Source organism: Citrus clementina, unplaced genomic scaffold, assembly GCF_000493195.1.
Source record: "Citrus clementina cultivar Clemenules unplaced genomic scaffold, Citrus_clementina_v1.0 scaffold_2, whole genome shotgun sequence".
NCBI classification, from domain to species: Eukaryota; Viridiplantae; Streptophyta; class Magnoliopsida; order Sapindales; family Rutaceae; genus Citrus; species Citrus x clementina.
Window position 1 is genome coordinate 10,893,291 of NW_006262688.1, and position 69,517 is coordinate 10,962,807.

A 69,517-nucleotide genomic window follows, 5' to 3' on the forward strand; every position below is an offset into this window, starting at 1 on the left:
ATGGTGCTCCCCTGGTTAAATAAATAAGTAGGCAGCAAGGTTATTGGATTTCTTTAATGGAAGGAATGAAGTCAGTCCCTACACTAACTACTTGGTTGATGCCTTAGCAATTAATTGCTCAACATTATGATGCAATTACTGGGAATCCAGTGACTAATTTTCAACAAGCAATTGTACGTTCATCTAGATGTCGTTCTTACTCTATGTAGAGTCATTAACTTATTATAAATAACCTTTACCAAAAGAGAATAATCATTAACTCCCTTTTTTTCTTATTTATATCTATAGTTGAATACACTGTATATCTTTGGCATTTTTAAAGAAATAAACTACAACTTTCTTGTTCACTAATTTTCCTCTGAAATAACTGAGTTTACTTATAAATAGCGTATGGATATTTTTTTCTTTGGAACAAAATAGATTTATTTCTATTAACCATTGTTTCTCTAATGGTTGGGAATTGGCAGCCAATTTTTTCCCCCTTTTCCATGTATTCATATGTAAATTTGATCAATGTGTTTGAAATGTTTCTTCCTCAACTTAACTTGTATCCTAACACATCTACTCTATTGAATGGAGAAGCTCCTGGTGTGATACCGCAGTTGCACTACCTATGTTTAATTTTTATGTACTTAATTTAGATTATTCAGTAATGAGAGTAGGATATCTCGTATCTAATTTATTGAAGTATTTAGGATTTGTAATATATACTAATAATATTTAAATATGAAATGAAAGATTTTGTAATATAAATTGATTTTTTTGGTTATTTTGTGGTGCCTTTTAATTTTGCGAATAAATCAATACGCAATGATCCAATTCAATTTTTTCATTTTTTTAAATAAATTAAACAGTGATACCATGGTAACAATAATCATAGACACTAACAAATATCAGCAGCTACTAACACAATGGTGTCATAATATTGGTGATACTATAGTGATAGTAATCACTGACACTATATTCGTGACACCACAAATAAGTGTCACTATTGTTCTGACTGTCAGATTATTGACGCAATTAACAAGTTTTACTGAGAGTAATTACTGATATTATTCTAATGTCAATAAAGACTATTTTTCTAGTAGTGAGCATTATTGCCTGAGCATTATGTCTATATGAATGTAAAGGAAGAACGAACTATGATTTAACATTATTTTTTGGGACATAAATAATTAATGGAGTGTATCTAGAAATCACTTATTTAAGCAAGGTCTTAAAAGATAAAACGTACTGACATTCAAATAGAAGAATTTGACACATTGGTGATAAAAACAACATTACACCAGCCGGAATTATAGTATCAACTGAAAAATATTCAAAATTTTTCAATTAACACTATAATTCTCGCTTGGAAGTAAAGTTGTTTTTGGTTTTTATTTTTTTAGACTTTAATAGCTCTTTATCAAAAGAAAAATGTCCGGACCAAATAGCTAGTCTCCTTGAAAAGTTTGTGAAATCGTATTGATATGCAATTTTGTAAAGCTTTGTGCAAGTTTGGCATGCAACAACCAGGGAGAATTAAAGCAAAGAAAAAATCTTTGTTACAACAACATTGAATTTGGAAGGGTTTTGATTGGTTACATCTTATGTCCATTAACAAATAACAATATTTCTTACTAGATCTCTGTTCATTGATAAAAAAAAAACAATATTTAGTTACTTGCTTCATTTTAGTTTTGTATTATATTTATAAATAGTAAAACTTGTCACTATATATATGCAAGCAACTCGGATTGTAAAGCCATCTTTTCTTATTTTAATAATAACCATGGCAAAAAATTCATCAAATATTCTCCCAATATTGTCGATGATTTTCTTGAGTGCGTTTACCTTACTCCTAATAATCAGTACATGCCAGGCACGTATTCCTCTCAACCACCATGCTACCCAAAAAAATATTGACAATCATCGTCTCTTGCATGAGTTAGGGTTTTTTGATCCCTCAGCAGAACATTATAATAAGGATTATCATAAGCCGTCCACATTTGGTAAAGGGACTGATAGGCTCGTACCGAGTGGACCAAATGGCATGGAGTCACCCGATATACCAAATGCATTTGCTGTAGGAACTGATAGACTCGTACCCGGTGGACCAAATCATTTGGAGTCACCGGATATACCTAATGCATCTGCTGTAGGAACTGATAGACTCGTACCCAGTGGACCAGATCCTTTGGAGCCACCCGTTATGCCTAATGCATCTGCTGTAGGAACTGATAGACTCGTACCTAGTGGACCAAATCCTTTGGAGTCACCCGATATATCTTAGATGCTTTTCAAGCTAGCATCATATTGCTAATACTATTTAATAAAGATTTTATATATGTGAAGTAAATAATACATTTATTTTTAAAGATTAGCTAGTTGCTTATTTACATTATGCACGTATATAAAATAGACATGTAATAACTTAATAAAAGGTAACCAAGCCTTTTGACGAGATATGAGCAATCAACCTCAAATTTTAATATGATGTTCATTCATATGTGTAGTTAAAAAATGGAAAATATCATTCCAATGTATTAAGTATCTTAAATTTTATAAATATGTATTTAAGTACCAATTGCTACTATAGTCTTTCATAGACAATTTTGACTTAGACACAAATTTTAGATGTATGGTGCTCCCCTGGTTAAATAAATAAGTAGGCAGCAAGGTTATTGGATTTCTTTAATGGAAGGAATGAAGTCAGTCCCTACACTAACTACTTGGTTGATGCCTTAGCAATTAATTGCTCAACATTATGATGCAATTACTGGGAATCCAGTGACTAATTTTCAACAAGCAATTGTACGTTCATCTAGATGTCGTTCTTACTCTATGTAGAGTCATTAACTTATTATAAATAACCTTTACCAAAAGAGAATAATCATTAACTCCCTTTTTTTCTTATTTATATCTATAGTTGAATACACTGTATATCTTTGGCATTTTTAAAGAAATAAACTACAACTTTCTTGTTCACTAATTTTCCTCTGAAATAACTGAGTTTACTTATAAATAGCGTATGGATATTTTTTTCTTTGGAACAAAATAGATTTATTTCTATTAACCATTGTTTCTCTAATGGTTGGGAATTGGCAGCCAATTTTTTCCCCCTTTTCCATGTATTCATATGTAAATTTGATCAATGTGTTTGAAATGTTTCTTCCTCAACTTAACTTGTATCCTAACACATCTACTCTATTGAATGGAGAAGCTCCTGGTGTGATACCGCAGTTGCACTACCTATGTTTAATTTTTATGTACTTAATTTAGATTATTCAGTAATGAGAGTAGGATATCTCGTATCTAATTTATTGAAGTATTTAGGATTTGTAATATATACTAATAATATTTAAATATGAAATGAAAGATTTTGTAATATAAATTGATTTTTTTGGTTATTTTGTGGTGCCTTTTAATTTTGCGAATAAATCAATACGCAATGATCCAATTCAATTTTTTCATTTTTTTAAATAAATTAAACAGTGATACCATGGTAACAATAATCATAGACACTAACAAATATCAGCAGCTACTAACACAATGGTGTCATAATATTGGTGATACTATAGTGATAGTAATCACTGACACTATATTCGTGACACCACAAATAAGTGTCACTATTGTTCTGACTGTCAGATTATTGACGCAATTAACAAGTTTTACTGAGAGTAATTACTGATATTATTCTAATGTCAATAAAGACTATTTTTCTAGTAGTGAGCATTATTGCCTGAGCATTATGTCTATATGAATGTAAAGGAAGAACGAACTATGATTTAACATTATTTTTTGGGACATAAATAATTAATGGAGTGTATCTAGAAATCACTTATTTAAGCAAGGTCTTAAAAGATAAAACGTACTGACATTCAAATAGAAGAATTTGACACATTGGTGATAAAAACAACATTACACCAGCCGGAATTATAGTATCAACTGAAAAATATTCAAAATTTTTCAATTAACACTATAATTCTCGCTTGGAAGTAAAGTTGTTTTTGGTTTTTATTTTTTTAGACTTTAATAGCTCTTTATCAAAAGAAAAATGTCCGGACCAAATAGCTAGTCTCCTTGAAAAGTTTGTGAAATCGTATTGATATGCAATTTTGTAAAGCTTTGTGCAAGTTTGGCATGCAACAACCAGGGAGAATTAAAGCAACGAAAAAATCTTTGTTACAACAGCATTGAATTTGGAAGGGTTTTGATTGGTTACATCTTATGTCCATTAACAAATAACAATATTTCTTACTAGATCTCTGTTCATTGATAAAAAAAAAACAATATTTAGTTACTTGCTTCATTTTAGGTTTGTATTATATTTATAAATAGTAAAACTTGTCACTATATATATGCAAGCAACTCGGATTGTAAAGCCATCTTTTCTTATTTTAATAATAACCATGGCAAAAAATTCATCAAATATTCTCCCAATATTGTCGATGATTTTCTTGAGTGCGTTTACCTTACTCCTAATAATCAGTACATGCCAGGCACGTATTCCTCTCAACCACCATGCTACCCAAAAAAATATTGACAATCATCGTCTCTTGCATGAGTTAGGGTTTTTTTATCCCTCAGCAGAACATTATAATAAGGATTATCATAAGCCGTCCACATTTGGTAAAGGGACTGATAGGCTCGTACCGAGTGGACCAAATGGCATGGAGTCACCCGATATACCAAATGCATTTGCTGTAGGAACTGATAGACTCGTACCCGGTGGACCAAATCATTTGGAGTCACCGGATATACCTAATGCATCTGCTGTAGGAACTGATAGACTCGTACCCAGTGGACCAGATCCTTTGGAGCCACCCGTTATGCCTAATGCATCTGCTGTAGGAACTGATAGACTTGTACCTAGTGGACCAAATCCTTTGGAGTCACCCGATATATCTTAGATGCTTTTCAAGCTAGCATCATATTGCTAATACTATTTAATAAAGATTTTATATATGTGAAGTAAATAATACATTTATTTTTAAAGATTAGCTAGTTGCTTATTTACATTATGCACGTATATAAAATAGACATGTAATAACTTAATAAAAGGTAACCAAGCCTTTTGACGAGATATGAGCAATCAACCTGTATCTCTATCTCTGAATATTAATTTCTTTGCTTCTTTTAATCGTTGATTGTCACTATAAGGTTTACTTTGTTTCGCTGATGAACGATATTAAATATTTTTTACACTATAACCCAAAAATTTTCTAATTTAGGAATTCTTAAGAGCAGCATGATTATGTTGAAATTGATAGTTTATATTGGTTCATAGCGGTTCTATGTAGATATAACTAATTGCTTATATCTTAGATGCTTTTCAAGCTAGCATCATATCGCTAATACTAATTAATAAAGATTTTATATATGTGAAGTAAATAATACATTTATTTTTGAAGATCGGCTAGTTGCTTATTTACATTATGCATTTATACGTGCATATATATAAAACAAACATGTAATAACTTAATAAAGGGTAACCAAGCCTTTTGAAGAGATGCAAGTAATTAACTTGTATCTCTGTCTCTGAATATTAATTTCTTTGCTTCTTTTAGAGTATATATGTCTTTAGAGGCCTGGTCCAGTATAATGAGTATATGCGTTAGCGCTCCTTGGACAATGGATACTGCAAAGGCTGAGTCAACGACAGAAGCCTTAACTTTAGTTTTTCAACAACAGAGAATCGATTGATAGAACAAATGATAAGAATCGGGAAATTTATTAATAGAGAATCAGCAAAGTGATGAAAATTTCACATTCATTCATTGATAGATTTGGGTATAAAGTTTTTTTGAAAGTTTCCGCAAGTACAACCAGGGCCTGGTTTTGGAACGCATAAGCATTGCTGGCATCGAGGATCACAAGCACCCACGCAATCTTGATCACGTTGGCATTTACTTGGATCGACCCTGGCCTCAGTTCCTGTCCATGTACCTGCCAGTACCCGCTATATATTTGTTAATCTAAATCACCCACCAACTTATAAAATAATGCATATACTTTGATATTTCATGTTTAAAAAAAAGTGAAAAATAGATTTAAGAAGATTGCTAATGAAACAAGCGCTACTGAAATATATATCAAATGATGTTTTCACCATTTTTTTAAAAGGGAATTACCAGATGCAGTAATCAAGAGTGCAACCAGAAACCCAAGCTTCAATGTTGATGCTTTCACCATTTTTCAAAATGTAATGTATTATGATTATATGTATGAAGAATGTACGCCATGATATTTATATACATATGCCAAAGACTATAATAGGTAACGACAATCCAAAATAATGAAGCTTAGTTTTTTTTTTCAAGAAAATAATTGCATTTGCTCAAATGGTAAAAAAAATCCATGACAATCCAGTACTTTTTCTGTAGTTGCATAAAAAATGAGGTGTGATTGTGTATTAATTGTTTCAAATTATAATGATGCTCCCTTATATGCTAATGATGCCAAATTTGCCAATTAATTATATAATTTACGGATAGGAACTTAACCCTATGATGAAATTCTAACATTGCTGAAAAATGATCATTATGTGCTCTATAAATATTTCAAATTTAAATTTTAAATTGACTAAAAGTATTTTCTTTTTTACTTAAATTACAAAATAAATTCTCATCTTTTAATTTAATACAGTTTAGTAGTCAAAAATTAAAATTAGAATGTGGCGACTGCTGCTAAGAATTTATCAACAAATATTTATTACCACTTTTAAGTAAAATATACATAGTTGAGGCCCAACAGGTAAAATACAACCATCGAAACTACTTGTGGACTTGGCTAGGCCAAAATCCAGCAAGCCCCCGAAATATACATAAGTTGCATAGATTGGAGCTTTTAACACCCCTCTAGAATTTTTATAACACCCTTTTTAATTTTATTTCTTATAACAATCCTCTTTAATTTATAAAATACAAACTCATATAATAAAATTTCCCATAAAATTTCACCCGAGAAAAAAAAATTATTTCTTTTGATTTTTTACAATAAAATACAGGAAAATCCTAAAATCTTTAATTATTTTTTTCTTATTATATTATTTATATTTCCATCACTATAAACTCTTGTAATATCTTTAAAAAAATTATAAATTAAAATATAAATTATAAAATAGGATGGATGATAAAAATTTTATTAAAAGAATTTTTTATTAAGTGTTTAATTAAATTTTCATTCAAAACAAAAAGAAATTAATTTATTTTTTACAAAATATGTAATTTAAGGGGAAAAAAAGGTTTTGCTTGGGGGGGGGGGGGGGTTTTGTGTGGGGGGGGGTTTTCATGAATTTCAAGGGGTGTAAAGGCCCTACTCAATTGCATATGATAGGTATATAATCCAACATTGAGGTATTAAATCGTATCATATTCGTGTCATGTCAAATTTAAACAAATATGAATATGACTCATCTACTAATTTAGCGGTATTCAAGTAACTTTAGTTGACTAGTTACATATATTTCAAACAATAAAAAAATTAAAGACATAAAAAATCAATTTGTATTTTGCCAACCGCCACTTTAACAATAAAACTTGGGATGATTAGAGGTGGTAAAATAAGTTATGATGTGATTATATGATACGGATACGATATGATTTTCTTATATTTTAGTCGACAAATATTGATACGATTAATAAATGAATTGACACAACACGACATGACATGATAAATAATCTATATTGAATCACATCAACCCAATAATTAATTTATATAATTAATTAATTTTTTTTATCACAATTTCTACTGGGTTGACTTGTGGATAATTTCCAAAATTTTGTTGGGCTTGGAATCTCCCTTTACCCAGGTTAAGGCCTCAAAAAACTGCTAGCAGAAGAACCGACCCATCGGCGCGTGTAAAACTCCGCCGATCACTCTCCTGGACAGAGCACAGAACTTCCACTCAAAATTGGGAACTGAAGTCACGCGCCAAACCATAGAATGACATTACTCCCTCTTCACACCGCACTCAAAAATACCCGCCACAACCTACCCAATTATTCCACAACCGCTTTCAGACCACGCGACCAGCTTCCTGTACTCTCTTTGGACGGTGCAATCGACGCGTCACTATAGCACGTGAGTCCAACTCTCCACAATTGCGCTCTGATACTTTTCAAGCACGGCTCTTTTAGTGCACCCACACGCTTCTTCCAGATCAATTGCGATTCACGAACGCCTGCGGCACCGTACACCTGTAAGATAAGGATTCTGTAAGAGAGAGAGAGAAAAAAACACCAAGTTTCTAGAGAGAGAAAGTGTCGAGAAGATCTCATCAAAACGAAAGGTAAAAAGCTCGAAACCCTAATTTCTGATTTTTGCTTCTGTGTAATTATTGCCCTAGTTACCTGTATTATTAGCTTATGGTAGATTAGATCGTGCGGTTGTTGAGAAAAGCCCTATTTTTTGTTGCGTTCTCTGTGGAAAGTTAGGGTTTTTGTGGAGGAATTTCTGTGTACGAAAAAAAAATTAGGGTTTTTGGAGAGTAGATAGATGTGTGCATGGCTTCGGGGCCAATAGTAGAAGGGAATGATGGAGCTAATAGAGAGAAGCAGAGATATTCTGAGAGCAAGGTATATACGAGAAAAGCTTTTAAGGGTCCGAAGAAACAAAACACAAACGCCACCGCCACCGCCGCTGCGGACAACACCAACGCTCCTGCCGCCGCGGCCAATAATGTGTCCGCCGTTACTACTACAACGGCAACCACCACCACCACCATCACCACGGACGTGACCGCCAATGAAAACAACAGGGACGAGAACAACGATGTCGAAATTGACAAGGACGGGAACAACGGCAGCGAAGGCAACAAGAACGAGAACGACGCCACTGAAAATAGCAAGAACGAGTACAACGGTACCAAAAGTTTCATGAACCAGAACAACGGTATAGAAAATAATAGGAATGAGAACGACAACGAGAAGAGTTCTATCCCAGAGCAGCCCACACAAACCTTAACTGTAGCAGACACAAATTTGGACCAGCAACCTGTTGTTTCGCATTTAGATGCTGCCTCAGATGACTCTTCAAGTCTTAATAGACAACAAGGTGGTGTGGTGGTGGCCGCCACCACGAGGGAGGCTCCTTCAGAGAATGGGGTGGTGGCAGTGAAGTCAGGGGATGGTAGGGTTAAGATAAGTTTGGGGTCAAGCACGAAGCGGGAGATGCGTGAGATTAGGAAGAAGCTGGAAATTGAGCTTGATACGGTGAGGAGCTTGGTGAAAAGGATTGAGGCGAAGGAGGTGCAGATAAGTGGCGGAGTTAGTAATTCGGGGGTATTGCCTGTGAGTGATGTGGTTGATAATGGCATTAAGAGAGGTCATTCAGAGGTGGCTTCGGTTGGAGTTCCGGTTACTCGTGTGGGTATTACTAGGCCGTCTAGACCTTTGAATCAGTTGAGTATATCGACTGTGGAGAATAGTCTGGGGCTCAGTGAAAATGTGGAGAAAGAGAAGAGAACTCCAAAAGCCAATCAGTTTTATAGGAATTCAGAGTTTCTACTTGCAAAAGATAAGTTTCCTCCTGCTGAGAGTAACAAGAAGTCTAAATTGAATGGAAAGAAGCAAGCAGGAAATGAATTGGCACATGGGTTTGGAACAGGGAGCAAAATTTTCAAGAGTTGTAGTGCTTTGCTTGAGAAGTTGATGAAGCACAAGCATGGTTGGGTGTTTAATGCTCCAGTTGACGTGAAGAATCTTGGTTTGCATGATTATTTTACCATTATTAGGCATCCAATGGATTTGGGGACCGTGAAGACAAGGCTAAACAAGAACTGGTACAAGTCTCCGAAAGAATTTGCAGAGGATGTCAGACTTACCTTTCACAATGCTATGACATATAACCCAAAAGGCCAAGATGTTCATATTATGGCAGAGCAGTTGTTGAAGATATTTGAGGACAAGTGGGTGGTTATAGAGTCGGAATATAATCGTGAGATGAGGATTGGTGCAGACTATGAGATGGGCTTTCATACACCCACATCAAGAAAGGCTCCTCCACTGCCACCGCCTCTTGATATGAGACGAATTTTGGATAGATCAGAATCAATGACACATCCTATGGATTCGAGACTGAAACCTATTAGTACCACTCCTTCAAGTAGGACCCCTGCTCCAAAGAAGCCGAAGGCGAAGGATCCACATAAAAGGGACATGACATATGATGAGAAGCAGAAGCTAAGCACAAACCTACAAAGTTTACCTTCAGAGAAGTTGGACAACATTGTACAGATTATAAAGAAAAGGAATTCATCACTTTTCCAACATGATGACGAAATTGAGGTAGACATTGATAGTGTTGATGCAGAGACTCTATGGGAGCTCGATAGGTTTGTAACCAACTACAAGAAGAGTTTGAGCAAGAACAAGAGAAAGGCCGAGCTTGCAAATCAAGCCAGAGCAGTAGCGCAGCAAAATGTCCAACAGCAGGTAAAGCATTCAATGATATCTCTGTTCTCCAATTTTTAATGGGAATCAAGTTGCTGAATACATGATTATTTTCTTTTACTTGCAGACTCCAGCACCTGTTGTGACAGAGGTGCGGAAAGAAATCAGAACAGGTAAGGGTTACTAGGTGATGTGTAATTTCAGTTGATGGTTATTGATTCAATTGGTAAATTGAAGTTTGTTGATTTGCTTTTTCCCTTTTGAGAATAGATGACAGGATTGGTTCAACATCATCACCGGTTCAGGTGGAAAAACAGGTGGACAATGGAAGTAGGTCAAGTAGTTCAAGCAGCTCTAGCAGTGATTCTGGATCTTCTTCAAGTGGTACTGTGATGTGTCTCTAACTTAGCTGCATACAATGTAGTGGTAAATGCAATGATTTGCTGGAGTTTTATTGGTTCTTTTTCTCATTTGCAAAAGTTTGTTGCAGATTCAGATAGTGAGACTTCTTCATCTGGATCTGAAGGGGGGAATTCACCAAGGACTTGACAAATTCTATTCAGGTAAGGTCATACCGCCTGCCTTTTGTTGCATGGTCTGAGTTTTGTTTTTCCTTGGCCTTCGCTGATTCATCTTTTTTGTTCATTTTCTTGATTTATTAATGTAATGATTCAGCTTTTTTCTTCATTTTCTTGATTTATAAATGTATCTTTAGTGAAGCGGTCATGAGTGAATGCACATGGTTTTGTAAAGTTTATACTCTTAGTGATGATTTCCACTATGACTGCAGTTTGACCGATAGCAATTCCCCCCGCCCCCTCCTTTTGAGCACTTATGGTGACAGTTGATGGTAATGATGGACAGTATAGGATGATCACCAGTATGAGACTGTTGTGAAAACCAGCTTGTATGAACTTTGGTAGGGGATATGTAGGTGAATAACTGCAGACTGTTTTTCCTAACCACATGTTGATTTATGGCATAGAAGTTTGGTGTTCTTTAAGTTTGTGTGTATCTGTATCTGTAGGTTTTTTGGTGTGGAAATTTAACATGTAAGCCAAATATTTTGGGATTTTTATCATTAGTGAAATTTGAGTTTTACCTTTTCTGATGGTTATATTCTATGATGGGGGTATATTAGATGTAATTTTAGGAGCTTCTGTCAGGATCTTTTTCTGAAATTGTTCTTTTTGTAAATGAAGGTTAAAGAATACTTAACTAAGATACCATATTTTATTCACCTCTTTTTATGCATACCTGCATCCAGTTGACTTTGTGGTGACCTTTTCCTTCATTTTCTAGCACTGACATTTTGTAACCATTTGTATCAAGTTTGTCAACTAAATTATTGTTTGGAATTTATTTTTATGATATGTAGAGGAAGAAATGCCCTGCATGGAATTGTAAACCCCTCTGTGATATGCCATCCCTTATTTTTCCTTAATGTATTTGTAGACGATGTTGCAATAGCATGTTCTGTTTATTGAGAAATCTTCTCCATTTTGAGCTCTAAAAGAGAGTGACCAGAAACTATATGAGATTTGCCAGTCATATGTTATGCTCTAAGCTGTTTATTAGTGTTACTGAGACAGTTGTTGCTCTTCTATTGAAATAATAGCAATTTGTAACTCCTTATATAATCTCAAGATGGGATAGCAATCTTTTCTTATAATGGTTTGGTAATAGTAGTCATGGTCCTTCTGTAAGATAACTTGGGTCATGGGGTTAGATGTGATAGACATTTGACCGTTGCTCTAAACTGTCTTGTTCATTTTGCATAAAAACAATCCCATCTTGAAAAACCTGAATATTTTTTTGTTTCTGGAAGAATCGAGATTAGGACCTATGATGTTTTGTTAGTGGCTTGGCTGGTAGTTCTTTAACGTGAGAAGAGCAGATAAATTGTTGTATGTGGTAAAAATTATGAATGTTATTTTATTTTAACAATGACAAGTTATTTTTGGTATTTGCTGGCTTGTTATGTTGCCAGTAATAAGTTTTTTAGTCTTCATTTGGAGTTTCTTTCTTTCTTTCTTCTTCTTCTTATTTTATAATTTATTATCATTATTATTATTATTATTATTGTTTTAGCTGGAAAAAATGGAAAGTATCGATTAACATTTGTGTTTGGATATGACATTGTGTTGTAGTTAGTTCAAGAATGAATACCTTTCAAAATTAAGGCACTGCAAAGTATAAAATCCATCATGATTTTGCTTATAGACTTCTGAAAAAATTAGTTTTTTTTTAATATTCTCATAGATGTTGCATATTTACATCATAGACTGTCTCCGAAGAATAGTAGATTTGATTTGTTTATACAAGTTTTCTTGAACTTCTTGTGAGTGGTGTCAATTAAGAATTAAGCATGTTGAGTTTTGATATTGTGGCCTTCTGGGGAAGTTATATTGATTTGTCATTGTCCATTAGCTTGCTCATTCTGCCATCGACAATGCTGCTTTTGATTCTGTGCTTGATAAATTACAAATCTCAAATCAGTTAGATACCGTGTCCCCAATTACTAATCTTGCTGTTTACACTTTTCTTTTTATGGCAGATTTCAGACTTTAGCATAGATGATTTGCTATTTGCTGGGCAGAATCTATTCAGATTGTGATTAGATTTTGAATCTGCATTGGGTGTACAGTGGAAAAGCTCCTGAGGCCAGCAACCATTTGACCACTGCATAGTGGGGGGTGCCGCTGTCAGACATAGGCGTGGCTTATCCGTCCTGTCCCAAATTTGTATAATATGGTAGAATGTTGTGATGAATAGAAACAGCTGGTTTGTCTACGTAGCATGTGTACATTTCTAACGACTGCTACTGGTCTTAGTGTTGTTTAGCTTTTGCTGCAAATTCAGAATTCTTTTGAGGTTATACAAAAGATAGTCTGTAATTCAAGTCGATGAAGTTAAATGGCTTAACAAGCAATGATTCTCTCTGCAGGGTTATGTAGATATTATTATATTTTGGTTGTTTGGCAGCTCATCTGTTATTATCGTCACCGGAAGACAGTAATCAGTCGTCGTTCTTATATATTTTGAATTTCTTAACATTTTGTAAACATTCAACTTTTTTAGTTTCTATATATGGCTAGGGAGGTGGTGATATTGTTCTAACCTGTAATCCTGTGGAGGCCAAGCTTGTGCAGCTGTGCTGCCATGTTACTTCCAGCTTCCTATGAGTGAGAATGTCAGAGTAAATGTAATGGGGCAGGGTCTGAATTTGTGGAGAACTGGAAAGTCATCAGTGTTTGGTTGCAGTTCTTGATTTTGCATGTATAATAATGTTGTTTATTGGTAAGCGTAATAGTGGTCGGAAGGGGACTGAACTTGCAATCTCTTGTACAGTTAGTTGTTTTTATCATGCAAGCGTGCATGATGATGATATTGGCGTGAAAAGGCAAAATCTCACTTAAAATTCATCCACGGCTAAATTCAATGGAAATTATTATTATTATATTACTACATAAAATTAAATTCAACTGAAATTACAATATTGTTATTTCTTAAAAAAAAAAATTGGAAAAAGTATATATGTTCCATTGAACTTAGTTTTTGTAATGAGAACTTGAGGAGCACATGTCAAGGTGGAGGGAGGAGGGTGTAGAGAAGCCTTACGGAATAGCCAAACCACAAACCGAAATGCACCTCACACTCAAGCTCTAACTGAAAGGCTATGCTTTGTCCCACACTAAAATACGCTTGCTTCTCCTCGTGTGTCCGTCCTCAATTCTTGAAAGCCAAATCCTTCTCTTCTTCTTCATCTCCTTCGTCTTTGCAAGCGTCGACATGGTCGGGTCTCCAAAAATGGAGGGATGGCCCCCTCAACGGGAACCGCTACTGGGGGCCCAACGGCCCAGAACCTCTTCAAGACTCACCACCGTCTCCGTCAGCTGATGATAATGATAAAATCGACTCTGCTTCCTCTCTTGCTGAGCTTGGTTCTCTTGTTCTCTCCACCAGTGATCCTCTGTCAAAATCGAAGCTTTCCCATTTGGCTTTCTCCAGGTGGCGCATTCTCAATTTGCCTATCGGCGTCTCTGTCCCGCCTTCTCGACCTGCTCGCCCTCCCAAACCCAAACTGGTTTGTTTTCGTTTTATTTTCCTGAATATTTTATGATCAATTTTCAACAAACCCCACTTCTTAACATGATTTTAAGTAGTTAACTTCAGGTTTCAGCAAAGGAAATTCCTGCTCCCAAGAACTCAGGTCTGCCCCTTAATGCTTATATGCTGCATAATCTTGCACATGTGGAGCTAAACGCTATTGATTTGGCATGGGATACCGTTGTTCGGTTTTCGCCCTTTACTGACATTCTTGAAGATGGCTTCTTTGCTGATTTTGCCCATGTTGCTGATGATGAGAGCCGCCATTTTGCTTGGTGCTCGCAGAGACTTGCTGAGCTTGGTTTCAAGTGAGGACTGTTGTTGTTATTATTTTATTGGTTCCTGTTAGGATATTGGCATTCAAAATTTGAAAATTTTTCCATGATTAGATATGGAGATATGCCTGCTCATGATGTACTTTGGAATCAATGTGAAAAATCATCTGACAATGTGGCTGCACGGTTGGCAGTGATCCCTTTAGTCCAGGTAATTGATTTGCACTTTGGCATATGCTATTGATTGCTAATGTGCATCACCTGATAAAATAAGATAGTTATCTTGTGAAGATTAGGCCCTTTGCCTTTCTCACTTTATGTTGCCTCTAACGATTGGCCATCCAAAAACGAGAACTCAAGCGTATAATTGTTTATGCATATTGAATAAAATAAACCATTTTACGTGTGGGATCATCTGGTGTATGTGCTGTTGAACTTCCAAATGTTTTTGTATTGGAGAAGTTTTCAGAAGGTTTATCTGTAGTTAGCAAAGTCATTAGTTTCTCTACACATGCTGTATACCCGTATTTATACTTTGTCTCTCCAACTAGCTTCATTTAGCTTAATCCAGAATTCTCTTGCATTTCAGTAATTGATTGCAATAATCTCTCTCTTAACCAGTATTTATTTACCAAGGTGACTCTCTTTCAAACGTAAATTAAATGCATAAAATTAGAGTATTTTATGCTATTTTTTCTAGCGGGTAGAGAATCTTATGTATGTTATGAATTATACATTTGTATTTTTATTTATTTGGTTCATGGAAGGCCTGTCAGGTGATAAAAAATGAATATGAATTCATTTTACAAAAGAATCTCTTCTCTTGTGGCTTTGCTTCAGCTTGGATCAATACAGCCAATAGTCTTTAATATGAGTTGCAGCTTTTCTGAATACTGAGAATAATAGGGACGTTGTAAGTGGTCTCCACTCCATAACAAGAGTAGTGCACTTGGAAATTTGGATTCTGTTAAATTTCTTGTGAACACTGAAAAGTGGATACACCTTCTTCTTTCCCTAAAACAGTTGGGTCATGCTATAAGCAGTATTTGGAGGTTACTTGACTGTTTTGGCAGAAGCCAGAAGGGCTTCTCAGGCATCGAAAATGGATAGTTATTCATTCTACAAAAAAATCTCTTCTCCTTGTAGCCTTGCTTTAGCTTGGATTACATTCGAAATAAACTTTAAGACATTCGGATGAATTGCAGCTCTTGCAAACACTAAGCAAATTAAAGTCTGGTTGCAAATGGTCTTTAGAGCTCTGAGAAATTTGTGTTCTGTTAAACTTTTAGTAGGCAATGAAAATAGATCTATCTTCCTTCTTTACCTAAAATAGTTGGGTCATGCGATAAGCAGCATTTGGAGGTTTCTTGACTGGTTTAGTGGAAGCCAGAAAATGTAGATATCAATAGCTTTTTCGGCAAGCTATAAATCCTCTCAAGCGGCTAAAAAGATTAAAGATAAGAAAGAGGCTGTAAGCCATTCCTTTGATATTCTTTATCGTCAGAAAGAAGACGCCTGCTTATGTTGGTTCAGCTGATTGTTTGTTTACTCGCAGGCAAAGAGAGGAGTGCAAACATTGGTAGAACTCTTTGCAATTTCTTTGTATCTATAGGCATCAAAATTAATTTTTTCTCATTGATGGAAGAGAGGTTTTTTTAGGCCCTTGGTTTGTCTGGAAATGATGATTCATCCTTCCTGGTATTAGATGGTGTAAAGATTTTTGTACAAGTATACAAGTATAGTGTTATGCAACCATATTTGGTTTAATCTGTTGCTAGATTCAAAAGAATGCAACCATGCGATAAGCTTGCTCATCGAACTTAAACCAAAAGCTTTATGTTAGTGTAATTGATGCCAGATTCTTCATCGGGGTTTGTCGTCACTGAAGTTACCTATGTACTACACATAAGTGATGAGGTCAGAAAGAGGGAAGTAGGGCTTCTAATGAAAGTTTTTATCTTCTCCAGTGGAAATCATGTTTTTCAGAAAATGGAAAATAGGACTGTATATTTTGTTGTCTGGGGAATTAGCTCAAGAAATTATCAAACAATTCTTCTTCAATCCTAAAATATATATTTCAGCTGCCCTTGGTATTATTAATGCCACCAAAGCTTGAGATACTAGTTGGGGATTTTTAAGCATTCATTCTTTTTATAGTTTAAACCTTGTGCAGTGATACTTATTGTTTACTATTATTCTGTGTGAAGGAGGCTAGAGGACTTGATGCTGGACCACGGTTGACCCAAAAATTGATCGGCTTTGGAGATCATAGAACCTCCAACATAGTGGCCAGAATTGCGGACGAGGAAGTCGCACATGTCGCTGTTGGTGTTCACTGGTTTCTCTCAGTCTGTCAGAAAATGAAGCGTGCTCCTTGCTCCACCTTTAAAGGTTTGGCAGCCCTTATTAGTCACTTAACTGGTAATATTAGCTTTATACAGAGCACACAAAATATAAATCCTGTTTATGGGTATGCAGATCTGTTGAAAGAATATGATGTGGAGTTGAAAGGCCCCTTCAATTATTCAGCTCGGGACGAAGCTGGCATACCCCGTGATTGGTGAGAACATTGCGTTATGGTTTGGTTGTTGAGAACCTGAAGGTTTTGGGCTGAAATGTTGTGATTTTGATAGTTGCATTGGATTTTCTTGTTTGTATGGCTATATATATATATATATTGGGGCTTAGTTTTATTAATTTGCATGAATAAGTAATAGTTGCCTTTGACAAGTTTCTTGCCTGAACTTCTGTCCAGGTATGACCCATCAGCTGCACATGAACAGGACAAGAATCAGAAACATGATGCTAATAACAAGCTTTCAGCGGTATATGATATGTGATATTGCACTTCCTATGCAACTTAGAGAAACTATGTTAGGGCAAAAGAGATTCTAATCAAATACTTTTGTTACAGGTTTATGAGAGGCTTGCTTCCATCATCTCCATGGAGAGTGAAAACTCAAATTTAAAAAGGACTTCAGGGTAATGCTTATTAACCCAATCAGCCCCAATTGTTTGGTCGCCTGTTTCGAAAGTGTTGAGTAGGGACACTGCTAAATGTGATTGCTTGTCTTGCGATGGCCCCTGTTGCTTGGAAGTTGTTGATGCCAGATGAAGCCAAGAACCTTTTGTGGCACCTCATCTGTTTGCTGTTCAAACTTTTGCGGGGTTTGTCACAGCAGCTTCTTTCAAAGTGAGGTTAACTATTTTACTGTAAAATAGTTTGCATAATACTAACAATGTTCATAAACAAAATACCCCAAAAAAGAAGGGAAAAAAAGATTCATTTTTCCTCGAATATGGACTTCTGTTATACCTCTACACGGATTTTAGTGATTCATGTAGGAAGTTAATGAAGACTAGAATTTGCAGTAGGTCAGTTTAGTAATTCCACAATGAATTATTGATGTATGTGATTCATGTATCTTCAACAAATGATCAGGCCGCCACGACTCTTGCATGGTGGATGCTATAAAATTGAAGGAGATAAGTATGAATCTCTAGAAAGCTTAGAGAGCGGTCAATTGTCATGTGGGCGGCAGCATATTTTGTTAACATTAGATTCGATTGTAAATAATGCCATCAGTTACCCAAATCATGTGCTACTGCTACTTTATGTATTCCTTTTTAGAAAGCATATGGGGAAATACATAATTGCAGCATCTCCAAGTGCAATAACCATGCATGTGCGTTTTGAACCTTAAAACCTAATTTATTGTGTAGAGGTGTAAGTAGTGTTTTGACAACCCATGAGATTCCCCTGTTCTCTCTTCTCTATTTCAATTAAATTTTGAAGGTAAACTTCAATCAAACTTTCTTAAAATGATAATTTTTATTTTACCCCCAAAATTGTGGAAATATTAATTTATCCCATTTATTAAGGCACATTCAACTTGGTGTTAATCCTTTTGGGCTAGTGATATTTGGGACAAAAACTGTGAAATATAAGAGATTGCACTAACCCTAAGAGTCTGGACTAATTGTGAATCCAATGCAATAATAGAGAGAGTTGAGGTTGGTCTTATACTTCATATTTAAGATCTTAGATATCTAGAGAAATAATTAGCTATCCAAAACATTTACAAGAGAATCGTTAGTTTCAATTTAACCCTTTTTGTAAAAGATTAGGCCGAATTTAATTGAAATTCAACTATCAAATGGTGATGCCAACAACAGACATATCGTGTCTAAGTAATAATGTCAAGAAGGAAAATTGTGTTTCACAACACGCATATCAAATATTGCCACTAAAATAAAACAAATTTAAAGCAGCCATATTAGTTTTACTTAATACAGAGAAAACAGAGCATATCATAATTGACCAACAAATACATTAGAAGAATCATCTCGAAAGCTACAGGTAAAAACAAGGCGCATGAATTATTATATTATAATAAATAATAGATAAAGGGGGCAAAAAGGAATGCATTTATTTGATGAATATCTATTCTTTCTTTGATCCGGAAACTTTAGGGTGAGGGGGGGCTATTTGGCTTCTGCTTTAATTTGAAGTTTGTTTTAAAGCAGCCGTCAGCACATAAAAAGCCGATTGACTACTCATCGTGATCGTGGGCTACTAAGGCTTCTCCCTGTTGCTGCTTACTACAAAAAAGTTAAAAAAACGTGTCGTATCGCGCTCTCTCTCTTTTACTTTCGTTAAACAATTTGCCAAATCGATAATCAATTAGCAAAACGAAACAGAAACGAACACATTAACTCATAACTACTCGTCAATCAATCATCCATATCTTTTTGTCATCAAAAGTTCAAAACATATTATTCACTGAAGCAACAAATTAACAAAATCTTCTTCATTTCAAGAAAACATAAGAGAGAGACTGAAAAAGAAAAAGAGGAAATTCATAATCATGTGCAACGCAGATGGAGATTGCAGGCCATTGGGCTTTCTCTTGGGCCTTCCCTTCGCCTTTCTCTCCCTCCTCGTCTCCATCGTCGGTGTCGTCGTGTGGATCGTCGGGTCGGTTAATTTTCACTCTTCTGTTCATTTCTATTTTTCTGCCCAAAGTTAAGTTTCTAGCGGAATTTGTCGCTTCAACTGTCTCTGTCAAAGGCATCCAATATTTTTCTTTATTTTTTTATTTTTTTGGCTTTTCAATTATCAAAGATCATCCCCCTATTAGTTGATAGTAGTTTAATCTTCTTCTGGGCGTCTAAAATTTCTCCGTTTGACGCTAGAATTTGTCTCTAAAATTATGTGCGTGACAAGTTTAGTGAATGCATTGCTTTTCTCTTCTGGGTTTCTTGACTTCTCACTAGTTGTTGTAACTTTTCGTTAAAGCTCTGCTGGGGTCGTTGATAGTTTTTTCGTTTTTCTAGCATAAACATAGAATCTTGGCAGGATTAGAATCTGATTGAAGTCTTTTAGTTAATGCGAATATTGGTGATTGTGGGTGCAGGCTGTTGTTGACTTGCATATGCCCTTGTTGTTTGTGCTTGACCGTAATAGTGGAATTGGCTCTGGAATTGATTAAAGCTCCTATTCATGTCATGGAATGGTTCACTTCTCAGATCCCTTGCTAAATTTGACTTTATTCTCCTATGTTTTTGTTTCCACCGGTTTCTCACCTGCTTGTAAAGCTTGGCTTATCTCTCTTTTATGTATTTCTTGGATGATCATTAAGGCAGTATTCGGGTAGATTATAAGGTAATAAAAAATTATTATCTACAAACACCTGAGAAATCCATTCATCTGTTTGTTTTCTTCATTATGGTGCAGAAAGGTTTCTTTTTTGGTTACTTTGAACCCCCCCAATCAGATAACAGAACTACGTTTGAATTTCTTCTATTTGATTGAAATATTAAATCTCGAGTTCTGTAAATTGTTGACTAAATCATCAAGTTCTATGTATATATATATATATAGAGAGAGAGAGAGAGAGAGAGAGAGAGAGAGGATCAAGCTCTAGGTATTGTTGTTTTTGTTTAAGCATAAGACTGGAATAGATTAGTCAAGGGTTTGGACCCGCTCTTTGGAAGCTAATATAATATTATATGTCTAAAGCCCAACATTTAGCCACTTACTGTTCTTGTATATAGTTTTGCAGTTTTGCATCGGCTTTGATTTTATATGCAAAGAAATTACTAGTCTTTGCTTGTTAATAATGAAAGCATGTAGATGGGAGCAATCTAATTGAGAAAGGTATAAATGATCTTGTTTTCAGATAAGACAACTATGAGGCTTTACGGATGCTCAAATCCCATCGCCATCTTCTATCTCATGATCTTCCAACTTCCAATTGCCATCTTCCCCTTGAACCATCCCTGTATTTTCCAAACACAACCATTTGCCAGGCACCAAATAGTCTTCCTTGAGAACATCCATCCTCTTGTTCACTAGCGCAATGTCTTGTTTAACTTCCAATTTAAACCCTCCTTTACTTCGCTTGAGTTCCGGCAATTCCATGAAGATATACCTCCATGCAATGCCAACTCCTTAGCTCTCCTGGGATTTCAAGTATTCTGACTTCTGGGTGTTAATCACTAGCTCTGCATCGACTCCACAGTATCCTCACCAGCAATGGATAACTAGGTATTTGATCTTGAAGATTACGCACACGTAACATGTGAAGATGTTCCATAGAATCACACAATTTCTTGAATTCAATATCTCCGACATACGGAGAGCCGAAGCTGAAGACAGTAACCGCAATTACTGGCTGAATCCTTCAGCTTGTTGAAACCCATTGACAACAATGTCTGCTGCGTTTAGAAGTGAAAGCGCTGCGCCTATGGTGTGACTAGTTATTGTTTTACTGGCTTCCTCGTCCTCAGCATCATATACTCCCAGAAGTCGCTCCACCTCATCAAGAACCTAGTGGTATCAGCATGTAAACTTAGTACCGTCATTTGAAATTCTTTTTATCATATGCACAAGCCAATGCAATTACCTGCTCTCTAGCACATTTCTCACCACTTGAACAGTATACCGAGAGCCAGCCCTTGTGAACCTTGACACTAGTTCTCCACTAGCCCATTCATTTGTTTGTACCGTTCCTCAGCCATGCTGTCAGTATGTGCCTCCTGCCCAGTGCAGCCTTTCCTTCATCGCAAGCAACAGCAATGTACCCGATCCAGTTTGATTCCTTGTGCCAACACTCGCTGGATAATGACTTGAAAATAAATGCGGCGGGAAGTGGAGAACTAGACGTCGCGTAAAGGAACTTGGTGACCTCGTACTTAAATGGATTGCCTTTGTATAAACCCACTCTGGAGAAGAAATTTTTCCTTCCAAATTGACTGTCCCCAGCATACTTAAATGGATTGCCCTATCTCGATTGAATGCATCTTAGGTTGCTGAGCCCGCTCGCCGTAGTGGATGATGTAGCAGCGGAGGTCAATGTCTAGGATCCAAGAGGTCTTTCCAGTTATCGTTGCCGCTAAGAACCCTCCTTTTTTCCTTTATGCTGCTTATCATTTGCTGAAGGACGAAAATGTTTCCGGGGCACTCGTAGATAACAAGAATAGCGTCAGCCGTCGGGAATTTGAATTTATATTTGAATTTGGAGTAACTGAGCTCGTTAGAGAACACTTTTAAGCGCCCGTGTCCTTCTTGTGATGCCAAATTCTCATTTACCATCGCGTCTATTGTTATTCTTTTCTTCTGCGAACATACCCGATCATTCAGATGAAACTCTGTGAAACACAAAACGGGTAAGCAACCTCGTTAGTGTTGGTTACATCACGTGAACTGCGAGGAGACGATCGCTTCTTGCACAAAAACTATCAACTGTTTGAAGCCCTCGTGCTACAGAAATAAGGTGCCTCGTAGCTATCAGCAAAAAATTCAGAAAAAGGGCTGTGTGTCACGTTCACTCGCAAACGAAAATAATTCGACGTTGAGAAATTGAGAACCATGCAACGACTCTTTAGGATAAGAGATGATGCGTAGTTACGTTCAACCTTTTAATCACAAATAAAGACTGCTAGCGGATTCAAGAGAGAGCCTCATAGGAAAAGTTGAAATTTTCTATTAATGAAGTGATCGTTTTCTAATTAGCAGTAGTTTAACATGCATAAGATTAAAGATCACTGCACATTATCTAAGATGAGTGCAATTTATATACGACAATAATGAAAGCAGATGGACTGAAAAGCATCTAATTTTTGCAGTTACTAGAGCACAACTTCATCCTTCTCATGATAATCCAATATGAGATTCCAAAAGATGGATTTTACAAAATTTTCAATTCTCTCTTCTAACTGAGACATCAAAAGATTTGCAAAGTACAACAACAGGACGCTAACCGAGCGTTAGGGGTTTCAATTTATTTGTCAAAACAAAAATACAGACAACCAGCCTATGCAAAACATTTATCATCCGCTTATGCACATCAAACATAATATATGTGTGTGTGTGTGTGTGTGTGTGTGTGAAATGAGCGCTTTATTCATTTTCGGTAGATTTGTGTGTCCCATTTCCCTGTCCATATCCAGCCTCTCTTTGTTTACTGCCTTCTTCAACTTGGCTTGAGCGGTAACCAAGTATCTTCTCCTCTGTTTCGCCTTCTCCAATGACAAGGTCTTTGGTTTGCTGGGCAATTTCAACTACAGTTTCGCCGATGGCCTGAAGCACTCCGCCTTCCCGGCCTTTATCTTCTCTGTATTCGGTGGTTCTTCCTCCTTGTCGTTCTTGGCCTCCTTGGAATGTTTCCTGGATTGGCATGGAGACATGTTCAACTTTCTCGTGGACTTCTGTTGTGAGTGACCGTTCATCCCCTCCGGTGTGACTCCTCTCCGTGCCCTCAAACAATAAGATTATAACAACATCAGCGTCAAAAGATCACAACACCAGTATCATTCGTGACAAAATTGCAACTATATATCATACATTGATTAGAGACATTAAAGAAATATTCCGCATGACAATTATATTTTACGAGCATTGTAGAAGTAAAAGTATTAACAATGTAAAAGCAGATACCTGTCTTTCACCTCTCTTGGCCTCTACCTCTCTCTGTGCCTCTTCCTTCTTCCTAACAGTATATTCCTTCATGGTCTCACCAGTAGACACTGCAGCATCCTTAGCAGCAACCAACGGCTTCGAGACAATCTCCGCGGCCTTATGACCAGCATACTCAGCCGCTCCTTCAACCGCCCTCACCGCTGCCATTGTCCCCTCAACCACTTTCCCTGTGGTATATTGTGCCGCCTTGGCGACAGCAGCCGTGCCTCCCACAGCTTTCTCAGCTGTATAGTGCGCCGTGCTCCATCCCGCAACCACGGCCTTGTCCTTCACATCCGCAGCCACTTTCCCTGCGTACTCAGTGGCTCCTTTGCCACTCTGCACTGTCACGTCCTTCGCGGCCGCAGCTTTCTCCCCAGCCTTCTTGGTAGTATCAGCAGCAGCTTCTTTTGCCTCAGTCGCTTTCTCTACTCCATATTCTTTAGCTTGTTCTGCTTTCGGCACAGTGTATTCCTTGGCAGTCTGGCCTGCACTGTAAAGGATGTCCTTGGCCTGGCTGCCTTTCTCGGATATGTACTGTGAAGTCTGTTGAGCACCCTGAAGCACGGTGTCCTTCGCCTGAGAACCCTTTTCAGCGGCGTACTCAGTGACGGAGCCAAGTCTGCGCCCGGCCTCTTCTTTGGCTTGATTATACCGCTCCTCCGCAGCTTTTAAAGCCTCCATAGACTGCTGCTGAGCCTGTCCTCTGAGCTGGGAAATTTCTTCAAGAGAATGTTGCTCTTGTTTTTGCTCTTGTCCCCCCTCCTCTTTGCCCTGCTGCTTTCCTCTGCGTCCCCCTTTCTCCACATGTCTCTCTTCTTCGCGCTGATGCATTCCTCTGCTTCTTTCTTTCTCCTGACGGCCCTCCATTTCTCCTCTACCTTCACCGCCCACCTCAAAATTCCCAACACTATAAGGCTCAGTACTCCTTTTCTCTTCATGCTCCTCTTTTCCTCTCATACCTTCCGCTTCTTTCTCACGAACCATATTTGCATCCCTTGCTTTATCCGCATACGTCCCTGTCCCTCTCTGTTTATCTTTCATTTGATCAGAAAGAGACTCAAATTCATGAGTGCCCACCTCATGAGACTCTCTCGCTTTCCCACTCCTAAGGGAAGTTTCTTTGCCACCACTAGTATCTGAATCCTTGGCTCTCCCAGTCAAAGACTCAAAATGAGTCGTCATTTTCGGGACTCTGTCCTTCTCAATGACAACTTCTTTCTTAGTGGTTGTCGTTTCTCTTCGAGCTTGATCAGAAGCCATTCTTGCCCTCTTCTTGATTCTTGATTTTGATTGCTCGCTCACTCGCGGTTATTTTCTTTGATGATGCTGTTTGTTGAATTCTTTTCTGATGGTGGTGTGAAGAGAAGATGATGGATTTTAAAATACAAGCCATAGCGGTTTGAGAAAACGGACGTGTGTGCATGGCGTTAGCATGTATTGACTGAACTGACGACACGTGTAATGGAGATTGGGATGCAAAGAGATGAGTCAGCTGTTAGCATGTTTCGTGTGCACACGTGTAAGATTGTTTATTGACGCATCACTGAAAGGCCGTATACACCGGTAGGCGATAGACACTATGACACTTGGCAGTTCCTCAGAGTCGAGGATGCGACACTATGGGCATCGTATTCATATCCATCCAGCCCTCAATGAACCCTAAACGTTGATTGGGCCTCCAAAGAAATTACGTGGAAAACAAAAGTATTACTGAATAAAACTATAATCATTTCATTGTAACCCCAATTTTTTTCTTTTTAAATAAATCTACTTTCAGAGTAATCTATTTGCACCACTTTATTGCCGTACAAAACCCCACTTTTGATAAAATTACATTTAAAAATAAATATGAATTTAATTAAACACACTTAGTTTTCTTTTCCATACAAATTACGTGTAATGTAATTAATTTTTTTTATTCTTTTTCTTTTAACTTGTCACTTCCCATCTAACTAAAATTAAATTGCACAAATTTAAAATAATTTATTATTCTTTTTCTATTTCTTACTTATTAAATTTGTATTTAAGATTACTTTCACATTATTATTAAAAATATGTATAATTTAAGTTAACGATTCACATTCAAAAATTTATCACTCATAAAAACTTTTTAATTTATGTGGACTGGTGTTAAGTAAATAAAAGCACCAGGTCGGTCATGCTACTATTTCCACCCCGGCATGAATCACCTCAGCCAAATGGTACGAGCAGAGCAGGGGCAACACGAGCCGAGCCAAGACGAATACTGACCAGAGGTATATACCGAGCCGGTACCCGTACCCCAAAAAGCGGAAGCACGATCTCACATAATCGCGGCAGTTGCGCTTTCCCAGAACCGTTGCGGGAGATGCGAGATCCCACGTTTGCCCATGATGCAGCAGTTAGAGTCCCATGAGGGGCTGCCACTGCCCAAAAAAGGTGGGATGAAGGGCAAACGGGAACGTGGGGACAGCGGCTATAAAAGAAGAAGAAATCGACGAAGAAGGGGACAGAAAAACTGAAAAGGGGGAAAACGCTGCCAAATTGCAACCAGGCCATTTCCTTACAAATTTCTAACAAACACCTTAAATCCAAATTACACTGTTTTCCCGTAAACACCTTGTGCTAACTTAGGCATCGGAGGGTTTACCCCGGCAAAACCACCGGCGTCTCTGATCCGTTTTCGGTGAACGCAGGTCTAGTGAGAGAAAGGAGGGTGATTCCAGCCTTAGCGGTTCGTGCAGCAGTTGATAACTTAAACGTTGGTGAAAGAATCTGGTCGGTCTAAGGACGAGCAGATTTCGGCATCAACATTTTGGCGCCGTCTGTGGGGAGCTGAATAAAAAGCTACCACCAAATTAGCAGTTACCGGAGAAGCAACGAACGATCAGATATGGATGTGTCAAGAAAGGATACTTTGAGGGAGGACAATGAAACGGTGGAAACAATCACTCTCCGGGAAATTGCGAATAAAGCCCGAGAGAGGATGATGCAAGACAGATTGGAGCGGATGGACAAACAAATGGAGACTCTCGCGTCCATATTGTTTGAGCTGAGGGATGAGCGGAGAAGGGATTGTGAAACCCCCGTGGGAAGAGATGAAGTCGGAGCAGAACCCAGCCTCCGGAGACGTAGAGTCGAGGACATTCCTCCGCCCGCAGACCAACCTAATGGGGTGCATCCCCACAGAAGTACTGGTCAGGTCCCAGGAGAACACGGGGATGAAGGGAGAGACCAACCTCGCCCCGGACGGGTACTGGAAACTACAGGCCGAGGTGCCAGTGTCGATGAAGGAGAGCTCAGACAGCGGTTGCAGAACGCCGAGCAGGAGCGAGACCAGATAGCTGCGCGTGATCCTAACCGTGCTATAGAATTGGAGGGGGAGGTGCGCAGGTTGGCGCAGGTGATAGAGGAGATACAGGGCAAGAGAAAGCCCCCGAGTTGGAGGATAACGTTAGATGAAGAATCTCCGTTATCAACTGAGATCATGGGTACCATAATCCCAAGAGATTTCCGCTTCCCCGACCTCAAATACTCCGGGCGAAGTGACCCACTGGTGCACATTGAGCGTTTCAACGATATGACGGGTGTGCAGGGGCTGACATCAGCTCAGAGGTGCAGGGCGTTCCCGTTGAACTAGAGGGACGAGCTCTAGAATGGTACCGCAAGCTGCCCCGAGGAAGTATAAAGGGGTATGAGCAGATGTGCCAGGAGTTGGCCGAGCAGTTCCGAGGGGCAGTAGCCCCAGAGGACGACATGATGGAACTGATGGGGATGAAACAGGAGGAACACGAGTCCCTACGGGATTTTGTAAAGCGATATCACCGAGCCGTACTTGATTTGGGAGCTCTCAATCACCCGCAGGCGTTGAGGGGTTTAAAGGAGAGTGTGAGGATAGGCCGGCTATGGTATAACCTGAGAAGCCCCCTGGTGCAGAATTATTCAGTAGGATATGAGCAGGCAAAGAGAGATATCGAAATCGAAGAAGAAAAATCGGCAAAGATAAAGAATGAACAGCTGGAGGAGCTGAGACGAAAGGAAAGGAGAACTCCAAATGGGAGCGGGTCGGCAAAGCGAGCTGGGGAACCCTCAGTAAGGGGCGGAACATCAGCTCGATCCCGCCCTTACCCCATAGCTCCGAGATCACAACAGTTCCAGCACAACCGGGCTCAACCTCCACGTCCCCCATTCCCAGATCGGCAGCGAGAATTCCGGCAGATGGCTTCCGACCCCTATCATAACAATCCCAGAGCATTATATGCAACCAATTCCAGGGCTAGACAACCAGATCAGTTAGCGACTATGCCAGCCCGAGGTGACGTTCATGATAGCCGAGCAGTTCAGCTGGTAGACCAGAGCTTGACATATAGACAATACACTCGACTAAAGATCTCCATGGAGGAATTGTATGAGAGGATCGAGGGACGAGGCCTGCTGTACCCTCCAGCCCCAATAACAAAACCGACTCACCGACGGGATAAGAGCAGATTCTGCAAGTTCCACGACACTCACGGTCACACTATCAGCCAATGTCGTGACCTGAAGATTCAGGTGGAGGACTTAGTGAGGAACCGATACTTGGACGAGTATGTAGATGGAACATCCCCTGTCATGGAATCACAGTACACACGGGATGAAGGAGTTGAGAGGGATCTGGAACGTGAACAGCCGACCATCCGTGTGATAGCAGGAGGGCCAACATTGGCCGGAGATTCGAACAGGGCACGGAAGAACTATGGGAGATACGCCCTGACTAGCAAAGAAGTGCTTTTCAATTTGCCAGCAACCAAAAAAGCAAAAGTGCGACAAGTTCCCATTATGTGGACGGATGAGGATGAAGAGGGTATTTTGTATCCTCATAAGGATGCACTAGTGATTAAAGCATCAGTGGCTAGCACAGAATTGCGGCGAATACTGGTGGACACAGGCAGTTCAGTTGACATTCTATTTAAGTCAGCCTTAGATGATATTGGGATTTCAGATTTAAAGCTGGAGCGGACAAATACTTCCTTAAAAGGATTTGGAGGGGGACGGTTAACTCCCTTGGGGATCATTGAACTCCCGATTACGGTGGGGACAAAGCCGTTTGAACGAACGATGATGCTGGACTTCGTCGTGGTAGAGGAAAGAAGCCCTTACCAGATGATACTGGGAAGACCATTCATGAGGATAAGCCAATGCGTTGTATCCACGCATTACTTGGCGCTGAAATACAGAATAAATGGGGTGGTTGGCGTAGTAAAAGGCGACCAGAGGATGGCAAGGAGTTGTTATGCTACGGCGGCCAAGGAGACACTACAGGTTACTTCTCTAGATAATCGAGGAGAGTCTAAAAAGGGCCGCCAAGAGCCTGTTGAGAAACTGAAGGAAGTTGCGGTAAGCAAAAGCAACCCGAGCAGAGTAGTGAAGATCGGGTCAAGATTGGTTGGGGCAGTAAAAGGCGAGCTGGTAAATTGCCTACAGTCTCATGCGGATATATTCGCCTGGTCTCATGAAGATATGCCCGGAATTGATCGCGGGGTAGCTTGCCACAAGTTGGCAATCAAGAAAGAGGCAAGGCCAGTGAGACAGAAGAGGAGATGCTGCAACCAGGAAAGGTACGAGGCCATAAACGCCGAGGTGGAGAAGTTGTTGAAAGCAGGATTTATAAGGGAGGCCAAGTACCCAGAATGGATTTCAAATGTAGTCCTGGTAAAAAAGGCCAACGGGAAGTGGAGAATGTGTGTGGATTTCACGGACCTCAATAAGGCATGCCCAAAGGACAGTTTTCCCCTACCCAAAATAGATCAGCTGGTGGATTCAACAGCAGGTCACAGTCTGCTCAGTTTCATGGATGCCTTTTCTAGATACAACCAGATACCCATGGACGAGCAGGATGAGGAAAGCACTGCCTTTATAACTAACATGGGTTTGTTTTGCTACAGGGTAATGCCTTTCGGCCTAAAAAATGCAGGAGCCACCTATCAAAGGTTGGTAAACAAGATCTTCAAACCGTTGATTGGATACACTATGGAGGTATATGTGGATGATATGATTACAAAGTCCAAAGAGCCGACGGATCATGTGAAGCATCTAGAAGAGACCTTTGAATTACTGAGGAAGTATGAGATGAAACTAAACCCGGAGAAATGTGCATTTGGGGTCAGCTCGGGCAAATTTTTAGGATTCCTGGTAAGCCACCGAGGGATCGAGGCCAACCCGGAGAAAATACGGGCGGTGACAGAAATGAGGTCCCCACGAACAGTTAAGGAGGTGCAAAGCCTTACAGGGAAGTTGGCAGCACTAAACCGATTCATCTCGCGGGCCACAGATAAATGCCACCCTTTCTTCTAAACCATAAAAAAAGGGAAAAAGATGGAGTGGACATCGGAATGTGAGGAAGCATTTGGGCAGCTGAAAGAATACCTAACCCGGGCCCTATTGTTATCGACTCCGAGAGAGGGTGACCAGCTGTTGCTGTACTTAGCAATCTCTAAATGGGCTACCAGCTCGGTATTAGTCAGAGAAGAAGAAGGAAAGCAACACCCGGTATACTACACTAGCAAGGCCTTGGTAGAGGCGGAAACTAGATACCCATTGATGGAGAAGTGGGCGCTAGCTCTAATAACGGCAGCACGAAAACTCCGACCATATTTTCAGGCCCATCAGGTTATTGTTATGATCGACCAGCCACTTCGGCAAACACTTCAAAAACCAGATGCATCGGGTCGACTAGTAAAATGGTCCGTAGAGCTAAGTGAGTTCGACTTCTCCTACAGGCCCCGAGGAGCAATCAAGGCCCAAGCTCTGGCTGAATTTATGGTTGACCGAGCCGATACAGGGAAAGAAATTCGGGAGGAGCAAGCAGCAGAGCAGGAGAAACCAGAGGGGTTGTGGTTGGTAATGGTTGACGGATCATGCAGTGAGCAAGGATCCGGAGCAGGAGTTGTAATACGGAGCCCAGAAGGAACCGAAATAACATATGCAGTGAAGTTTGACTTTCAGCTCACAAACAACCAAGCTGAATATGAGGCCTTTATCACCGGGCTCGGACTTGCACACGCTCTAAGAGCAGAGAGGGTAGAAATTCGAGCAGATTCCCAACTGGTGTGTAATCAGCTCAATGATCAATTCCAAGCAAGGGGAGAGAAGATGGGTCTTTATTTAAAGAAGGCAAAGCAGATGGTTGGGCTTTTCCAAGCAGTGGAGGTAAAGCAGATTTCCCGGAATGAGAACTTCCGAGCAGATATGCTGGCTAGGATGGCAGCCATTGCAGATCCTAAATTACCGAAGTCAGTTCCACTAGAGGTAAGGACCTCACCAAGTATTGAGGAAGAAGCAGAGGTGATGAGAGTAAGTATTGGAGAATCCTGAATGGACCCGATTCGCGCATATGTCCGCGATGGAGTTTTACCAGAGGACAAAAGGCAAGCAAGAAAATTAAAATGGCGAGCAGCAAGGTATACGCTACTGGATGGAGTGCTGTACCGCCAAGGGTTCACCTTGCCCCTTTTGAGATGTTTGGATGATGAGGAGGCGGATTATGTGCTGAGAGAGATTCATGAGGGAATATGCGGCAATCACTCGGGAGCAAGAACTTTGGCCTTCAAGGCACTCCGGCAAGGATACTTCTGGCCAACCATGCACCAGGATGCCAAAAGGATGGCAAAGAATTGTAAAACATGCCAAAGCTTCTCCGAAGTTCCTGCACAACCCCCGGAAAAGCTGACGGCTATGACATCCCCGTGGCCTTTCGCTCAATGGGGAATCGACTTGATTGGTCCATTGCCTAAGGGACGAGGAGCGATGACACATGCAATTGTGGCAATAGACTACTTCACCAAGTGGGTGGAAGTAGGAGTCCTCAGCCAGATCACAGAGAGGAAGACAACATATTTTATTTGAAAAAATATCATCTGCAGATATGGGATCCCCTACGCCATCATCACAGACAATGGGAGGCAATTTGACAACGGCAACTTCAGGGAATTTTGCCGAAACCTGGGGGTGGACCTGAAGTTCTGCACCCCCGCACACCCCCAGGCAAACGGACAAGTGGAAGCAGCCAACAAGGTGATAAAGAAGCTCCTAAAGACTAGATTGGGAGAGAAGAAGGGAGCTTGGGTTGACGAACTACCGGGAGTACTGTGGGCCTACAGGACAACTCACAAAACCGCCACAGGAGAAACACCGTTCGCTTTAGCTTTTGGTCATGAGGCGGTAATCCCAGCAGAGGTTGGAGTAGGAACACATCGGACGGAATATTTCACCAAGGAGCAAAATGACGAGCAGATTTGCTTAAGTCTGGACCTGCTGGAGGAGAAAAGGGAAGGGGCAGTGCAGAAAGTGGCCCAGGGCCAACAAAGGGTCATGCGTTATTACAACAAGAGCGTGCGCATGAGGCAGTTCCGAGCAGGAGATTGGGTACTTAGGAAGGTGAACCAGAACACCAGGGATCCTAACCATGGCGCTCTTGGCCCAAAGTGGGAAGGCCCGTACCGGGTGATACGAGCCACTGGACCAGGAGCCTATAAATTAGTGCACCAAGATGGACGAGAAGTGAAGAGGTCATGGAACGCCGAACACCTGAAGAAGTATTTCCAGTAAGCAAAATGCTCTACTAAATCCTCATTTTGACAAGATATCTATGTTAACTGCATCATGGCTTTGCTGCACATGTATGTATTCAGTATTCTTGTAATGCATTCAAATTTCAAATAAAGATGAATTCAGCATGAAATCCCCCTGCTAGTCTAATCAATAAAGATTTTACCAAGGTAAGTAAGTGCCTACTTCTACTCGGTCAACGAAAGACCAGCAGCTAAAGCTACGAAAATTCTATTAAGGCAAATCAGTGCCTACTTCTGCTCGGTCAACGAAAGACCAGCAGCTAAATTTACGAAAATTCTACTAAGGCAAATCAGTGCCTACTTCTGCTCGGTCAACGAAAGACCAGCAGCTAAAGCTACGAAAATTCTACTAAGGCAAATCAGTGCCTACTTCTGCTCGGTCAACGAAAGACCAGCAGCTAAATTTACGAAGATTTTACCAAGGCAAGTAAGGGCCTACTCCTGCTCGGTCACCGAAGACCAGCAGGCAATTTTGCGAAAATTTCGCTAAGGCAAACAGATGCCTATTCCTGTTCAATGCACTAAAAAACCAAACAGGAAAACCAATAGAGAGCATTCAAAATTTTTTTTTTATAAATGTTTAAATTGTTTACAAAACAAACGCAAATCTAGAGCTTATACAAAAAATAGGCCTAAAGGTTAGAAGAATCAATGGCTCCAGCAGCTGAAGGATCAGCGAGCTCGGGAAGTGAGGGATCAGCAACATCAGGAGGTGGAAGATCAGCAATGCCGAGAGGAGGAGGCATGGACCCTTGACCCACTTCGAGAGTGCGTCCCCCAGCTTCCCCCTCTTGCACGCCATCCGAAGGAGCCTCCACCTGATCCTGCCCGCCCTGCTCCTTATCACCCTGGCCAACCTCAGCCATGTACCTCTCCACTCTAGCCTCCAGCTTGCTCATGTCTAGCTCGGGATATTCTTCCTTAAGCACAGACATTATGCACTTATAGGAGAAGGCAACCCCAGAGTCATACTCGGCATCCAGCCGATCGTCCACATCAGCAGATTTGCCTTTCTCCTCAGCCAGCTGCTCACCCAAGGATTTGATTTCCCCCTCAAGGGTGGCCCTCAGAGTATCCCTTTCAATTTGAGTAGCATGGAGATCAGACCTCAGGTCACCCAGCTCACCCTTGAGTTTGGAGGAAGTGGATTCAGCAACCGCAACTCTCTCCTCTAGCTCCATAATCTGCTTGTTCAGCTCAGCCAGCTTCTCCTTAGAGCGATCAGCAGATTCAGCTTTCTTCTTCAATTTCTGATTGTCAGTTTGGAGTTTCTTCTCATGGCGCGCGGACCCAATCTTGTAGCACGAAACCATGGTGGCCAACCTGAAGGACACTCTCTGAACGGAAGCAGCTAATTCGGAGAGGTTCATACTCTCGATGTCCTTCACCATCTTGGGCCCCACCGCTTTTTTGTAATCCTTCTGATACGGGCTCAGGTAGTCCACTTGATCCCGAGATAGTAGAGGAGAAGAGCGGTCCCCAGACTGCAAGCTGACCTCAGGACTCTTGTCGGAGGTTTTCTCCCCAACACTCTTACGAGGTAGAGGTGGGGGCAGAGCAGGAACAGGCGCCTCGGAAGGACCAACGCTAGGTTTCTTCGGGGGAGGAGGAGGGTTGCTGGAGCTGCTCGAAGCCCGACCACGCTTTCTGGTCATAGCACTGAGAATCTTGCTATCCATCCCGGCGGCTATATCCACTAAGCCCGAGCCGACCAGACTTGTTGGTGACAGGAGGTCTTGGCAGGTAGACACGTTCAATAGAGCCGTTTCCACCTGAAGCAAAGGCCGATCTTCAAGCCCCCCGATCAGACCCCACGACTCTGAAATAGCACAAAAGGTTAAAGAACCCAATAAGTAGCAGTCTAATTAAGAATATAGGCAAAAATGAACGACCTGGGGTGACAAAATGGGTGGGAAGATATATGTCCCCACCAAGCGACCGAACTGCTGGACACCAGTTCCCTCCAGCAAAGAAGAATTTGTTCTTCCAATTTTTACATGAAGATGGAAACCCAGTGATCGGTTTCCTCTTGGCAGAACTGGACATAAAATAATACCAGCCTGCCTCCTTTGGGCTACTCCGCAGCTGATACAGATGTTTCACTTCGACAAGAGAAGGCTCCTCCGACCCACACCTCTCCCACAACACAAACATCGCCGAGAGAACCCTCCACCCATTTGGGTGTAGCTGACCTGGGGCCAGGTGCATACCGCCCAGTATCTTGGCAAAGTAAGGTTGAAGGGACAGCCGAGCTCCTAGTCTGAAACTCTCCAAGTGCATCGTCACATACCCTTTTGGAGGCCGACTAAGGACATCGCCTTTTTCAGGAACTACAAGAAGAACCTCGCTGGGGATGTCGTAGAGGTTCATAAGTTTAAATAGGTCAGTGGGGGTGGTGGCACAAGTCATGAAATCAATAGGGTAGGAATCAGCCTCCACCCTATGGCCTAGGTTCCTTCTCTGAGCAGATCGGCTCGGTCCGGAACTGCTCCCCTCACCATCGCCAACTCCTTCAGAGATCCCAACCCCACCAAAGCTGTGGTTCTCACCAGAGCCCGACGCAGGTCCACCTCTATTTTTTACAAGCGCTAGTTCGGGGGAGGAAGAGACAACCAGAGGGCGTGGGTACTCAAGGGTATCCCTGCCATGGGAAGGACCTACACTACTGGAGGGACCCAAGAAATCGGTGGGTATTGGCACGTTGAGGCCTGAATCCCCTGATTCTTCATCACCCTCATCAACAATTAACTTTCTTTTCCGGTTTGACATATCGGAATCTCAAAAGAAAAACCAAAACAAACCCAAGTACACGAATACAAAAAAGGGCAACACAGAACCCAATCAACAACAGCCAAAGAAAAGGTTAAAGGCTATACCTGGAACAGACGGACACTGATAGCGTTGCCGTGACAGAGACAACACCCAGCAAATGGATACTCCGGACGCTGGGAGTATGAGCAAAGTTCAGAGAAAATTTGGTTAACGGCGGAGGAACGAGTAACAAGATGATGATGACTCCAGTCTAGGGATTTGAAACGAAAAGGGGGAAATGAAAGCATTAAAGTGATGGAGACGCACCGTACATCGAGGACAGATAGCTCGTCATTTCAAATTTCAAAATATGAAGAGTCTGCGGATGCCACGTCACCAACTGTTACAAGAGGCCAGGCTAGATGCAAGCCCAGATACGCAATGGACATGCTCATTTAGGCCCATGCTCAGGTCAAAACCTCCCCTGAAGAAAAGAAATCCTCAGGTCCGTCCCTGTAGATAGAAAACCAGAGGAGAAACCCCCGGATTGGCAAGATTTGACAATCAGTTTCTACTCTTGACTCATTTCACTCACAAGACCAGAAACTGGGGGACTGGTGTTAAGTAAATAAAAGCACCAGGTCGGTCATGCTACTATTTCCACCCCGGCATGAATCACCTCAGCCAAATGGTACGAGCAGAGCAGGGGCAACACGAGCCGAGCCAAGACGAATACTGACCAGAGGTATATACCGAGCCGGTACCCGTACCCCAAAAAGCGGAAGCACGATCTCACAGAATCGCGGCAGTTGCGCTTTCCCAGAACCGTTGCGGGAGATGCGAGATCCCACGTTTGCCCATGATGCAGCAGTTAGAGTCCCATGAGGGGCTGCCACTGCCCAAAAAAGGTGGGATGAAGGGCAAACGGGAACGTGGGGACAACGGCTATAAAAGAAGAAGAAATCGACGAAGAAGGGGACAGAAAAACTGAAAAGGGGGAAAACGCTGCCAAATTGCAACCAGGCCATTTCCTTACAAATTTCTAACAAACACCTTAAATCCAAATTACACTGTTTTCCCGTAAACACCTTATGCTAACTTAGGCATCGGAGGGTTTACGCCGGCAAAACCACCGGCGTCTCTGATCCGTTTTCGGTGAACGCAGGTCTAGTGAGAGAAAGAAGGGCGATTCCAGCCTTAGCGGTTCGTGCAGCAGTTGATAACTTAAACGTTGGTGAAAGAATCTGGTCGGTCTAAGGACGAGCAGATTTCGGCATCAACATGTAGGATAACAACAAGGTTGCAAAAGAAAAGAAAAATAACAAAATACTACTTTGAATTTTAACAATAAAAAAATAAAGTTAAAAAATAGAAATGTTTTATTTTTTGAAAGACATCTTTGAAATTAAAATAAAAATAATTGAAAAGAGGGTTTCATGAGGAGATGCCAGTAGCCCAACTCTTATTTTTACCATGTGTTAAGCTAAATTTTATAGCTTATATAAATGTATGGAAATCTTGACTATGTATAATCAAGAATACAATCAACACATACTAGAAGCTTAAATTCAAGGTCAATATGCATAGAGAAGATAATAAGTTATATATGAAGGAGATAATATAAATTCATATCTTACTTATTGACACCAAAATCTTGTTGTGTTGGTTTGTGGGCTACCAACAAGATCCATAGCCAGCATTTGGATTTATTTGTATAGGGAAACAATTTTACATTTGTCTCATTGTTCGAGTAGGAATTAGCGACCACCAATTGTGCATGGGTGAGCACCTGCAACCAGAAAATATAAATGGTTAAGGGCGTTGGAGGTTTTTTTAGCGTTAATCCTTTTACGCTCAAGTTAGTTTTATAGTTTACTTAAAAACTATAATGTTTGATTTTGTGTAAAAACGAACAAAAAAAACAATAAAAGAACCATTCCGTTTTTAATTAAGAAAAAATGAAGAGAGATAAGAAGGATAAAAAAGATGAAGAATTTGAATTAAATCACATGCATAATGTAAAGTGTGAGAGTGGATAAGATGAAAGAATCCCTTACCGTTTGAACTCTTGGGGATTTTATAGGGCTTAAAATCCAAAAACAATGAATCACAGCATGACGAGTTTATGAATAGTCTATAATCACTAATTTTTTGGAGAGGATAAAGGGAGTAGTTTTAACTGAGTCTATTTTCAGTTTAACCATCCCCTCGTCTAAGTGTCTGTTTGGTATGACTTATTTAATGGTCATAAGTTCTTATTTAATATCATAAGCTCTTATCATAATTTTTATTGTTGTTTGGTTGTTTTTCTAATAAAGTTTTTTAAGTTTAAATAAGTTATTTTGCCTCTACTAGCAAAATCTCAAATTTTGAGATTTTAAGAGTAGAGGTTGAAAAGTTTTTTTTAAATGTTAAAATATCTAAAATATCATCTACTTATTTGACAATTTTATTTTATTCTTTTCATAACAAAATTTTAAAAAGCTTGCCTCTAAAATAATTTCATAAATTTTTAATAAAATCTCTTATTGACAACTAAATAATTAATTTTTTTTTATAGTAAAAGTTTTCTTTATAAAAGATATCTATTAACAATAACTCTATTTAAATAAACTCTACTTGAAAAGTTGTACCAAATGAAATCTAAGCCCTGCTCGTCGACTTTTATTTAGTTGTATTATATAGCGTGGCGAGCATAATAACATTTTCAATAAAAACCTGATTATTATCGCCATATTTTATCACCTTTATCACCCAAACATTACGCTTTAACTAGATAAACATATGGGAGAAGCTTCGTCTAGAGCTCCTAAATTGGAAGGAGATATTTTCTCTTACTCATAACATTTCGATACGAGTTTTACTCTTTCATATTTGTGATTTCAGATCTTGTTACTCTTTCTGATTTATTGGAACAAAGGTGCACAGAACACCGCAATTTTTATCATGGAACGCGGAGAAAAACCATTTGGAGCAAGAGAAAATACATACAATCAATCATATCATGATCTATCATCATGAACAATCATTTAGAGCGAGAGAAAATACATATAATCAATCATATCATGAACTATCTGCTTCAATGATAGATGATTTCAATAATTGTAATAATTGCAATAGAGTGAATGATATATGCCTACGCCAAGTTACTAAAAAAGGCTTGGGTTGCAAGTTTTTGTATGTCCTCCACATGGGCATTGTGTAATTCGCGGTTACAATTACAAATGTGCATTTTGAAGTCTTTCTTTGAAATAAAAAAACGCGCCAGCTTTTCTCAAAGCGAGCAGAATGAGATGAACTGGACTGTATTAATCAAACAATTACAATTCATGAGACAATTTCGAGGGAATGTTCTTCAGTTCAGGGCGAATTTTAGGCCCAAATGATTAATCTAAATACACAAATCGAAGCATCGTCCCTCTTATTACCCACTTTCACAAGAAACAAAAAATGGTAATAAATATTTCCAGGAGCTCTGGAAAACAAGACTGACGATAGCTGTCCTAAACCTGAAGTCAACTAAACAAAGCTGCATACATAAGCTGGTTCCAAGTATCTGGCAAACCAGGAAGACACCAATGGCTACAATCATCGCTGTGGCCGCCGTACTCCGACGGGTGAGCATCCTTCCGGTACTGCGAAAGCCTTGTAATATCGAGTAAATACACAGGTTTCCGAAGCCTGCTGAATACTTTTTGCAAAACCACCCAGGGCATTGGTGTCCCGGCCGGATATTTGTATCCGAAATACGGCTTTGTCTGCCCGGAACATGATTTTGATGGCTCGTTCCAATCCCTTCCCCTGTTTTTCAGAATCGCCAAAACCACATATAAACACACTGTCATTCATCATCCTATATGTTACAGGATTATACAATGCAAAGCCTGTTTATAACTGCTGTGCTTCAGCCTAATTTTGATGGTTCTATCAATAAATATATAGAAGAAGGGTATGCTTACTCGTAATGGGTTGGAGAAATTCCCTGGAAAAAGACCTTGGTTTTGGTAGGATCAACATTGAAATTAACCCATCTTGCCCAAGTTGTTAGGCCCTTGTAAAATGCGACCAAACGGTTCATATCTTTGTACAATTTCCTTCCCTCTCTTATATAATCAAATCTGTAACATAATTTTGCATGATAAGATTCCACATAAAAAATGTCCTGTAAATTTTCTCGCAAAATAATGATGCGGGATAAGATGTAAGCTTACGGTTGGCTTCTTCCGGTGTGCGTCCACCAATGCCAAGTGTTGAAAATGAGCATGTCCATGCCTCTCCATGCATTGCCACCCTTAATTGAATCAAGCCTCAAAACAGTGCCCGCGGGCTCCCTAACAAGGTCTACTAGATATGTTGTTCGGTATAGCAGTATCTGCAGTCCAAATTCCTGCTCAACAAAAGCGAAATTTTTAGCATGGTGTTATGAGAACCGTTCAATTTAACAATTGGTCAACTGATCTTTCCTCTCGTGTTCTAATGTACAGTTGATTACACCGATAAATCAAGGAAATTATGAAATGGACCAGATGGCGTGCTTGAATTGTACAATGATTCGGAAATAATTTCAAACTAGGGACACTTGTTTCACCCAAAAATCCATTTTCTATAGTTACAGGGCCCACTTTGGGCCCACTGAGCCAGACCACTCTAGAATGAGAAGCCGGTATTGAGAAGAGTAGGACCATCCACACCCTTCCGAAATTCCTTATAAAATATCATTTAATTAAATTTACTTAAATACCACTACGACAATTTGATTCATTTATTGTTTTGAAGGAAAATTCAATTAAACACTAATATAAATAATTCTTTTGACAAACTTTTTACACCCAACCCATTTCATAATATTTATTTATATTTTAAATTTTAATTAAAAAATGTTTTTAATTAAAATTATTAAAGACAGTCATTAAGATAGAAATTATGTAATAATAAGGAAAAATTTAAGATAAATTTAATATTTTAAGATATTCAAGCAATTTAAGAAAAATTAATTTTTAAGTAAAATCTTATAGAAAGATGATTAATTTTAATATGTAAATATATTTTATTGATTAAGATGGTGGTATTTTAAGAAATAATAAATGTTATAAGAATTTTAGGAGTGTTAAAAGCTCGACTCTATGGTCAAATATTGCAGCTGACTAGAAGAAACCGCGAAAGCGGCCAGCCCATAGATACATTCTGGTGAGATCAAATCATTAATTTGGTAACTAAAGTGTATTTTTAAGAAGAAAAAAAGGTGTTCTTCAAGGGGGAAAAAAAGGAAAAAAAGCAATTAAAATGTCTTTAAAATTTGCGGGGTTGACAGTTGTATCCACTCAAAAATTTTAAAATATAATAAATATGAATCAGTTAATTTAAAAAAAAAAAGATAAAACATGAAAGAGTCAATTTTGAGAACTTAGCTATGGTGCAACTGTAGTATGGTACTATAGTTGCATCCAGTCATTAAATTCAGTCATTTGCTCTCACCTGAATACAATAATTGAAAACATGATACTACAATTACACCATAACTGAACCCCAATTTTAATCAAAATTTATACAACGGCTTTTAATGAGTTCATAAAATTAGACTTTTACGTCCATGACATTCCAGAAAACATTCATAGTGTGCTCCAACAAAATAAAAAATTAAAAATTCAGATCTTTTTCGTTTAGAAAGTGGCTTTCATTTTATATATATGTATAGTATATGAATTTTTCTTCGGAGATTTAATATCCTCACTTGCTTTTTATATCTATTTTTACTGCTCCCAAAAAAAAAAAAGATATCTTGAAAAATTAAGAACACCAAACTGTTCAAATAATCTCTCAATATCCCTCAATCTTCTGATAAGGAATTTTTGGAAAATAGTACAAAGGCCCTGGAAACTTGGAAACAAATTTGCATTACCGTCTATCACTCACCTGGTACTGGATTTGCCACGTAACTTACGTTTTCCAGAACCAGACAAGAGTCATAAAACAAAAGTAAACGTGTTCTGTTTTTCTATCGGTTTAAATTTCAAAAACCGATCTGATTTATTATTACTGCATAAAATAAATAATAAAATAAAAATAGAAGCCTGACATGAACGTAACCCCCCCGGCGAAAAAGAAAAGCTTGACCACCAATCACGCTCTGCTTTTAATGCTCTACATTTTTTTAGGAGCGCTCACTCAAGCCTCAGCTCTCTCTCTCTCTCGTTGAGCAAAAATTAATCAGTCATCAGACAGAAGTAAAACAGCTAGCAAGCAATTCAATGCAAGTAATTAATCTAACCGCTAACCCAACCGATTTTTGAAAAAAAAATTAATTAAAGAATTAAATTTCAAAAAACAGGAGAAAAAAAAAGGGGGACGGACAGACAGACAGGGCGTGCTTGCACCGTTAAAAGCAATGATTATTTGAGTTGTGGAATAGTGATAACATTATTAGTGCTTAAAAAAAAGAAAAAGTGAGACAGAGACATCAAGATTAAGAGCAATTAATTTAATTAATTAATTAATTACCTGAAACGTGATCGAAGAAAGCACCGCTGTTCTTACGACTGAATACTTAGTCTTCGGAACCCAGGAGTGAATCATACAAGCCAGCGATTGCCATTGATTCAAGCTCAGGGAGTCGCCGACGAACATGATCTTCTTCCCTCTAAATTTCTCCAGGAAATACAGGCCATTAAACCTGCATCCCGGCCAGCATAATTGGACTTCCGTAAGCTTGCTGAGCGGATTTAATAAAAAATAATATCGGCGTTTTAACCAATATACATATATAAATATATAGATATACCTGGGAATGCTGCAGGAGAAGGGCTGCCACCTGTATTTTAGGTAAATGTCATCCGGGCGGCCGTATTTCTGGCAGTCGAATTCGGGATCTACGAAGGGACAGTGGGAGTAGAGAGGATAGGAAGCGTCGTAGACCCATTTTCCCTGGAAAATGTTACACTTCCCTCCGCCAAGTGATTTTCTCTCAGGAAAAAAATCGTTGCCATTCTTGGTGGTGGCATTAATATTATTAGTGAAGGTATCAGCTTTTGCAGAGTGGAGATTTAACAGCAACAAAGGGAGCAACAATGAGAACAGTATATCAGCGGCTGCAGCATTGAATTGAAGAAACCCCATCTCGGGTTTCGATCCCGGAAGTGAAATTTGTTTTTGCTGAACAAAAGGACGAGGTGCGAGGCCGACTAAAGCTGCCCTGTGTTTAACTGTTTATATAATCCAAGACCAAGAGCATGAGGTAAAGTGGGAAATTTTTTGGATGTCTCTGAATACTGCTATTTTTTCATTCATTTTTTTAAAATTATACGTAGACTTCAATTAATTATAATAATACGTATAATTACATAATAAATAGTGAATGAATAAGAAATAATATATCAGAAGATTTTTCTCGGTAAAGAGATCACTATAATGCAATTTTTTTTTTTTTTTGTTATTGTTTGACTTTGTGTTTACCAACAAGAAATGTGAAATCTTTGGATCGATTCTTCTTTACTTTACTCTTTTTATTATTATTATTATTTTTTAAAAACTGTGGGCATGCATGTGGGGTTGGATCCAATCCTTATTTTGAAAATTAGGAATCATGATGATTTGATTCTAAAATAATGGAAACACTTTCTTTCCCTACCAACAAAGTTAAAAAATAATAACATGCTACATTTAAAGGTTCTTTCTTCACCTGGTTGTTGATTCAAACTTTGATTTTTTTCTAACTATGCATTGTCGTCTTCTTTTTAATGACTTTCAGGAGGGGGATAAATATAATATTTATCCTAAAGTTGGGTGATGATTTATTGACTAAGGTCAAGAATGCTGTACACCGTCATAAATAGTATTTCAATTTTTCTGTTTTTGATTAAAATGATATTAATTGATCGGATGGTATGGTGAGACAATTTAATAAGTAATCTTTTATGCTCTATATGAAAGTAATTATGTTAATATATATATATATATATATATGTGTGTGTGTGTGTGTGTGTGTGTGTGTGTGTGTGTGTATATTCTAATTAAGGATCTCTGATTTTATTAAAGTCAGAGATTAGTTAAAAAATAAAATAAATACAACTCCAATGCATTGTATTTTGTCATGTAGTGTATTAAAATTTAATTTTTTTTTCTTTTAACTAATCCCTGACTTTGTTAAAGTCAGGGATTCTTGATTGGAAAACTAATATATATATATATATATATATTGTGTCACATCAATTCTTAGAATAATGAAAAAAAATTGTAACATTATTTGAGAATTGAGATGTCTAGTATTAGAGTATCTCCAAAAGTCTCTATAAATTTCATTCTTCAAATATTTATTTGCTTACTTATGTGGTAAATAAAAGAATAAAAAAATATGTTATTCTCTAAAAGACTCTTCAAATATAAATAAGTTAATATTATTTTAATCAAATAATTATTTTTTAAAAAGAAAAGTTAATAGCAATTAAATCACTTCTCTCTCTTTCTCTAGTAAAAAGTAATAAAATATAAATTGAAGAGCGAGAAAGCAACTCTCCAAATTTGAAGAGAGAGAATTATTTTTTATTTGAAAAATTTTAATTGAAGTGTCTTTTGGAGTTTTAAATATTAATATAAATATTCAAATAAGTAATAAAATCTTTTTTGAAGAGTTTTTTGGTGATGCTATTAGTTAAAATTAATATTTTTTCCGTTTAATTATGGAAGGTAAAAAAACAAAAAAAAAAAAAGGAAAAGGAAAATGTTGCGGAATAGAACAAGACAAACAACAAAGGTGTCCTAGCTGCCTACTTTTTTAGTAAAATGAATAAGAAGAGCCAAAATACTCAACTGTAGTTCAACCAATTGAAATCGCAATTCGTTTATTTTATGCACTTATACCGGACCCATATGAAAAGTGCATTTTACCTAATATAAACAGATATTCAGAAAACCAAAAATATATAGAAAAATGTACATTACTTGGTTTTAGCTTATTTGCCAATGTTGATTCTCTCTCTCTCTCTCTTTTCTAATTTATGTTGCGCAAAAGTGAGAAATGGAGAAGAAATTCATGGATCTTATCCAACGCTACAAACGTGTAAAGAAGTTCATGAGGGGACCAACGCTTTGATAGCTAACTAGTGTGCGGAGACCAAATCTCTTGTTTTTGATTGTTGCTTAAACTAATTGAATAAGAAAGCTTTGGAGGCAGTGAGTTGTTACTCAATCTTCATTCCAATCTTCAAAGATTTTGAATATTATTGTTTTAAAATCTTTCTTGTAATAATTTTTTTTTTATAAATATAACTAAATATTTTCTCAAACTACTTTGAGTTGCATGTATGACTTTTCTCAATTCTTACAAGGACAGATATCCACTGGTCGCATAATGTTTTGTACCTTATCAAAAACACACCAAAATTTTTTTTATTACAACTTTCCTCCCAAAGTTTACAAAGTGTATCACATTTTTCACTTTTCCATTAATATTGTTAGAGGATTTAGCAAATATTAAAGATAACTATATTTACCCCTAAATGTAAAAAGACCATTTATTGATTGTTATTTTAGATACTTTTGGAATGAATTGTTATTTTGGAATGATTAATATGAACAAACTATGAACTTTAAGTTTGTCATAATTGATTTTATGTTATCTTCTTTTTTTGATAGGAACAAAATATAATGTGCAAAGTTTTCCCCTTTTTTTTTTATTATTTTGAATGTATCTTGAATAACAATGATTATTTTTGTTGGTGATTTATTTTTTGAAGATTTGCTATTTATTATCAAAGAAATGTTATTTATTATGGATTATATAAGCAAGGGCTCTTAATTTTTGTTGTAAACAAGCTACAAATTAGTTAGGATGCTACAAATTTACTAATTCTGTATCTTTAAACTAGGAAATTTTGATGAGTTTATATAACTAAATTTTTAGCCATTATTGGTTCGAACAGCTCTATATATATATATATATATATATATATATTCATTTAGCTGTGATTAAATTTCCTTTTTACGTGTAGGAGTAAAATAATTATTTTTTCAATATTATGTTAAATTTTCTAGCGGTATTAATAAAAAAAAAAAAGTGATGCACTTTATAAACTTTAGGTGGATAACTGTAAAAGAATAAAATTTTAGCATATTTTTTGTAAAGTGTGAAACATGATGTGGTTGGTGGATATTTGTCCTTCAGATTATAACTTATCCATGCTAACTTTTGCTATGATTTTGAAGTGTCACGCAGACCTATAAATACACGTACGCGTTATGCGGGCAAGTGCCACCTGGTGGAGGCTAAACCTAAAGTAAACATTAGCAAGTCCATTTCCATTTTATTTTAATGGAGACCCAGACAGAAGATAACATGGCCTAATATGGAAAAAAAAGATTAAGAATTCAAGACATAGTTGGGTTGATTTGGTTGTCATAATCAATCAATTAGTTTTTGCTTCATATATATAATACATAACATAAGAATAACAAACTTCTAAAGGATAATGTAACAAATATTATTATTATCTTAACTTATATTGTCTTAAAGATCAAGCAAATAATAATCCAATGATGAAAATAACTGTACACATATTTAGTAATATATTCACTTGGAAACTAAGATATAGGATCCATGTCGGGTTTAGAATCATAATGAGAAATAGGCATTATCATGAATATTGTATTTTAAGATTTGTTATAGTATTGAAATACAAAGTTAAAAAATAAAATCAAATAGCTAGTCAGTACTTTAAATTAGCATAGGGTTGTTCCAATTTTCAAAATTTTTTAGAGGTTAACATAAGTCTTGTAATGATAAAAGTGACTTTTGAGTTTGCCAAAGTCGGTACGCAATTTCTGGGGCTCCTTTCAGTTGATCGACCATCGACGTTACCCGGATAGCAACAAAGGTTTTGCCCCCACCACTAACACGTACACAATTATGCTCATTGCCTGGCAGCCAGTGATCGGATCCCTACACTTTTGAATTTATATCAATCATAAAAGAAAAGAAATTCCAAAATGACAAGCATAAGAAAACAAATGTAGTTATTAATTAATGGGTCATGCTAACTAGTGACGTATCAATCAACCCATATTGAGGTAAGCAAACTAGCATTAAAATGAAGAGAAAATGACCCTCGTTAATTACCTCATAAATCATATTAGACTAACAATAAGGTTATAATAATAATAAAAGAATCATAAAATTATATTTCTTCTATTGTAATTTTAATATCAAAGGTGTAATGAGTAACTAAAAGACTAAGAAACTAAATGGTAAAAAAAAAAATTGTTTAATAGAAAATTTTCATAAGCAGCCGTTTTCTTCCTCTGTGCTATTTTGCTTTCTTTTGCAACAAGATAACAGTCTATTGCTTTGCTACTACGCTTTAAACTTGCGGATATTTGCACAAGGGAATCAATCATTTGTTAAATACTACAGCAAAACGATATGATGCGAGAGTCGTGATAAGCAAGATGTATCGTATTATTGTATATATTTGGAGGTCAGCTAATTAACTATTAATACAACAACATGGCCCTGAAAAATTGGGAAATCAAAGAGAGGCCCTTTCAGCCAGGTTTTAGCAGTGAGCGTGGGATGAGATGGCCGACAAAATGTGGGACGATGCTAGCAAGTGACCAAAATCTCCATGTGCTCAAAGGCCAAAGCTCCACCAAATTCTCTCTTCAAAAAAGAATATAGACAATTAATTAGACAAATGTACACATGTGTTTTGTTTTATAATGGAAAATTATTAGTCGTATACTCTAATTTTACCATATTATTAAAAATATTATAAAAATTTGAATTTATTTAATTTTTTGTTTTAAGTTTGCAATTTGTATTAATTATCTACCAAAACGTTAACTGTTGTTTAGTTATAAGGATAATTTAGACATTTAACGTACAAAATATTAAGAAATTATCCGTCATCCACCTTAAGTTTACTTTGTTATAAAAAATACTACAAAAATTTAATTTTTTTTTCAATTTTCTACCCTAAGTTTTCAATTGTATCAACCGTGCACCAAGACACTCAATAAATCCACTAATTATTCTAAACCCCAATTCATAAACATCAATCAATCCAATCCTTAAGTTTGATTTTATAAACACACAATCAAACCTAATTTGTAATGTGTTAGTCACCATTACCACTGATCATCGCTGCCATTGCTATTGCCACTTTTGCCAGTGGATAGCTGCAATCACCACAAAACTCCTCAATAGCTAGTCTTTATAGTCCAGTGCATGTTTTTGTCAATTACTACAGATGGTTGAAGGATTTAGTGATGGAGGATGTTGGTAATGAAGGATTTGATGTAAATTTAGTGTTGATTTTGTGAACCTTAAAAATTTATGGTGAGAGAAGATAAGGAAAAAAGATAGTGAGATGTACTTTTTTTTTTTTTTTTTTGGTTTTATGTGGTCGATGAAGGATTTTGATGCAAATTTGTAGTTAGCTAGGAATCAAAATCGTTGGTGGATTTTGTTTTGAAACAAAGAGTTTGCTGGATTTGCTAGGTTTTAATATTTTATTTTATTTAATTTAATTTTATTATTTATGGTAAAGAGTCAAAATACCCTTAGAATCTAGGGTAAAACAGTCGTCTTATTTAGATTATGTAATATTCTAACAATGTTAATGTTTTGACAGGAGGTCGATACAAAATGTATATCTAGGCGGAAATTTTCACAAATCTAAATTTTTGTAGTATTTTTTATAACTTGATAAATTTAAGTGGATGATTGACAATATTATTTAAATTTAAGCTTAAAATGATCATTTTACTTAGATTCTTTTAAAAACTTTAACAGTGTTAAAGTTTTAGTAGACAATTGATACAAATTATGAATTTAGGGTAAAAAATTGAACACATTCAAACTTTTGTATTATTTGATATCATGATAGACTTAATGTATATAACTGATAGTTTTCCTTTTAAAAATGGACCGATGTACAAGCTATACGACAATGAGGTAATTTCATGGAAACAAAGACAACAGGCTGAGGCTAAGTTTGAGAATTGAGATGGTACACAACTAAGCAACCTGCTCTACAGTGATACCAATTGACTGGTGGACTGAGTGGGACTTGAGGTCTTGCTGGTCTAAGAACAAAGGTATGTGTGCATAAGTGATGATGTAGGCCAATTTAGGAAGACTTTTTAATTTGTTTTAGTTTGTCTTAATCGTTTCTTTTTTTTTATTATTACATGAGACTATTGCTCAGGTTACAACTCATATTACATGAGAGTATAATTGATATTTACAAATCAGACTATTACTGAGACCAACTTGCATCAATGCTAATGGAGTTCTGCCCAGATTTTAACCCTCACAAATATTCGAGGGATGTCCACTCCTCACTCATGGGTAAAGAAGAGAACTGCCTTCACTCAATTTTTAATTGAGAAAAGAAATACCCTCACAATACTTTTGTGGGGGTTCGAACTGCTGCCCTCCAAGTTTGTCTTAATCGTTTCTCTTATTTGAATTATTTTTGTTATATATTTTAAGTTTACTGTTTAGGATTTGCCTTGTTTGAGTATTGTTGTTTAGTGTTGTAGCTCTAATAGTTAATTATACCAACTCCTTCATTTAATAAAAATCTTTTTATTTTGTCTTCTGGGATTAATTATCCTGACGTACACTCTGTCTTTTCAAGTCGTTTGGATTGTAATGATGTATTATCTCGTTGATAGAATGATAGCCACCACTCCAGCCACTACGTTAAACTTAGACATGTTATTTTGCAATCCACATGGTGTGTTTTATTCGACTTTCTTTTGCTTCCATCAATCCGCTATCAATAATGAGATACTCATGTTATCTCCAAATACTTGAATAGATGATTCAGAAAAAAATCTAATATCTTTAATTAATTCAATTTTTTTTCTAATAATATAATAAAATTTTTTGAAGCTATCAGCTTTGATCGGTACAACGACAATGAAAACAGATAAAATATTCATGACTCCATCAACGCGAGCGCACAAACGAAAATATCATTTTCAATTTGAGAGGAATACTTTCTTTGTATTAAACTCTTTGAGGGTGATAAATTATCCACTTAAAATACTTGTCTTGATAAGGGAAAAGCAGACTAAAAAGTCTCTTTTGATCGATGCCCACAACAACAAAGCAATGCAACTTGCCAATCGGGAAATGCAAAATATTCCATGTCTTTTAGGCTAGCCTTGGCAAAAGGGTTAGTGTAGGGCCTGCAGATGGAATCAATTTTTGCTGAAAGCAAGTCAATAGAAGCTGCTTTTGTTTTAAGCTTGTCCTGCACTCCCAATAATCAAGATTCTTAAGAACTTGCTCCACACAAATTGATCAAGAACAATTAATTAAATTGCCGGGCCGAGGCGGCTTGATTTTTTTTATTTTTTTTTGTTGATGACCCCATTGGCCATTGCATAAAGGACTGATTTCGTTTTCATTGGTCTCTTGGCTAAATTCTGATAATCACATGGTTGTTCACATCAATGGAATAGTGTGTCAGCATCTTTCAAATTGGGCAATTGAGTTCTTTTGGTATAAGATTTAAGCAAAATGATAATGTAGTTATCAACAAACTTTTTCACAATACGACATGTGATTTACTTTGTTAAATATAAGATAATGTTAATTTTATAACTTTTTGGGTTGAATAGACTACTCAATTTTCAGTTAGTTGATATCAGTTATTCAGTGTATCAGAACAATTATGCGATGTACATAGAAATTAATTGAGATTTAGAATCGATCAAATGATTCACTAATTCACATAAGGGGACTCGAATCTTTTTCCACACGAGCTAGAAATGAGGTGTTTTATGATTCGATTATTTGGTAGTTTATGAAATCTCTTGATTGATACTATAAAATCGTGAATTATACTCTATTGTGATGTTAAAAAAAAATTGCTTGATTGAAAATAATAACATTTGAAACGTTTGGATCCAAATTGACTTGATTGTTAACTCAAGGCTTTTCTTCTTTGATCGGGGGTGCTATCTTCTTTCGAACAGACATAATGATAATGAGCCAAGTTAGTGCTAAATCAAGTGCTTTGTGCTTGTTTTTTTAGCAAATCCATTAGGCTTAACTAAAAAAGGACAACAAAGAAAGTGAAACATTGAAAGTTGAAACGCAAGATAATTCTATTGAATTGGGCTACGTGGGCTCCATCAAAAGTCTGGCCCACTTCAATGAAATCTCGCAGTAGTTGCTTGTTGGGTGAGTAAATATCATATTTATTGCCTTTACAATATCTCTGTTTGGAATATATTTATGAAATAATTAAAGTATTGTCCATTGAATTCGGCATATTGCTTTAGGTTGAATATTCATTATGAAGTATGAATTGTTTGGTGCCGCAATTTGCATCCTTGACTTCTAATCTGTTTTCATATAAAAAGTGTTTTGCACGCTAAAATAAATAAAATTGCGTCCGGCTCACTTAGTTTGGACTATTTTGCACAACTTCATATCAAAGAATATTAACATTGGTTTGCAGTCAAAGCAGGTCACTGCCAAATTTATTAAATTTTGAATTCAATTTTATATTGAGAAATTCCCATTCGTTGGACTTATCAAAATGGGGAACAAGCAATGACCGGTATTAGATTATGAGTAATGATATAGTTACAAACCCTTATACAAATTTATTTTGTACAAACTGATGTGGCACGATAAGATTGGTTGAATTAAATATTACTTGGCCCACATGATTTATTTTTATTATTTTATATTTTCATTCAACTAATGAATTAATGACACGTCCGTTTGTACAAAATAAGTTTATATAAGAGTTTGTAATTGTATTATTACTCTTAGATTATACAATGTTTATTCTTCTTATGCATGTGATTGTCTTAGTTCTGATTGTAGCCTTTGAGTCCATTGGGCTGTTAGCCCGTCAGGTTGAGTTGTCCAAGAAACATGATGTATGACTGTATGTAAAACACTTTGGCGTATGGATATATTGTCCCATATATTATTTTATTCTTATATCATACAAAATAATGAAATTCATCATAAGGTTTTTATATTTCGACTTTATAATCCAAAATACATCTATTTAGTTAGGAGGTCTAAGCGTTTATAAACTAATTTAAGTTCTCAATAAACTCACTCGCTAATAATATTTACGATATTAAAATGAGGTCATTAGACCACCTTAAGTTTAGAACATTTGAAGAACTGAAATTGTATCACGCTCTATATATGCGCAATTAGCTCTAATATTTACATATTTAAGACAACCATCCTTAATTTTATAATTCATATCTCCTGAATTTTTCAGATTTTATGTTATAACCTATTGATATTTATAGCTCTTTTATTATGTATGGAACCAATGTACCAGAATTCTAGTTTCGCCATCGATAATAATTTGAAAAATTTAGTTTGTCACTTGCATAATCAAGCAATTAAAAATAAAAATGCCATATGTGATCAAGCCTCAAGAGTTGAAATAAAAGTTGCACAATTAAAAGTCGGATATTGGTGAAATCATAATATCATATGCATAATTTACACAAATAAGGTCTGATACAACCACTATTACATCATTTGCACTGGCAAGCTGAGAAATTAAGTAGCACAAGAAGCCGTGCTATAAATGTAAACACAATGGGAAAGCACTTTTAATTAAGCAGTGGGATAGGAGGAATCCATGGCAATACCACACAGACCTTCCTTAGCATCAATGTCACGCTTCATCCTTATGTACCCTTCTTCACCCCAGCTGGTTCCCCATGAATTCTTCACAAGCCAATACTTGGTTCCATTAGCAGTCGCGCCATAGCCAACGGCTGTAACCCCGTGATCCAGCTCAGTCCCACAATCACCGGTGAACACTCCGCTGGAATAGAACTGAAATGCAGACCCGCTAGCATCAATAGAGACCGCCACTGGCTGATTTGCAACAGCCTTCAATAGTGCTTCCTCGCTGTTAGCCGGGACAGTTTCATAGCCTTTGATCTTGGCCACATGGGATGCCTCCTTCGTCTTGTTACAAGTCCCATCAGCTGCTTGGTAAGGGTAATTAGCTTCAGTAGTGATGCCATCGTTGTGAATTATAAACTTAAATGCATCTTCCATTTCACCGCCTTCGCAACCATGATCCACGCCACTAGTGTCGCATGAGACAAGTTCTTGCTCGGACAATGAGATCAATTTGCCTGTAGTTAGTTGTGTTATTCCTTCGGTTGCTGCCACAGCCGAAAAAGCCCAACAACTTCCTGTGTCAGATAATTATTGGTGCAATTAGTTAATGATCGAGTAAAACACTGCTTTAGCTGTTGTATACATAAATGTTTTCTTTTTAATTATTTGATTACCACATGGGCCTTGGTTTTTGATGGGAGTGACAGCTCCATTTTTTCTCCAGTCCATGGTAGCAGGCACATCAATCACGTTTTCATACTTGAAAGAAGTTCCTTTTCTTGAAGCAAGTCCATTAGGCCGCCTGTATCCATTGCGGAAAGCCTTAAACTCTTGATTGGTTTGATCCGCGAATTCGTTAACGCTTAGCTTGTAGGGTTTATTTCCAGCTGCATTTAACGATTCAATGAACTCAACATTGTCCTTGAAAATCCTGAAACGTTTCTCTTTCTCCTCAGGATTCTTGTAAACCTTCCCGTATTTCGACATCCATTGCTCATGTTTCTCGGACAATGAGGCCTCTTGCAGCTTCCGGGATGTAACTTGGGAAGTCGCAGTTGCAAAAATGAGGAAGATTAATGCTAATTTACATAGACTTTGGCACCTTAAAGCCATAATTAGTTTTGAATTAAAAATAATCTATCTGTATGTTCGAAATGAACCGAGTTGCTATGTATTAAAAACCTTTGTTAGCTTGGTTTATATATAGAGGAAACATGCGCTTAATTGCAAGTTTATTTGGTATAAAATTCACATTGGAGCCTGGAGTGCCCGGCAAATTGGAACTGATTTTGAAGGGTAAGTTATTTTCCGTATGAGCTGCTCTTCTGATGACAAAATTGAATTATATAAACTTAGCAGTTTCCTCGGTCAAAATGGTAATAAAGATGAAACAGAAGCTAGGCCTTGATGCATGACTTGTTTCTTCTGATATGCCAAGTTCTCAATAATTCGTTATAAAAGATGAATCTTTCAAAGCAAACGTCAGGATGGCCGAGTGGTCTAAGGCGCCAGACTCAAGTTCTGGTCCTCGTGAGAGGGCGTGGGTTCAAATCCCACTTCTGACAATTTTTTAATTTTCATTACTTTATTACTTAAAATTGTCATTTTTATTTTACTTTTAATATTTAAAAACTCTACAAACACAGCCAATATTAATTCCATGTCTACAGAACTTTCATTACCTTTTTTCAATCATCGATCTAATATCAAATATTAAATACCACTTCTACAAAATTTTCAATTACTTTTTTATCATTGATTGAAATAGCTAACAAATTACAAAAAGACAAACTTTGGATATTTTTTTTTTCTCTCTCTCTCTTTAGATCCAGACAGCTGTGTAGCTTAGAAATAATAATAAGATCTAATATTAGTTTTACTAAATATGAATATAATAGAGGGTTTAAGGAATGAGAATGAAACACGTGTTTACTTGGCAAAATGTAATTTATGAATGATAATAAAATGTGAGTTTCATATAATTTGGGAATAACGAATGAGAATCTCATTTCTATAGGGGGATGGGAATGAAGATTCCCATTCCCTAAGCTGATTTTTGTATCCCTCTAATTTTTTTTTTCATATTTTTCGAGTTACCCTCGTAAATTAATTTTATTATTTTAAATATTATTATTATTGTTATTAATTTTATTAGTTTAGTTATTATTAATTATTGTTAATTTTATTTTTATTAATAATAATATTATTAACATTTATTATTATTATTAATTTTATTTTTTTAATTAATATCATTTTTATAATAATATTTATACATGTATCTAGCTAATGAAAATTACATTATTTAATACTGTGGATATTTTGGTAAATTGATTATCATTCTCATTTATTTTGCTAAGTAAACACATCAATGACATTCCAGCACATTCTCATTCCCATTTATTTTTGTCGAGTAAACATTGATATCTCATTCCCATTCCAGCTCATTCTTATTCTCAGTTTATTCTCATTCCACCTCATTCTCATTCGGTGAAGTAAACACACCATAAATTCCCGAAAGGATATCAGCGGAGGGAATCGGCCAAAAACTTTGGAGGTCGTCCTCTCCATTACTTTGCTCCCACAAGGAACGTCCAATGGGTCATTGACAAGTGTACAAAAAGGGCAAACTATAAGAGATAAAACAAATTTAATTCATACGTTTTTCTATTTTTCTTCCTCTTCTTCCTCCTCTACCTTAAGATATAATCTAACTTGAAAGCGAGAGCGTCGCTGCCAGTATTCCCTCCGGCACTGACCTCATTTTCAAGTGAAGCAATCATTCTCCACTTTTGGAGGAACCTACTTGCTAGGAATCTTGGATTGCTTCATTTTTGTCCATGATTTGAACAAGGGTGGCTCAACCAATTTTGGGGCTTTAGGCGAATTGTTTGAATTAGACCTTTCAAAAAATTTAAGGTCAAATATATGTATTAATTTTACTAAAAAATCATTTATTTTAAATCAATTTTTATTGCTTTATGATATGCAAAATTATTGTTGAATTGTGTCTCACATTGGTTAGTAAATGAGAGATACTTTGGTTTATAAGGAGAGTATGTCACTCCATCCAATATGTTAGTTTTTTAGATTGGATATCTAGAAATCCTAGGTTCAGCTCCTCAATAAGTGGTATCAGAGCTAGATCCTAATAGCCGGAATGTAGTAGTGGAACAACTCAGGTGTGTCGGACGACAGGACCGGAGTCTGACGATGGTTTCGTTCGAGGGGAGGGATTGTTGAGTTATGTTCCACATTAACTAGTAAAGGGGAGATACTTAGATTTATAAGGAGGATGAGTCACTCTACCCAATAGGCTAGTCTTTTGGGTTGGATATTTAGTGTTGAACGGGTGGGGGCCCAAGATGGGCCGACCCGACCCGACCCGACCCACACACGATAACCACTTGTTGGTTACCATGCACGTTTGGGAGAGGGAAGTTGAACACAAATCATCTTCCCAACCACTCTCAACTGCTGTATATATGTTTATCAAAACTGCTGCTGTAAGATGAACGCAATTTAACGATTCAATTCGAAAAAGAAAAAGCAGCAGAGTGTGTGTGTGTGGGTGAAAGAAAAGATTAAACAAAAAATCCTTGAACAATCCGGAAAAGGCAAATATATTGTGACTTGATGAAGATTTCCGCTCGTGATTTCTTTCCGACTTGTGACATGATCCAACGCCCATTTATTCCGCTACATAATTTGTACTTTTTTTTTTGGGGAAAAAAGAATACAAAAGTAGGAATTGAAACCATATCAGCAATTAAATGCCTTTAGATTCTTTTTACTTGACGTTTAAATCGCAACAAATGATTCATCCCAGCAATTCAGATAGGTACTGTTTGGGGGATATACTTCAACGAGACCAGCCGTGACGAGCAGATACCTGGTAACAGAGTGTGCTTCGGCGAAGACCAGCAGTGATGAGCAGACATCTGGTAGCAGGGTCTCGCGAGCAAGTATATACTGTAAGAATCTGGTAGCAGGGGAGCAGAAGTAGGAATATTCTGCTTGTCCACGAATGCACCATCCGCGAGGCCGATCTTCTGTTAGAAGCATAAAGCCATTCCAGCTAAGGCTTGAGTCAAGGAGACTCGGTCAACGACAGTTGGCGAGACGTGCTCTCCAACCCGAGAATCAAAGCACGAAGGCCATACAACCACCCACGATTACAGAAGTGGAATATCCACTTTCGAGAGGTGGGAGGATAACAGGCGTGAATGGAGGGAAGGTCTGAATTCAGGAGAGGCCTATAAAAAGGTAGCCAACGAAGGTAAAAGGGTTAGAATTTTTGACATTATAACAGAGATAAAGAAAGCTCTAAAGAACTGAGACTAAAGAAAAGCCATAAGATTAGTGGCTAGCGTTCTCAGAACCTTTATTTCTGACTTGAGCGTCGGAGGGTTTACGCCGGGGAAACAACCAGCGTACTCCGACCTGCTTCTGTGTACGCATGAACTTCTGGAGAAGAAGGCTTACGAGGAGAGATCCTGATCGTGGTGGAGTTGATCGAGCAGAGATCCTGGTCGTAGTAAAGAGGGCAACCAGAATCTCGCATCAACATTTTAGCGCCGTCTGTGGGGAACTGATAAAAAAGCTTCTGTTGATAGAGAGAGGAAAAACAAAGTAAGAGAAGAAACAATGGATGTAAGAGGAAGTAGTGCACAATGAGGTGATATGAGGCTTAACGAATCTGTGACGTTGAGGGAGATAGCCATTGAAGCACGGGAAAAAGCCATGCATGACCGAATGGAATGGATGGAAAAGCAGATGGAGACCCTGACAACCATGAGGAAAGGGTGAGAGGTGGCGGAGTGGCACCAGGGCACGACGGTATGATGAGAAGTCAGACCACTAGGAGATTTGGTATTGAGAGAGGTAACTTATCTCTGCAGGGACGAATTCATAGAGAAGAAGTGCAATTCCTAGGAAGACAAATTTTTGATGAGGATGACGGGGTGGTGAATGTAGAGGAAACGGAGCTCAGGCAATATTTACATGATGTAGAGTAAGAGCGGGATCAAGTTGCAGCACGTGACCCTGGTCGTACAGTGCAGTTGGAGGAGAAAGTGCACAAACTAGCGCAGGTAATTGATGATATGCAAGGAAGGAGTAGAGCACCTGGTTAGAGGATAATGCTGGACAGAGAATCCCCGCTCTCGGCAGAGATTATGAGGGCAGTCATTTTAAGAGATTTTCTCCTCCCAGACCTCAGATATTCGGAGCGAACTGATCCGTTGGTGCACATAGAGTGCTTCAACGACATAACCGGGGTGCAAGGACTATCTCAAGCCCAAAGATGCAAGGTGTTCCCACTATCTCTAGAGGGACGAGCATGTGAGTGGTACAGAAAACTTCCTCGGGGGAGCATTAAAACCTTCGAGCAGATGTGCCAAGAATTTGCAGAAGCAGAGAGAGGAGGAAACCCTTCAGGAATTCATCAAAAGGTTCCACCGTGCTGTCCTCGACTTGGGAGCCTTCAACCATCCTTAGGCATTAAGGGGGTTGAAAGAAAGAGTTAAGATAAGGCGGCTGTGGTATAACTTGAGAAACCCAGCTATTCAGACATATTCAGCTGCTTACGAGAAAGCTAAGAGAGACATAGAAATCGAGGAGGAAAAGGCAGCACGGATTAAGACAAACCAGCTGGAAGGATTAAAGAAGAAAGAGAAGAGAGCCGTACCAGGAAATGGACCGATTAAGATGAGGGACCACCATGCCTCAGGTAGTGGTACAAGAGGTCGGGTAACTGCTTACCAGCCTCATCAGAGGCCACCACAGTATCAGCGCAGCAGGGCGCAACTTCCTCGCTCACCAGCTAGGAAGCCTTGGAGAAGGCATGACGCGGCATATGATCATTTTCACCCACACCCCCATGGTAGTAGAGGGAGCGGACCAGAAGCGCTGCCACCGCCTCCAACTCAGAACGGAACAAATAGGGAAAGGGCAGTGCACATGATCGACCAAAACCAGGACTATGGGCGGTACACTTCCTTGAAGATGCCCCTAGACGGGGTATACGAGACCATAAAGGATCGGAGATTACTATACCTTCCTGCCCCAATAACCAAGCTGCCTGGCAGGAGGGATAGATGACGTTATTGCAAGTTTCACGGCACTCATGGCCATACCACAACCAAATGCAGAGATCTCAAAACCCAGGTAGAAGATTTTGTGAGAAATCGATACCTGGACGACTTCATAGATTAAACTTTCCTGATGATGGCCTCGACATGTGAAGGGAAGCAGAGTGACAGAAACTTAAGGCACGAGCAGCCTACAGTAAGGGTGATTGCTGGGGGCCCAACATTGGCTGGAGATTCCAACAGATCGAGGAAGAACTATGCTAGATATGCCATGACTAGTAAAAAAGTATTCTTTAACACCCCAGCAGCCAAACGAGCAAGAGTCATGCAAGTGCCAATCATGTGGACAGATGAGGATGAAGAATGAATTTTATACCCACACGAGGATGCCTTAGTCATCAAGGCCACTGTTGCTAGCAAGAAGTTTGACCGGATACTGGTCGACATAGGGAGCTCAGTTGATGTGTTGTTTAAGTCCACTCTGGAGGAGATATGAATAGCAGACCTGAGATTGGAGCACACCAACACCTCCTTGAAGGGATTTGGAGGAGGAAAGCTGATCCCCCTGGATGTGGTCGAGCTGCCTATCACGATCGGAAGCTCCCCGACAGAAAGGACTATGATATTGGATTTTGTGGTGGTTGATGAAGAGAGTCCTTACCAGATGATTCTAGGTCGGCCGTTTCTGAGGATGAGCAAAGTAGTACTGTCCAACTATTATCTTGCTCTCAAGTACCGGGTGAATGGGATAGTTAGAGTGGTACGAGGAGACCAGAGAATCGCACGCAGCTGTTACTCCTCGGCAGCAAGGGAAGCAATGCAGATAACATCCCTTGATACCCGAGTGGAAGCCAAGAATGGCAGACAGGAACCTGTAGAGGAGCTAAAGACAGTAAGCTTGGGACAAGAGGATCCGAGAAAAACGATCCGAATTGGGTCGAGACTTAGAGAAGAGCAGAAGCATGAGTTGATGCAATGCCTACAAGCTCATGTAGATGTGTTCGCTTGGACACATGAAGACATGCCAGGGATTGACCCTGAGGTCGCATGTCATAAGCTGGCAATAAAGAAAGGTGCTCGGGCAGTAAGGCAAAAAATGAGGTGCTTCAACCAGGAGAGGTATGCGGCTATAAATGACGAGGTAGAGAAGCTCTTGAAAGTAGGGTTCATTCGAGAAGTCAATTATTCTGAGTGGATATCGAATGTGGTGCTAGTAAAATAGGCTAATGGCAAGTGGAGGATGTGTGTAGATTTCACGGATCTCAATAAGGTATGCCCGAAAGACAACTTTTCCTTACCAAAGATCGACCAGCTTGTAGACTCAATAGCTGGACATGGCCTGCTCAGCTTCATGGACGCGTTTTCGGGATATAACCAAATCTTCATGCACTAGCAAGATAAAGAGAGCACGACATTTATTACTAACTAGGGTTTGTTCTGTTACAGGGTAATGCCCTTCGGTCTCAAAAATACTGGGGCCACGTACCAGAGACTGGTGAATAGAATCTTTAAACCGTTGATTGGGAAAACAATGGAGGTGTACGTGGATGACATGATAACCAAGTCTAAAATCCCGGAGGAACATGTCGAGCACCTCGATGAGACATTCGGACTTTTGAGGAAGTACAAGATGAAGCTCAACCCGAAAAAGTGTGCTTTTGAGGTCGAGTCAGGGAAATTCCTCGGATTCATAATGAGTCATAGGGGGATCGAGGCGAATCCCGAGAAGATCCAGGCAATCATGCAGATGAGGTCTCCTCACAACCTGAAGGAGATGCAAAGCCTTACGGGGAGATTGGCGGTATTGAGCCGATTCATATCCAAGGCTACGGATAAGTGTCAGCCATTCTTTTAGGTGATAAGGAGAGGAAAGAAAACAGAATTGACCCCAGAATGCGAAGAAGCCTTCCAGAACTTGAAACGATACTTGCAGTAAGCACCTCTGCTGTCCACACCGAGGGATGGGGACAAGTTATTTCTGTATTTGGCGGTATTAGATCGTGCCACAAGTTCTGTTCTGGTGAGAGAGGAAGAAGGGATTCAGTACCCGATATACTACACCAGTAAAGCCTTGCTCGATGCCGAGACTAGATACCCACCATTGAAGAAATGAGCACTCGCCCTTGTTGTTGCTGCTCGGAAGCTAAAGTCGTACTTTCAAGCATCCCCCGTCTCGGTAATAACGAATCAGCCGTTGCGTCAAACCCTGCACACGCCGGATGCTTCTGGTCGGCTCGTGAAGTGGGCTATAGAGATGAGCGAGTTCGACATTGATTACAAATCCCGAGCAGCAATAAAGGCTTAAGCAATGGCCGATTTCGTAGCAGAATTTGCAGAGTCCGAAGTATGTTTGGACCAGCTGGATATGGCTACAGACAGCAGCGAAGCTCGAGTGTGGCAGTTGTCTGTAGATGGGTCATCAGGGGAGCAGGGATCAGGAGCATGGATTGTCTTGGAATGCCCAGAGAGGGAGGAGATCTCTTATGCTGTGAAGTTAGAGTTCACAGCCACAAATAACCAGACAGAATACGAAGTCCTGATAGCAGGTTTGGAATTGGCTAAGGCAGTGAAAGCAGATAGGGTGAAGATCAGAATTGATTTCCAGCTGGTTGTAAATTATGTCAGTGAAAGATTTCAACCGAGAGAGGAGAAGATGAAGCAGTACCTAAAGAAAGTCAGGTAGATAATGGGGAAGTTTGAAGTGGTTGAGGTGATACAAATCTCCAGGGAGCAGAATAGTCGAGCAGATATTCTGGTCAGGATGACAGCGGTAGCAGACCCAAAAATGCCAAAGTTGATCCCTCTGTAGGTGAAGTCCAGCCCAAGTATCGAGCAGAATCTGGAAGTGCTGTAGATAGAACAAAAATGTTCGTGGATGGATCTAATAATTTCATACCTAAGAGATTGGGTATTACCACCAGATAAGCTGCGAGCTTGAAAGATTAGAGCCCAGGCCTCGAGATACACGATGATTGTTGGGGTGCTATATCGGCGAGGGTATACGCTACCATTCCTTCGGTGTTTGAATGAGGACGACGCGGACTACGTACTGAGAAAAGTACATGAAGGAATTTGCAGAAACCATTCTGGTGAGAGGTCCGTGACCCACAAGGTTCTAAGGCAGGGATATTTCTGGTCGACAATGCACCGGGATGCGCATGAGAAGACCTGGAGCTGCGTGAGCTGCCAGAGTTTTACAAGTTTCTCTAACCAACCACCAGAGAAGCTCACCTCTATGGTCTCCCCTTGGCCATTTGCTCAATGGGAAATTGATCTGATCGGGCCGTTGCCAAAGGGACGAAGAGCAGCAACACATGCAATAGTAGCGATAGATTACTTCACGAAGTGGATTGAGGTAGAAGTAGGATCACAGAGAAGAAGACAACAGATTTCGTATGGAGAAACCTGGTCTGTCGGTACGGGATCCCTTATGCATTGATAACGGATAATGGCAGGCAGTTCGATAATCAAAGCTTCAGGGATTTCTGCTAGAACCTCGGGATAGAGTTAAAGTATTGCTCACCTGCTCACCCTCAGTCTAACAGACAAGTAGAAGCAGCCAACAAGACGATCAAGAGGCTTTTGAAAATCAGGCTTGGAGCAAAAAAATGTGCTTGGGTTGATGAGTTATCAGGTGTATTATGGACATACATGACAACCCACAAAACAGCAACTAGGGAAACTCCGTTCGCCTTGGCCTTCGGACACGAAGTGGTCGTACCAGCCGAGATAGGAACTACCACGCACTGGATAGTTGAAAAATTTGTTAAGGCATGCAAAGGCTCACCAAGTCTCAAAGCCCGTCTTATGGCGAGACCAGAAGCCAAGCATACCAGGATCTGCTCGACCAAGCGAAGGCGAGCAGACTTCCAAGCATTGAAAAATTTTCTAAGGCATGCAAAGGCTCACGAAGTCTCAAAGCTTGTCTTATGGCGAAATCAGAAGCCAAGCGTGTCAGGATCTGTTCGACCAAGCGAAGGCGAGTAGACTCCCAAGCATTGAAAAATTTTCGAAGGCATGCAAAGGCTCACCAAGTCTCAAAGCCTGTCTTATGGCGAGACCAGAAGCCAAGCGTGCCAGAATTTGCTCGACCAAGCGAAGGCGAGCAGACTCCCAAGTATTGAAAAATTTTCTAAGGCATGTAAAGGCTCATCAAATCTCAAAACCTGTCTTATGGCGAGATCAGAAGCCAAGCGTGCCAGGATCTGCTCGACCAAGCGAAGGTGAGCAGACTCCTAAGTATTGAAAAATTTTCTAAGGCATGCAAAGGCTCACCAAGTCTCAAAACCTGTCTTATGGCGAGACCAGAAGCCAGGCGTGCCAGGATTTGCTCGACCAAGCGAAGGCGAGCAGACTCCAAAGCATTGAAAAATTTTCTAAAGCATGCAAAGGCTCACCAAGCCTCAAAGCCTGTCTTATGGCGAGACTAGAAGCCAAGCGTGCCAGGATCTGCTCGACCAAGCGAAGGCGAGCAGACTCCCAAGCATTGAAAAATTTTCAAAGGCATGCAAAGGCTCACCAAGTCTCAAAGCCTGTCTTATGGCGAGACCAGAAGCCAAGCGTGCCAGAATCTACTCGACCAAGCGAAGGCGAGCAGACTCCCAAGTATTGAAAAATTTTCTAAGGCATGTAAAGGCTCACCAAGTCTCAAAACCTGTCTTATGGCGAGACCAGAAGCCAAGCGTGCCGGGATCTGCTCGACCAAGCGAAGGTGAGCAGACTCCTAAGCATTGAAAAATTTTCAAAGGCATGCAAAGGCTCACCAAGTCTCAAAACCTGTCTTATGGCGAGACCAGAAGTCAGGCGTGCCAGGATCTGCTCGACCAAGCGAAGGCGAGCAGACTCCCAAGCATTGAAAATTTTTCTAAGGCATGCAAAGGCTCACCAAGCCTCAAAGCCTGTCTTATGGCGAGACCAGAAGCCAAGCGTGCCAGGATCTGCTCGACCAAGCGAAGGCGAGCAAACTCCCAAGCATTGAAAAATTTTTTAAGACATGCAAAGGCTCACCAAGTCTCAAAGCTTGTTTATGGCGAGACCAGAAGCCAAGCGTGCCCGGATTTGCTCGACCAAGCGAATGCGAGCAGAATCTCAATCATACAAAAAAGTTTCTAAGGCATGCAAAGGCTTACCAAGTCTAAAAGCCTGTCTTATGGAGAGACCAGAAGCCAAGCGTGCCAGGATCTGCTCGACCAAGCGAAGACCAGCAGACTCCCAAGCATTGAAAATTTTCTAAGGCATGCAAAGGCTCACCAAGTCTCAAAACTTGTCTTATGGCGAGGCCAGAAGTCAAGCGTGCCAGGATCTGCACGACCAAGCGAAGACGAGCAGACTCCTAAGCATTGAAAAATTTTCTAAAGCATGAAAATGCTCACCAAGTCTCAAAGCTTGTTTTATGGTGAGACCAGAAGCTAAGAGTGCCAGGATCTGCTCGACCAAGCAAAGCCGAGCAAACTCCCAGGCATTAAAAAGTTACTAAGGCACGCAAAGGTTAAGTCTCGAAGCCTATTCTGTGACGAGACCAGAAGCTAAATAAATAAATAAACCAAAACTCTAATACTAAAAGGCAAACAAGAACAATTTTATTAAGCTTCTAATAGTCTGCAAAGTTGTTATATATAATGTTCAAAAAGTAATTACAACACAAGACAAGCTTAAGAAGACGGCGGGTCAGTAAGCCGAGCAGCCTCAGTTGGCTGTTCCACCTCAGGTGTAGGGGGGTATCACCAATTGCATTCGGGGGGGTACTCGCCTTACCAACATCAGTAGAGACTGCACGAGGAGGAGAGTTTTCCTCAACCACAATTGGTTCCACCTCTTCGACATCCTCTTTTGCTGCCTCCTCGTCCATGTGTTGAGCAACACCAGCTGTAAGGTCATCCATCTTCAGATTAGGGTGCTGCTTCCCAAGGACGGCCATGATGCAACGATAGGAATGTCGAAGTCCCTGGTCGTATTGGTTGTCAGCTTCCTTCTCAAAGTTCTCGACCTGAACCTGGTGGGAACCACGGAGAGATGTGAGCTAAGCCTCGTACATAGCCTTCTGCCTTTGAAGATCTTTCTTGACCTTAGTCAGCTCTTCCTTGAGAGTAATGGTCTTTGCTTGAGCAAGAGATTCTCGTTCTATCAGCTTTAGATTCTCGAGATTCAAGTCCCCTTCTTTCTTCTCGGCAGCGTCGGCTCTGGTCATCGCCGATTGAATGTCCTCCTTCATCTTTAGGTCGTAACGGCCAACCTTGGCCTTGTAGTAAGTGGCCATGCAGCTGAGGTGGAAGGTGTTATACTGCATGGCTCCCACCAGCTCACCTAGGGTGCAGCCGTCAAAGTCCTCTAAGTCCTTCTTGCTCACGAGTTTAGAAAGCTTGTTCATATAGGGGACCAAATGTTCTCCTCAATTGTCAGATAAACGAGATCTTGGCCCAACGGGAGGAGAAGATGAAGCAGGATCAGTGGCTGCTCCGCTAGTTTCTCTGACTTTGGCAGGAGGAGGTGGTGGAGTCTTCAGGGGAGGAACCTGCTGCACAACGTTCGCCCGCTTTGCAGTGGGAGCGTCCTTATTCTGGTCTCGCTTGGCAGCTTGAGGTCGAGGACGTTTCCGAGTCAAAGCTCCAATCACAGTATCCTCTATCTTATGGCCGGTGGACACCAAACCAGATTCGACCAGGTTATAAGTAGTTAGCAGCTCTCGGTTCGAGCAGGAATTGACCAGTACAGCCTCGACTCGCTTGAGCTGGTCGGGTTTAAGCGGGAAGTGAACACCCCAAGACCTGCAATACGAACAGAAATCTGGTTAGAGTCAAACCAGTAAAGTGAGAACAACTATGGAGACAAGACATCTAAAGCGAGCAGGCAACCTGGGACCACGAAACGGGGTGGGACGCGATAATCCTTCCCGTCAATCTGTGCAATTTGACTCCAGGGACCCCCAGCAAAAAATAATTTTTTCTTCCAAGTCCCACCACCACCAGTTGGAAGATCAGTTATGAGCTTCCTACTCTTGGTACTAGATTGGAAGTAGTACCAGCCGGCATCTTTGGGGCTGCTCTTTAGCTGGTACAGGTGTTTCACCTCATCAACTGTGGGTTCGCTTTGGCAACATCTATCCCACAATATGAACAGACCAGAGAGTACTCTCCACCCGTTGAGGTTCAGCTGACTAGGAGCTAAATTCAACCCGTTAAGTATTCGGGCAAAATAGGGTTGCAGGGGACACCTCAGCCCATACTTAAAACTCTCCAGAAAAATGGTGACATATCCCCTAGGAGGCCGGCTAGGAGTATCTTTTTTTCCTGGGACCTTAAGAAGTATTTCATCAGGAATATCATACCTAACCCGGAGGTCATGGAGCTCGTCAAATGTGGTCATACACGTGATGAAATCAATGGCGTAATCCTGTGATAAGGCTCTACCTCCTACTGTACTCCGCCCTTCTGGTCGCGATGTTTTTGGTGAGGGCATCTCACCAGAATCACCTCCTTGGTCCTCACTCAGGGTGTCTTCCGAGCCAGATGATCCATCGTCACCGCTATTTCGGCTCGAGGAGGTTGTTTGGGGGGACATTCTCCTAGCACTAGTCCCAACACTAGATCTAATAGGTTCTAAGGGGATCTCGGGGTCAAAGGCAGCATCGGCGAGCAGACTAGGTAGGAAGTCTAACTCGTTGTCATCAACCTCAATGATTTTCTCTTTACCTTTCGACATTCCCTAAGTTATAACCCGAGCACCACCACCAACTATTACCCAAGCAAAACAGAGAGAAAAGAGATATCAACAACTATCCAAGACCGAGGAAATAGAAGTAATACCTGAAGTAGTGGCTCAGTCGGAGAGAGTGGCTCAGTCGGAGGGAGACATGGATGGAAGCCTTTATGCCGAAACTCGTTCGCAGGAGAAACAGAAATGGAGTAAACGACGAGTTTCTCGTTTGGGGGTTTTGAGTTTTCCTAATGAGGAACAACCCCTTGAGCTGCCAGCATTTAACGGCACCAAATCCCAAGGGTTTCGTAACCCTCGGTTTGAAATTCAAATGGAGGCATAGATTTTTGCCACATCACCTCATCCGTAATTAAATGCGACACGACTCTTGGCAGCCTTTTCCTGCCCTACGCAAGCCAGAACCGTTGAGTTTCTACTGTCAGCTCACTATGTTACCCAACACCAGAAACTGGGGGACCGGTGTTTAGGGGATATACTTCGACCAGACCAGCCGTGACGAGCAGATACCTGGTAACAGAGTGTGCTTCGGCGAAGACCAGCAGTGATGAGCAGACATCTAGTAGCAGGGTCTCGCGAGCAAGTATATACTGTAAGAATCTGGTAGCATGGGAGCAGAAGCAGGAATATTCTGCTCGTCCATGAATGCACCATCCGCGAGGCCGATCTTCTGTTAAAAGCATAAAGCCATTCCAGCTAAGGCTTGAGTCGAGGAGACTCGGTCAACGATAGTTGGTGAGACGTGCTCTCCAACCCGATAATCAAGGCACGAAGGCCATACAATCACCCACGATTATAGAAGTGGAACATCCACTTTCGAGAGGTGAGAGGATAACAGGCGCGAATGGAGGGAAGGTCTGAATTCAGGAGAGGCCTATAAAAAGGTAGCCAACGAAGGTAAAAGGGTTATAATTTTTGACATTATAACAGAGATAAAGAAAGCTCTAAAGAACTGAGACTAAAGAAAAGCCATAAGATTGGTGGCTAGCGTTCCCAGAACCTTCATTTCTGACTTGAGCGTCGGAGGGTTTACGCTGGGGAAACAACCGGCGTACTCTGACCTGCTTCTGTGTACGCAGGAACTTTTGGAGAAGAAGCCTTACGAGGAGAGATCATGATCGTGGTGGAATTGATCGAGCAGAGATCCTGGTCGTAGTAAAGAGGGCAACCAGAATCTCGCATCAACAAGTACATCAAGCTTTCATAGGATCAAATCGATTCAGACACAAAAGTACCTTCATCCAGGCATTCCATTTGATGACTCTATTATCATCTTAAGTCATCCTCCCTGCATTAATTGGTGAAATGAGCTATAAGTAGCCATCCCTACCCCCTCACGTCAATCCCACAAGCCTCTTATCCATTCCCATTCTTATTCGATCACAGCGGAGGGCAAGTTAAAATAGAAAAATCCACAACTCCTATTGGGTTCAGGGATAATCATGCTTGAACTGATGACAAACTTTATTTTCTTCTGGCAACAATGTGATACAGTAAGCAAGTTCATGGGGTGATCAGGCAAAGGACGATACAATATGAAGCATTGCATCTCAACCGCAAAGCACAACCACAAACCATAGACAGAAGATCATCATTCAAAAATTTCTTCCCCAGCAACCTCTCACTTCAGAGGAAGAAAGTAGATCTAACGGTGGTAAAATTACTTATTGAAATTGAAGCAGGAGTTAACTGATGAATTCTCAGCGGAATAGCTCTACAAAATTTCGTAAACTGAGCTCTTCCATTATAGTTTAAAGCGCTTAATAATGGAGGATCCTTGATTAATATGCTTGACAAAACGTTTATGCTATTGGATATGTTAAGCCGTACATTATTCTGCCTCTGAGTAACTTCTAGTTTGTTAACATAATATCTTATAGAAAACATCAATGAGATCAAAATAATAGCTAATGATGTCAACATTATCTGTTTTCTACCAAAAATAATAGCATTATGATAAACCAAAAAAAGAAAAAATGTCAAATAAATGATTGAAAACTATAGGTCAAGTAAATCAAATGCTTGCAGACCCATCAGCCCAAAATGTGCAGTAACTTGTAACCCCACGAAGTTTTAGTTTGGTCTTATCTTCCTGTCTTTTAATGCATTAATATCGGCCTGCTGTGATTAGAGTTTAAGCAATTGCAGTAAAATGAAAAAAGATTGAAGCCGCCGAGTGTTGAGAGTTTATTTGTTATATCTAATCACACACCAACTATGATAAAACTAAAGTAATATGGTCGCCTAAACCATTTTTGTACCTGCTATTGGCTCAATAATTACCAGTACCTTAAATTCAGGGTTGCACATAATTTAAATCCGACATTGATTTATAATTTGGAATCAATATGATTTGCGTTTATATTGGTCTTTAATCCAGAACCAATATAAAAAACATCCATTTTTTGAATTAATGATTTTTACTGGACATACAGTGCCATGTGACGATGTAAGTAGCTAAATTTTTCTAGCACATACAATATAACAATTAAGTTACTCAAAAAAAAAAAAAATGAAACCCAATTATCTTCTCCTTTTTCAAAAATTAAAATAAAATTTTGAATCATTTTTCTACATATAGGCATGAGTTATAACATTAATGCATAGTTCGAAAATTTTCCAAAGCACTTGTGATATTGGGAACGAAAGAGTGATTAATTTTTATCAGGAGCCTGATATGCTGTCAAGTAACTAAAAGTAAAGTTATAGGAGTCAAATTTTAAAAACATCCAATGTCAACTGCTCCTCAACTAATTTTACAAGTGCCAGTCTCACACTTACTTTTATTCCAACCACTTTGTAATGCAAATCCAACCCTTGGCCTAACATTTTATATCAACTTACTAACTCTGTAAACTTAAATGACTTGTAATTCTTAATCTCATTTTGAACCAACTTCACATGTATTGAACCTTCGTCTATTTGATGGAAACCAGCTTCACCATCAATGGAATATGGAAAATCTGCATATCAGTAAGCTTTTTTCTAGGCTGCATTATCTTTGTTCTTTCTCTCAACTCTGGCCGCAGCAACATAAGCCTTTTCACTGTTCGAAGCGTAGCTATATCCGTAACACCCTCCACTGGGTTCGCCACTTTGATTAAGAGTGATAACCCAGTTGAGGAAGAAAAATTATGCAACATTTTCAATGGAAAATGGGTTTATAATGGAGAGGCCAGTCCATTATATAATGAAGCACAATGTCCTTTTCTTAGTGATCAAGTAAGCTGCCAAAGGAATGGCAGACCGGATGTTGAGTATGAGAAGTGGACTTGGAAAGCTGAAGGGTGTGAGATTCCAAGGTAAGCTGAAATGCCTCTTTAACTCTATATGCATGAATAAATCAGTCTTGTTATCTGTTGACAAGTTTCTGGTTTGAAGGTTCAATGCAACAGACATGTTGGAGAGGCTTAAGAACAAGAGAGTGATTATTGTAGGAGACTCACTCAACAGAAACCAATGGGAGTCTCTTGCTTGTCTCCTTTATACTGCCATACCTCCTTCTCGAGTCCATGTCGACGTTCAAAATGGCGTCTATAAGGTTTTGAGAGCACTGGTAAGAAAAGTTTCATCATCTTGTACTTCTTTGCTCATTTTGTGTTAGATGAATACAAGAATGCAGATTTGCCTACTACAGGACTATGACTGCTCTGTTGAATTCTATTGGAGTCCATTTCTTGTTCAACTAGATGCAAGCAATGCACTTGGCTCTAGGATTCTGAGGCTTGATGAACTCTCTGCCTCTGCCCAGAAGTGGAAAGGTGCCGATGTTATGGTATTCAACACTGGTCACTGGTGGGTGCATCGAGGGAAAATCAAAGCGTAAGTCTAAAGTAAATTATAATGATAGATTCATAAACTTATGATTTTGGAACGAGGAGGCCAAAAAGTTATGTACGATGATGAGAATTTTTGCAGGTGGGAATTATTTGAACATGATGGTAAACTAATGGAGAACTTGAATGTAGACGAAGCATTTGAGATTGCCATGGAAACTTGGGCGCACTGGATAGACGAAAATGTTGACGCAACCAA

At 39.1% G+C, this 69,517-nt stretch overlaps 8 protein-coding genes, 1 non-coding gene and 1 pseudogene across 11 annotated transcripts in view; 5 read left to right on the forward strand and 5 right to left on the reverse strand.

Annotated features, from left to right (window-relative positions):
* The first annotated feature begins 7,917 nt into the window (after positions 1-7,917).
* On the forward strand, positions 7,918-13,677 carry LOC18051526 (transcription factor GTE4). 2 transcript variants are annotated; one of them, XR_002907073.1, is made up of 6 exons: positions 7,918-10,415; positions 10,501-10,546; positions 10,644-10,757; positions 10,864-10,936; positions 11,164-11,223; positions 12,931-13,677. XR_002907073.1 is itself a non-coding variant. In XM_024190382.1 (6 exons), exons 2-5 carry the CDS (start codon positions 8,487-8,489, stop codon positions 10,920-10,922), a joined length of 2,148 nt encoding a protein of 715 aa, XP_024046150.1. In that variant the 5' UTR covers positions 7,919-8,272; positions 8,414-8,486; the 3' UTR covers positions 10,923-10,936; positions 12,931-13,486. The 2 variants fall into 2 exon arrangements, 1 of the variants encoding a protein (XP_024046150.1); XM_024190382.1 differs by lacking the exon at positions 11,164-11,223 and having other exon boundaries at positions 7,919-8,272; positions 8,414-10,415; positions 12,931-13,486.
* Positions 13,678-13,951: 274 nt separating this feature from the next.
* Positions 13,952-18,132, forward strand: LOC18051527 (uncharacterized protein HI_0077). Its single transcript, XM_006446696.2, has 7 exons — positions 13,952-14,460; positions 14,550-14,791; positions 14,873-14,969; positions 16,966-17,149; positions 17,237-17,318; positions 17,514-17,583; positions 17,673-18,132. The coding sequence occupies exons 1-7, from the start codon at positions 14,053-14,055 to the stop codon at positions 17,742-17,744; spliced, it is 1,155 nt and encodes a 384-aa protein (XP_006446759.2). The 5' UTR covers positions 13,952-14,052; the 3' UTR covers positions 17,745-18,132.
* A 1,139-nt stretch (positions 18,133-19,271) lies between these two features.
* Positions 19,272-20,467, forward strand: LOC18051979. Its single transcript, XM_006446697.2, has 2 exons — positions 19,272-19,736; positions 20,176-20,467. The coding sequence occupies exons 1-2, from the start codon at positions 19,627-19,629 to the stop codon at positions 20,297-20,299; spliced, it is 234 nt and encodes a 77-aa protein (XP_006446760.1). The 5' UTR covers positions 19,272-19,626; the 3' UTR covers positions 20,300-20,467.
* A 230-nt stretch (positions 20,468-20,697) lies between these two features.
* Positions 20,698-22,832, reverse strand: LOC112101111 (annotated as a pseudogene).
* Positions 22,833-23,003: 171 nt separating this feature from the next.
* Positions 23,004-25,082, reverse strand: LOC18051980 (seed biotin-containing protein SBP65). 2 transcript variants are annotated; one of them, XM_024190141.1, is made up of 2 exons: positions 23,700-25,082; positions 23,004-23,510 (listed from the first exon to the last, which is right to left on the reverse strand). In XM_024190141.1, the coding sequence occupies exons 1-2, from the start codon at positions 24,981-24,983 to the stop codon at positions 23,163-23,165; spliced, it is 1,632 nt and encodes a 543-aa protein (XP_024045909.1). In that variant the 5' UTR covers positions 24,984-25,082; the 3' UTR covers positions 23,004-23,162. The 2 variants fall into 2 exon arrangements, with proteins under 2 accessions (XP_024045909.1, XP_006446761.1); XM_006446698.2 differs by having other exon boundaries at positions 23,004-23,519.
* A 7,861-nt stretch (positions 25,083-32,943) lies between these two features.
* Positions 32,944-35,080, reverse strand: LOC112100879. Its single transcript, XM_024190744.1, has 2 exons — positions 34,243-35,080; positions 32,944-34,130 (listed from the first exon to the last, which is right to left on the reverse strand). Exons 1-2 carry the CDS (start codon positions 35,078-35,080, stop codon positions 32,944-32,946), a joined length of 2,025 nt encoding a protein of 674 aa, XP_024046512.1.
* A 3,286-nt stretch (positions 35,081-38,366) lies between these two features.
* On the reverse strand, positions 38,367-42,346 carry LOC18051981 (protein trichome birefringence-like 39). Its single transcript, XM_006446699.2, has 5 exons — positions 41,841-42,346; positions 41,561-41,732; positions 39,274-39,449; positions 39,022-39,180; positions 38,367-38,863 (listed from the first exon to the last, which is right to left on the reverse strand). The coding sequence occupies exons 1-5, from the start codon at positions 42,173-42,175 to the stop codon at positions 38,578-38,580; spliced, it is 1,128 nt and encodes a 375-aa protein (XP_006446762.1). The 5' UTR covers positions 42,176-42,346; the 3' UTR covers positions 38,367-38,577.
* A 9,319-nt stretch (positions 42,347-51,665) lies between these two features.
* On the reverse strand, positions 51,666-52,796 carry LOC18051982 (senescence-specific cysteine protease SAG39). Its single transcript, XM_006446700.1, has 2 exons — positions 52,358-52,796; positions 51,666-52,258 (listed from the first exon to the last, which is right to left on the reverse strand). The coding sequence occupies exons 1-2, from the start codon at positions 52,794-52,796 to the stop codon at positions 51,666-51,668; spliced, it is 1,032 nt and encodes a 343-aa protein (XP_006446763.1).
* A 368-nt stretch (positions 52,797-53,164) lies between these two features.
* On the forward strand, positions 53,165-53,248 carry TRNAL-CAA. The gene has a single exon. It is a non-coding gene; the product is annotated as a tRNA-Leu (tRNA).
* A 15,103-nt stretch (positions 53,249-68,351) lies between these two features.
* The window catches only part of LOC18051983 (protein trichome birefringence-like 42), a 1,669-nt gene continuing 503 nt past the window's right edge, over positions 68,352-69,517 (forward strand). Inside the window, exons 1-4 of the mRNA XM_006446701.2 lie at positions 68,352-68,784; positions 68,864-69,038; positions 69,120-69,304; positions 69,401-69,517. The exon at positions 69,401-69,517 is cut by the window's right edge and continues 503 nt beyond it. Coding sequence (XP_006446764.2) covers positions 68,408-68,784; positions 68,864-69,038; positions 69,120-69,304; positions 69,401-69,517 — 854 coding nt within the window. The 5' untranslated portion in view covers positions 68,352-68,407. The remainder of the gene's footprint in view (positions 68,785-68,863; positions 69,039-69,119; positions 69,305-69,400) is intronic.

Excerpts from the sequence above, each read along its gene's own strand:
- LOC18051982 (XM_006446700.1), bottom strand. The coding sequence starts at position 52,796 with ATGGCTTTAAGGTGCCAAAGTCTATGTAAATTAGCATTAATCTTCCTC. Across the intron at positions 52,259-52,357 it reads CAAAAACCAAGGCCCATGTG|GAAGTTGTTGGGCTTTTTCG; the intron begins GTAATCAAATAA and ends TATCTGACACAG.
- LOC18051979 (XM_006446697.2), top strand. The coding sequence starts at position 19,627 with ATGTGCAACGCAGATGGAGATTGCAGGCCATTGGGCTTTCTCTTGGGC. Across the intron at positions 19,737-20,175 it reads GTCGTCGTGTGGATCGTCGG|GCTGTTGTTGACTTGCATAT; the intron begins GTCGGTTAATTT and ends TTGTGGGTGCAG.
- LOC112100879 (XM_024190744.1), bottom strand. The coding sequence starts at position 35,080 with ATGTCAAACCGGAAAAGAAAGTTAATTGTTGATGAGGGTGATGAAGAA. Across the intron at positions 34,131-34,242 it reads TCCAGCAGTTCGGTCGCTTG|AGTCGTGGGGTCTGATCGGG; the intron begins GTGGGGACATAT and ends GTGCTATTTCAG.
- LOC18051980 (XM_006446698.2), bottom strand. The coding sequence starts at position 24,983 with ATGGCTTCTGATCAAGCTCGAAGAGAAACGACAACCACTAAGAAAGAA. Across the intron at positions 23,520-23,699 it reads CCAAGAGAGGTGAAAGACAG|GGCACGGAGAGGAGTCACAC; the intron begins GTATCTGCTTTT and ends TTATTGTTTGAG.
- LOC18051527 (XM_006446696.2), top strand. The coding sequence starts at position 14,053 with ATGCTTTGTCCCACACTAAAATACGCTTGCTTCTCCTCGTGTGTCCGT. Across the intron at positions 14,792-14,872 it reads CTTGCTGAGCTTGGTTTCAA|ATATGGAGATATGCCTGCTC; the intron begins GTGAGGACTGTT and ends TTCCATGATTAG. Across the intron at positions 17,150-17,236 it reads TCCTTGCTCCACCTTTAAAG|ATCTGTTGAAAGAATATGAT; the intron begins GTTTGGCAGCCC and ends ATGGGTATGCAG.
- LOC18051981 (XM_006446699.2), bottom strand. The coding sequence starts at position 42,175 with ATGGGGTTTCTTCAATTCAATGCTGCAGCCGCTGATATACTGTTCTCA. Across the intron at positions 41,733-41,840 it reads TTCTCCTGCAGCATTCCCAG|GTTTAATGGCCTGTATTTCC; the intron begins GTATATCTATAT and ends GCCGGGATGCAG. Across the intron at positions 38,864-39,021 it reads ATTTCTCCAACCCATTACGA|GGGAAGGGATTGGAACGAGC; the intron begins GTAAGCATACCC and ends TCTGAAAAACAG.
- LOC18051526 (XM_024190382.1), top strand. The coding sequence starts at position 8,487 with ATGGCTTCGGGGCCAATAGTAGAAGGGAATGATGGAGCTAATAGAGAG. Across the intron at positions 10,416-10,500 it reads AGCAAAATGTCCAACAGCAG|ACTCCAGCACCTGTTGTGAC; the intron begins GTAAAGCATTCA and ends TTTTACTTGCAG. Across the intron at positions 10,758-10,863 it reads TTCTGGATCTTCTTCAAGTG|ATTCAGATAGTGAGACTTCT; the intron begins GTACTGTGATGT and ends AGTTTGTTGCAG.